The sequence below is a fragment of the Oreochromis aureus genome, linkage group 3, assembly GCF_013358895.1.
Source record: "Oreochromis aureus strain Israel breed Guangdong linkage group 3, ZZ_aureus, whole genome shotgun sequence".
Classification (NCBI taxonomy): Eukaryota; Metazoa; Chordata; class Actinopteri; order Cichliformes; family Cichlidae; genus Oreochromis; species Oreochromis aureus.
Window position 1 is genome coordinate 43,624,339 of NC_052944.1, and position 72,089 is coordinate 43,696,427.

The 72,089-nt window shown below is 41.6% G+C and overlaps 3 protein-coding genes and 2 long non-coding RNA genes across 5 annotated transcripts; 4 read left to right on the forward strand and 1 right to left on the reverse strand.

Annotated features, from left to right (window-relative positions):
• The first annotated feature begins 3,138 nt into the window (after positions 1–3,138).
• Positions 3,139–5,656, forward strand: LOC116320446 (tripartite motif-containing protein 16-like). The gene has a single exon (XM_039608591.1). It carries the CDS (start codon positions 3,248–3,250, stop codon positions 4,922–4,924), a length of 1,677 nt encoding a protein of 558 aa, XP_039464525.1. The 5' UTR covers positions 3,139–3,247; the 3' UTR covers positions 4,925–5,656.
• Positions 5,657–23,584: 17,928 nt separating this feature from the next.
• Positions 23,585–26,710, forward strand: LOC120438161 (tripartite motif-containing protein 16-like). The gene has a single exon (XM_039608594.1). It carries the CDS (start codon positions 23,720–23,722, stop codon positions 25,391–25,393), a length of 1,674 nt encoding a protein of 557 aa, XP_039464528.1. The 5' UTR covers positions 23,585–23,719; the 3' UTR covers positions 25,394–26,710.
• Positions 26,711–27,265: 555 nt separating this feature from the next.
• On the forward strand, positions 27,266–30,580 carry LOC116334263. The gene is made up of 4 exons (XR_004200540.2): positions 27,266–27,408; positions 29,992–30,081; positions 30,201–30,273; positions 30,346–30,580. It is a non-coding gene; the product is annotated as an uncharacterized LOC116334263 (long non-coding RNA).
• Positions 30,581–51,941: 21,361 nt separating this feature from the next.
• LOC120433758 (zinc finger protein 347-like) lies at positions 51,942–55,860 on the reverse strand. Its single transcript, XM_039600612.1, has 2 exons — positions 55,784–55,860; positions 51,942–53,644 (listed from the first exon to the last, which is right to left on the reverse strand). Exons 1-2 carry the CDS (start codon positions 55,858–55,860, stop codon positions 52,051–52,053), a joined length of 1,671 nt encoding a protein of 556 aa, XP_039456546.1. The 3' UTR covers positions 51,942–52,050.
• A 9,268-nt stretch (positions 55,861–65,128) lies between these two features.
• On the forward strand, positions 65,129–66,747 carry LOC120438205. The gene is made up of 2 exons (XR_005611715.1): positions 65,129–65,858; positions 66,075–66,747. It is a non-coding gene; the product is annotated as an uncharacterized LOC120438205 (long non-coding RNA).
• The last annotated feature ends 5,342 nt before the right edge of the window (positions 66,748–72,089 follow it).

The following is a 72,089-nucleotide window of genomic DNA, read 5'->3' on the forward strand; positions in this document are numbered from 1 at the left end:
CATGAAGTACTAGGAAACTATATACATATGAATTCTGTGACATGGGGAAAGGGAAGTCAGGCCGGGGGAACGAAACCAGGAGTCTTTTGAGTCACTGTAACGAGAGAAGTTAAAGTTCAGAAGGTGTTTTCTGCAGGTCAGGAAAGACCAAATATGGACATGAACTATGTTACTTATTGTAGGCGGAGGACTGGCATGAGAGGGGTAAGTGGTCCGAGTGAGGCGGTGATGGTTCCAGCTGGTGATAATCTGTGGTATCCGGTAACTGTGGCAGGGAGGAGAAGTGAGCATGAGCTGTGGAGGAAGAGCTGCAGAGAAAACTGGCATCCAAATGAAGGTGAGTATTGTCAGAGTTTGAGCATCGGGATCAGGTGGATGACTACAGGCAGAGAAACACCAGGTGAGCAGATAATATCACTGTGAACAAGATCACAAGAGCTGTGTCGGCCTACACTAACAGAGGTTAGTTGAAGATCTGGTGACGCTGGTCTTAAGTATCGGCAGCTTAATTGCCAACAGGTGTGGACTGCAGGCTGTAATGCGATGACTCCGCCCAGAGGTGGAACCACTGGCTCTATGGAAAAACCTGCACTCACCCGGACAGTGACACACTGATATATCCAACCACTGCTGAGTCATCATAAAACTTCTGAAGTTGGCAAACTCAGCATGAACGATTTATAAAAGACTCCACAAAGCTGGGTGGGACAGGCCTTGAGGACACAGGACTCATCTGGTCTGGTCCAGCAGACGTGCTTGACTGGAGTCTTCTCCTTTGTCTTTGAATCTGGTCACGAGTGGAAGTGAATGTTGGACAAGAGGCGGCAATGGTGCAATGTGTCCGTGCTGGGACAATGGAGCTGGTGCAGAAGGTTATGTAGTGAGTGACACACTCAGTAAGCCCACTGGTGTCCTCACCGTGAGGCTCACAGAGTGTCTCCCAGTCTGTCAGCTCAAAACAACCCTGTAGTTCCACTAAAGCCTCCTCCGACCACCTACTACTGTACTTCTAGTGGTCACAGCTTCCCTCTTCACAATAGGCACATAGCAGGGGGTGAAACAGGGTTTATATAAAAGCTAAAATACTAAAGCTACAACCTTTAATATAAAGCTGCTGCTGAGCAAACATGGCTTATACTCCTACTCTTTCTGTTAACTAGACATAAAAACAGTTGAGGTCACCCTCTGATGTATTTACCACCCCGTCGTAGATCAATCACAGTATCCTGAACTCTCATTGGTAGACGCTTTAATTGTTGTAATGAAGTTCAGCCTGGATATCTTAAAAAGAAGGAAACTGAACTTCTTTTCAAGCATTTAAGTCTAACATGACCTGGACCCTTTTAGCGCCCTCTGTAGTTGAACTGTGTTAGTGAAACAGAGCCACAGCCTGCACACACACAGTTTAACACATCAGTAACTGCACAACATGCAGAGCAGGAGTGAAAATGCTGCAACAGTTCAAACTGATCATAACTGTGTCAATAAAACCATGAATGCTGCCAAACTGCTCAGTGTGTGACTCAGACTGATAGCTGATCCCTTCTCTCTGACACACTGTTGAGTATTTCATATATTTAACTACTTTAACAACTCTGACCTTTGACCTATTCTGGTATTAGTTACAGTTGTTATGGAGATCCTGAGGGTGGTGGGGAGGATGAGGAGAGGACAGATTTCTTACATTTCAATTCTTTACATTTTTTGTCCTTCGTGCTTTTGAAGCATCAAACTGTAGGTCAGGAAAGCTGATTCTTTTTGTCTGTTTCTGATAATAAAACATGTTTCTGGGGACGTCGTGTTCAGCTGTGTTTATCATGCAGTATAATAAACATGTTTCAGTGTGAATGTTACAAAGATGAGATTTTACTGTGAAGCTTTTTTATACCAGGGGAATCATAAATACTTCAGTGATGTAAATAATTCTCTCAGAAGCTGCAAACTCCAAGCAAAACTCATTGAACCGTAAATAACTGTAGATTACAATATGATGAGAAATGAGGGCTGAAATGTGAGGAGGTTTCAGACTGTGCAGACTTATGGACGTATCATAGATTTGTATTAAATGTGGTTTATGAAAAGTTAATCACTGGTTTGTAGATTTCCCCTCATTAACATACTGTCTGACCTGCTGACTTACACAGGTCAGCTTCACTGTTTGATTCTGATAGCTGAGCTGACACAGGCTCTGTGATCTGCTGTAGTTTGTTAGAAATACTTTGACTCACAGAAAAAGCTGCTCAGCTCTTGTTCTGGACACATTTGGGAGAGAACCTGCCTCTGTGTGTAACAGCGCCCCCTGCTGCTCTTGATGATAAATGTGCAGATGCTGATTCTTGCTGTGACTGTTGATCCGACTGGAAGTTCTGTGGTTACAGGTCCAGCTTCCTCCTGTAAAACCTATACTAGTGGGCTGCTGTTACAGACCACCAAGTTCTAATATCCAGTATCTCCAGGTCACAAAGCTGCAGTCAGTCACTGGAGACCTTAATATTGACTGGTTCTCACATACCTGTATTTAGCCACGTCCCTGCTCAAGATTATTGTTGTGATCAACTCGACCATAATAACATAAAAATACTTTTAAAGAAGGATCAGAGTTTCTTTTTATTCCTGTCAAACATTTATCACATTTTTGTGGAGCTGAATGTGTTTGAAAACACTTTAAAATGTTTACTGTCTCATATACCAACTACTACACCTGCTGCACCCTCTCACCTTTGATGGTGTTTGAAGGAGAGAAACAATTGAAATGAACATAAACTTAAATGCAACATAAGCATCATGTCAGTGGCTGCCTTATCTGTATGTTTAGGATCATTATCCTCCTGCATTGACTGAAACTGAAGGACTGTTTGTTAACTTCAGTGAGAACTCTGACATTTCTAAAGTTTATTTATGTAGAAGAAAGTGTTAACAAGGTGAAAAGTTGATGTGAGCAGTAAATAAAAAGGGTTAAACACACAGTATTGCTCTCAAGCTGCTCCTCTTCCTGGAGTGAAGCACAGCCTGATAACCCTCCCTCTTCTTCCTGCTCTTAAACACAGCACCTCCTCTCTGTCCACGTGTTTCCTCGTTCCCTCCCCTTCAGATCTGCACTTTGAACATGGGTGTAACCAACATGTGGTGACGTGTAAGAGCTGACAGGCTCCATTCACTGCAGAAACATGTTGTTGAGATCAGAGCTCAGACTAGTTTCCGTTATAAGGAAGAGAAACTCACACAGTCACTGACACTGAGAGGAGAAATGGCACAGAAAGGAGTTCAGCTGGACCGAGAAACCTTCTCTTGTTCCATCTGTTTGGATCTACTGAAGGATCCGGTGACTACAGCCTGTGGACACAGCTACTGCAGGAACTGTATTAAAAGTTTCTGGGATGAAGAGGACAGGAAGGGAATCCACAGCTGCCCTCAGTGCAGGAAGACTTTCACACCGAGGCCTGTCCTGGAGAAAAACAGCATGTTAGCAGCTTTAGTGGAGCAGCTGAAGAAGACTGGACTCCAAGCTGCTCCAGCTGATCACTGCTATGCTGGACCTGAAGATGTGGCCTGTGATTTCTGCACTGGGAGGAAGCTGAAAGCCATCAAGTCCTGTTTATCTTGTCCAGCCTCTTACTGTGAGAAACACCTCCAACCTCACTATGATGCAGCTCCATTAAAGAAACACAAGCTGGTGGCCCCCTCCAAGAAGCTCCAGGAGAACATCTGCTCTCGTCATGAGGAGGTGATGAAGATTTTCTGTCGTACTGATCAGCAGAGTATCTGTTATCTCTGCACAATGGATGAACATAAAGGCCATGAAACAGTCCCAGCTGCAGCAGAAAGGACTGAGAAGCAGAAGGAGCTCGAGGTGAGACGACTAAACATCCAGCAGAGAATCCAGGAGCGAGAGAAAGATGTGAAGCTGCTTCAACAGGAGGTGGAGGCCATCAATGGCTCTGCTGATAAAGCAGTGGAGGACAGTGAGAAGATGTTCACTCAGCTGATCCGTCTCATCCAGAAAAGAAGCTCTGATGTGAAGCAGCAGGTCAGATCCCAGCAGGAAACTGAAGTGAGTCGAGTCAAAGAGCTTCAGGAGAAGCTGGAGCAGGAGATCGCTGAGCTGAAGAGGAAAGACGGCGAGCTGGAGCAGCTCTCACACACAGAGGATCACAACCAGTTTCTACACAACTACCCCTCACTGTCAGCACTCAGTGAGTCTACACACTCATCCAGCATCAATATTCGTCCTCTGAGGTACTTTGAGGATGTGACAGCAGCTGTGTCAGAGACCAGAGATAAACTACAGGACATTCTGAGAGAGGAATGGACAAACATCTCACTGACAGTCACTGAAGTGGATGTTTTACTGTCACCACCAGAGCCAAAGACCAGAGCTGGATTCTTAAAATATTCACGTGAAATCACACTGGATCCAAACACAGCAAACACACATCTGTTATTATCTGAGGGGAACAGAAAAGTAACATTTATGAACCAACAACAGTCTTATTCTGATCATCCAGACAGATTCACTGGATGTTGTCAGGTCCTGAGTAGAGAGAGTCTGACTGGATGTTGTTACTGGGAGGTGGAGTGGAGAGGGGGAGGAGTTTGTGTAGCAGTCGCATACAAGAATATCAGGAGAGCAGGGAGCATCGATGAATGTGTATTTGGAAACAATAACAAATCTTGGGCATTATATTGGTTCACAGGAAGTTTTAAATTTCGTCACAACCATGTTCAAACTGTCCTCTCAGGTCCTCGGTCCTCCAGAGTAGGAGTGTACCTGGATCACAGAGCAGGTATTCTGTCTTTCTACAGCGTCTCTGAAACCATGACTCTCCTCCACAGAGTCCAGACCACATTCACTCAGCCGCTCTATGCTGGACTTTGGCTTTGGGGGGTTGGAACTGCAGCTGCAGAGTTGATTAAAGTCAAATAGACCTTTGAGCTTCCAGTTTTTTGTTTTTGTCTTTGCTGTTGAGAACTCATTCTTGTGCTGTTTCTTCTCTGCACAGAGATCACTTTATGACTGCGAGTCTGACATCTTATGATTGATTGTCTGTAGTTACCTGTAAATTTACCTGAAACTGTATAAAAATCAATGCAACACTTTTTCTCTGTTGAATCTTTGTGAACAGATCAGAGTGACATGTGAGAAATTTATTTCAAAAGAGTTTCCACTGGACCCCAAAGTAAGTAAAGGAAGTAATGCATAAACATAATCAAGCAATAATTCAACAGTTTTAGGACCTCAAGTTTTTTCATTGCTTAAACGACAATAACACTGGGAACTTCATTTTTATTTCTTAAAGATTTGGATTTTATAGGGGGCCAGTCTTATGTAGTTTAAATAGCACAAGCTACATATTATGTAGTTTGTTCTATTTTCTGAATTTGCAGGATTTCTCTTCCTTTCTGTTCTTTATTTACTTCCTTTACATAGAAGAAAATATTGTTTTAATACAATAAAACCTGCACAAAAAGTAGTTCATGTCTCAGTCCAGTGTGTGATGTCTCGTGAACTCCGTAAGATCATTAGAGAGGAGTTTGTGGCAGAAATTAACTGATAGATTAAATGTTGTGAATAATTCTTAAACTGCTTTGACGCTGTGTTGATGAGAGAAAATGTAAGTTTCACAGTCTTTTAAAATCAATAAAATGATGAATTCTCTGATGGTTTTTATCTTGACCTACAGAAAGCTTTTCATACAGTAGATCATATCAGTTATTCAGGAAACTAGAGAGATATGGAATAAGATGTTAAGCCTATTCCTGTTTGGAAAATGGAAAAAATGTGTTGTTTATACAGAAGATACAATTTTATTGTGTTCTGGACATAAAATGTAAAGAATCTTTTGTATGCAATTGAAAATGAACTGGATTTTTTTTTTAAGATGTGGTTTGATATTAATAAATTGACCTTAATAACAAGGAAACTAAGTTCATGCTTTTTGTGAGTAGCAAAGAATATCAATGAATATGAAAATTTCTACATAATTTACTTCAACTTCTGCTAGCAACACTACTGAGGTGACTATAGCTCAGGAGGTGGAGCAGGTCATCTACTCCATAATAGCCTTCAGCCCCTGTCAAGTTAAACCAATTTTAAAACAAATGAAAATAGCCACTGGTGTATAAGAACCTCGGCCCAGCAGCCAGAAATCCACCCAGGCAAAGCAGCAGCTCAGCAATCTCTAAATTAAAGCAGGACATCACTTACAATGAACAGCTGACCTCAGCAGGAATATCCCTCCCACCTTGCTTCATATCTAGGGTTAGGGTCACATGATTAGAGAATTGATTGTTTTATCATTATTTTAGTCACATTTAAAGCTGGTTCCAGTTTCTGAAATGTGAAGATTGTTGATTTTCTTGATCATATATGACTGTAAACTTAATGTCTTTGAGGTTTCAACTTTTAATATTTAACAAAAATGGAATCTTTGAGGTTTTTTTTTAGTTGTTCTTATTGTATCTAGAGTGATCACATTTAATGTCATTTTTCAGATGACAGATGTGGAGGAGAGACATGTTTCTTTGCCCTGAGCTGTGTCTGGCAGGCAGAGCGTCTCAACAAATCTGATGCTTCTGATGTGGAGAAAATGAGCTGAGGGAGACACCTGGTGGACAAACACAGACATGACAAGAAGAAAGATTAAAGTGCAGAGGGGAGACAAACAGCTGGAAATACTTGTTGGAAAGGATTGTCATGCTTCAGAAAAACACACAGCACACACTCTAACAGTCCTTTATTTGCACTGAAGGAGACACGTGAAGAAACCAAATCACACAATAGTGAAGTGAACACATTTATAGCCAGTGTTCAAGATGATGGATAGAAATGAAAATCATGGAGCATTTATGCATTTTTAGGTCTGTGTCACAGAAACTGTTCAGCTATTCTCTGTTTATTAGTCTATTTATCAGGAACCTCTGTTGATTTTATATGTAAAGGATTTTTCTTCTATCATTGAACCTTTTAAGGGTTTTTTTTTCATAGTAGTTTTGGGGAGTTTTTAATTGGATTTACAGATTCAGAATAACTTTGTGATGTCAGATTAGAAAGTCTGTGTCCAACCCTGGTGTTTGATCAGATGTTTGATCCCTGCAGGGTTGATTTTTTTATATGAATGATGAATTTGTTGTACTGAAATTGAGTTAGATTTTTTTTATTTTTTTTTTTTTTATTTTCAGTTGTTACAGATGGGACAGACATGACTGGGGGATAGGAAAGGGAGAAAGAAAGAGAGGAAGGAAAAGAAAAACAGAAGGGAAAAGGGACAGTGAGAAAGGGCACTTACAAAGACAAAGAGAAAGAAAAAAAAAAATCTCCTGGATCACCTGTTGAGAGAAAAAGAAGAGAAGACAAGCAAAAAACCCAAACAAAAACAAAGCAACATACTAAACACAACACCATCACGTTAATCTAGCTAAGTGTGAACAGCAGTAAATACTAAATATTGAAAGTTGTTGTGCAGCACGCAGGACAGACAGCGCACAATGTGCTTTGAAGTAGCAGCTAAGAAAGGTGTAGTTGTGTAGGTGTACTATGTCTACGAACAGTGAACACCCGTGTGCACACCTGTGTGGATCAACGCGCTTGTATACAAAAGGTTTCCCCATGTAACAGTCTGCTAGAGGGTGTGGAGGCCCATAGCCCCGTCCCCCAGGGCATGAAGCAGGCATGGAGGAGATCCAGGCTCCAGACATCCAGAGGCCCCAGAGTGCGAGAGCCCAAGGAGTACCACCGGAGGGGCATCCGTGCCACCCTCCTGGGAAGGGCTGAGGAGATCCCCAGACGAGGGGGTCACCCAGTAGCCACGGAGCAGAAGCCAGAGGGGGCTGCACTGGCGTGCCCGCCGGCTCTGCCGGCAGCCAGCTGTGCCAGAGTGAACCGAGTTGCAGGCCCCGAGGCCGGAGGCCCGAGGGCCCCTTTGCTCCGGAAGAGGCCTGACCGAGCGAGCAGGCACCAGGCCCCGCCAAGTAGCCACCGGGAGTGAGCTGGTGCATACCTGAGCCCCAGCCCCGGACACCAAGAACCACCAATGCACCAACCCCTGAGGGCATCAGTTACCAGCAGGGAGTGTGGTGAGGGGAGATAGGCCTCCACACTTGGAGGGCCTGGAAGTACCCGGGAGGTGGAGTCTAAGACCCGACCTGACATATAGACACAGACAAACAGGCACACACAGACATAAACATGCTTTCCCACCCTCATGCACACATATACAAACACTCAGCACTCACCCAACGTAGGGATAGACATACATAGACATGTACACACAATCATACTCCCCAAACATACTCTATGCCCCGGGTCCAGGTACCCTCGCCCCCCAGGGGAAACGGCACCCAGACCCAAGAGATGTGACCCTTTCCCCGGGGTGGAGGCAAGCAGACCGCCCCAGGCTCCGCAGCAGCAGGGAGGCCAATCGGACAGCCAACACCTCCTCCCAGCCCCCGCCCGATGGCTAGTAGAGAACGGGGTGTGTGAAGACCCCATACCTCCCTCCTCCCGCTCATGTGTAGTGTTGCTGCGTGTTGTTCTAAAGTGCATTTAAAACAAGGAGGGCATGGTGCTGCTGCCAGAGAGCAGCAGGTGTTAGCACTGGCCCCTCCCGAGAACCCTCAATGTCTACATGGATTTAAAATTGAGAGGTGGGCACGGCGCCAGAGGTAGGGTTGAATACCCAAACCGTCCTCTGGACGCCGTTAACGTGGTCACCCTCAAGGCCCTATATATATATATGTGTGTGTGTGTTATGAGAGTGTGAATAATGTGGATGTCTAAGTTGTGAAATAAAATTGAGGCACAGGTGGCCAGAAGGGGACAGAGGGGGGGGAATGCCTCCCCTGCACCCTGGTGACACACCCGCACCCCAAGGCCCTACCTGTGTGGGTGGGTGTGGTGGAGCGGGAAGAGGGAGGCAGCCGGGATGGGAGGAAAGAAGGGAGGGGCAAGATGCCCCTCCTTAGGGCCAGCTCCCCGCTGACCCCAGTAGGCACCCCGCCCCTCTAGTACCCACCAAGGCAAGGGAGCCCAGGCCCATCCAGACCGGGGCCTATGGCAGCAGCACCGCTAAGCCCCACAGGACCTGGGGAAGCCCACCCCACCGCAGAGGAAACTATACCCACCCCAACATTCAATCATCTCCAGACTACACAAGACAACAGACACCCAGGTTAGGTTTATTCTCCACCTCTCCTGTGTCTCTCCCCACCTGCAGAGTGGACTTCTGCAAGGATGGAACAACCTCCCTGCCAGTTGAAGAGCCCCCAGTTAGGCCGATGCACCAGAGGCCCCTGCGCCAGGGCTGAGCCCCGTGCCCACTCCACCCACAACCTCGGCGACACACCGACGAGGACCGAAGCCCCAAGGCCCAGCCAGAGCCCCATCACGGAGGCAAGCACCCCAACCCCAAGCCCCCGCCTGCCCCGGATCCACTCAGGGGCAGCCAGGCCACCAGGCCAGTAACCCACGTCCGCCAGTACAGACCATCCCCAGCCCCGCTGCACGCAGCCACGAGGAGAACACCTCTAAGAGCGACCAGAGCCACTAACCAGGTTATGACCACAACCCCGGGTTGAGCCCTCCAGGGATAACGTCTCTAGGGGTTCTAATGGCGCCTAAGCCCATCCCAACCTCCACATCAACCACAATAGCGAAGGCAGGACCAAACCATGACCCCCACCCTAGGTGATGAAGCCGATCAAAGGAGCCCAAAGGGATTGATCAAATGTGGTGGCAGAGGCTGTATCAAGACTAATGTGATCTATTAGATGGTTTTTATATTGATTAGAATTAAGATTATTTTTATTTTTCCAGTTAAGGAGGACCGTTTTCTTGGCAATGCATAGGGCTGTAAAACAATGTGGGCTGTGTTTATTTCTGCAGTGACCTCATCCAAGTTGCTCAGCAAGCACACTAAAAGGGGAGGCTGGAATGTTACATTTCAGACACTTTGATAAGTTCTTCACATATCTCACGCCAAAACTTCTGCACTGGTGGACAGAACCAAAGGGCGTGGATGTAATTGTCTGGTGTATTGCCTTGACAGTGTGAGCAGTTGTTGGAAGATGTAAAGCCCATCTTGAACATCCGATGACCAGTATAGTGCACTCTATGTAGTATTTTGTATTGTATTAATTGCAGACTGGGATTTTTAATCAATTTAAAGGTTTTAAGCATACCTGAGACCAGAAGTTTTGGTCTAAGCTTACTGATAAATCTGCTTCCCACTTTGCAATAGGAAGGGATATTGATTCATCTATTTTAGAAAGTGTTCTGTATATTTTAGATAATAATTTGGGGATTTAAGAGTAAGAAAGTGTACCGCACTTGGTGGTGTTTGTAATTCAGCTTGACTGAGGTTAAATCTCTTTTTACTATGGATTTAATTTGTTGATATTCTAAAAATCTTTTCTTGTTGATCCCATATTGTGTAACTAGTCTGTCAAATGGAATAAATTCTGTTCCCTCTAATATATGTTCTAAGTATTTAATTCCTTTACAACTCCATTCTGGAAAATTAATCATATTATTGTTTTGTAATATGTCAGGGTTATTCCAGATAGGTGTACGTTTGCATGGGATTAATGAGGACTGTCATTTTAGAAACTCCCACCATGCTGTCAGAGAAGAGCTGATGTTGATGCTTTTAAAGCATTCATGTCTTTTGATGTTTGAGCTGATAAATAGTAGGTCTGAAATTTCTAGATTATTACATAGTGCCTGTTCTACATCTAGCCAGGGCTCATCTAAGAAGCTGTGTTTAAACCATCTAGAGATGAACTGAAGCCTGTTGGCTAAAAAATAGTGATTAACGTTAGGCAGATCTAATCCTCCTTTATCCTTGGTCCTTTGTAATGTTTTTAAGCTAATACGTGGGGGTTTGTCTTTCCAAAGGAATTTAGAAATACATGAGTCTAGAGATCTGAACCAATCTTGTGATGGCTTATTTGGGATCATTGAAAACAAATAGTTTATTTTGGCAAGACCATCATTTTATAGCGGCAACCCTTCCCATGAGTGATATGGGTAAAGATTTCCATCTAGCCAGATCACTTTCTACTGTCTTTAAAAGCGGGATGTGGTTTAATTTAGTTAATTCTGAAAGCTTAGGAGAGACATTAATACCTAAATATTTTATATTTCCAGATTGCAGTGGTGTAGGAGAAGAATTATGGAAGGAGCAATTAATCGGAAGAACTGTAGATTTTGACCAGTTGATTGAATAATCTGAGACTCTTGAGAAAGAATTTATTTCTCTAATTGAGTTAGATTTTTACTGATGGATGGTTCGTTGTGAAGTGGATCTACCAACAGTTTATTTCTTTGAACAAAGGTCCTTTACACTAAAATGAGGCAGGAGATGTGCTTCCAAGATTTATTAAATCGTGGAACAACAACGCATTAACCTCACAACTTTTCAAGACACACAAATTTAAACAATGCTTCGTCAAAGAAAAGCAATACACCATTAAACCCACCTCAAACAGGCACACACACTCACTTTAAATCATTAAGGCTCCATTTAAGACATCATGGTCACTGCTCAAGTGACAGAACTGCACAAAACCACACTGAATGCAGAGGACACAAACCAATGCACACAGCAGCAAAAAGAACTACAGCAACACAACCGAGAACAAACGAGGAGCACAAAACAGGAAAACAAACTGAGAACAAAACAGCAGGGTATCCCTCAGCAGCAGCTACAATATCTTCAGAGTGACAAACTGCATTTAGCTGAACACCAATTTAAATTCAAAGAACCAGAAACTGCAGTTTATACAAACCAGGTCCACTAAACTGCTCCACCTGAACAGGAGAGGAGCACTTCCTGAACCGGTGTTTGTCAAAACATCACACATTGTCAGATTGGCCGAAAACGGCGTTCACGCTGCCGTCGCTCCAGTACAGCTGAGCAGACTGCAACCGTGGGAGAGACTGACTGTGTTTCACACGCTCAGCTCGAGCTTTCTGATCCTGGACTTCATGACAGATCTACCACTGTGAGTAACACTGTTTGGTCTTCCGTGGATATAAAGACATTATTCAGAGTGACACCTCGGTGTCAAGTTATTCACCGGTTGTCCTCGCTAGTGATCTTTGTGTTCCTGAGCCGTCAGACTCTGGTAATGCTCGCAGTGTTTTCTCTGAGTTAACCAATATGGATTTTCCAGCTGTTGAGCTGAACAAAGGACTGTTATTCCACCCCAGACTCACCTACACGCTGTTACTGGCACTGTATCCCCGCTGGACTGTTTTACTCCTCAGCCTGTTGATTCTGAGGTTTCCCAGCCTGAGCCCAGCCACACACCATCAACAGTTGTAAATAAAACAGTGCGTGCTGAGGAGCACAAACAGTCTAAGACTGTGTGTTCTGTAGCCGATGCTCCTTCTAGTGACTGGTTTGTGTTCCAACCTGTTTTGTCTTTTCACATTTCCTGTGTTGCCCAGCCAGCCCTGGATACAGTAAAACTTCTGCATCTGAGATTTCCTGTGTTGGTCCAACAGTTTCCCAGTCTGTGATCTTTTCTGTGCCTCAGCTGGTAAACATAAATGGTAACAGAGTGCAACCTGCCATAGTTAAACTGGCTAAAATGCTTGAACTTAGCACAAACTTCTTTGGTTCCTGTTTACACCTCAGCTTCTTCTTATTTTATATATATGGCTGGTCATGGGGAATGAGACAGAACACAGAAAATATTCGTTTTTGTTTTTTGGCTTTTTTTTAATTTCTCCAAATGATCTCGGAAAAGCACAGTTTTAAGCACAGATTTTTAGTTTTTGTGGTTTTGAGTGAAAACATTTAAGTTTAACATTAAACCCAGGAAGAGTTCCTACTTTGGGTCCCAATTTAAACAGATTATTAAAGTAGATCTAATTTGAACAACTTCACAGGCACCTGTTGAACTGTCACTAACCCAAAACCAGCGAGAGCTCTAATCCTGCTCCACGGGCTCAGCCTAAAACACCTGTAACTTTCAAGGTCTGAGATAACAATAAATATCAAAATATCACAGTGTAATAATAATTAATATTCGTAATATATGTGTAATAATATTTTTATTATTATTTGATTTGATTTTCCTGTTTACAGCAAACAATTTTACAAGCAGAGCTGCTGTCAGTCCACAGTAGAGGCCGATCCTTCCTCGTCTCTCTACTGCAGAGACACAAACACATCTGGGTTTCTCACATTCATTAAAATCAATTACACTAACAACACATCAGAATAAGAGAAAAAAAACTGTTAGGAGCAGGTTATGTTCAGAGTTTTACTTTTAAATTCACATTTTCTCTCTGAGTCTCTGAGTTTTAGAACAAAACCATTTGAATTCAAACATCAAACTAAAAATGTCCTAATAAACTTTCAAACAGAAAGTGTCAGACTGTTTTCTTTGGTCTGTTTTACTCTGAAAATTCACATTTATATGAAACATTTCTGCTGATCTACACAGACCAACAGTCAGCAGAGTCAGTATTAAATATCAGAAAATGATTATTACCAGTCTACTTTCATAAGTCACCAGTATCCTCTAAACGTCATGTTGCCTCCTGTCATTCAGAGGTGTGTGCTGAGCTGGAGCAGCAATAATGTAGAAACTATGAAACAGAAGAAACTGCAGCGCACAGGAAAAATTCATGACACGTTGATAAGAGTTATGATTACAAGTGTGTGAGTCAGTGTTGTGTTTCACTTCTTAAGACTCAAACACTGCTGTGTTCTGCTTTTAAAATGTACATTTATAAATCCATAACATATGTTTACATGTACTATTATTAATAAAAAAAATTTAAATAGATAAATAGAAAAATAACATTTGTTCATAACACAATTTCAACTTATCAATAAAAACATTAAAGCATCAAGTACAAAGTTTAAGTCTCTAAATGAATCCTGAGGGTCTGAACTCACAGCTACACTCTGAGAGTTTGTATGAGATCAGACAATAAAGCAGCAGATCAGTGTGGATCGAAGAACACAAACACCACTGATTCTGTAAGAAAAGAAAAGCATCACTTCCTGTTCTACGCTATAGCTTAATCAGAGCTTATCATACATAATCATCATTATAAAATCAACATGAATACTTCATTACAAACTGCCATTCAGTAAAAAACTGAATCACAGGAAATGAAATAAAGCTAAACATCTCAAATCAGCTTCACGTTGCTCTGAGGTCGATGATTTCATTTAGTTTCATTATCAGTGACAGTCTGTTTACCTTCAAAATAATGTAAACTTGAAAAACTGTTTCCTTCATCGAGTTTATGATTATAGCTCATGAATGAACAGACTTGCATGAAGTTCATGATTTCTTGGATCATGTCTCGTTATTTTGTCCATCATGTGTTGTCCTCAGGATTCCCATATACTTGTTTAACATTCACCTAGAGACCATTTTTGGCCCGAGGACAACACGAGGGTTACAGTGAACTCCAAAAGTCTCATTCACATTGTTGATCAAACGGTTTCCACGAATTTATCTGAGGACGTTTTCTGACATCCATTATTAGATGAGTTTAGTTGTGTTAGTAATGAAGGCACTGAAATAAATCTATTAAATCCAAGTTTAAAGCTTTACTGTTTCTGACATCACTATGAATAACATCATATCCTGTTAGGACCTCCTGACCATCATAATGAGAACAAAGAGAATCCTGTAAACTGAGAAAACTGATTATTGGTTCTTTTGATCAACACTGCATGTAGAGGAATATTAACATTAGATTCCTGAGATCTGCTTCCTTAACACAAGATATTTTTGCTTGAAAGTGGAAACCAGAAATAGTGTGTTTGGCCGCTCCAGTGTCAGAGGACTTGGGGGCGTGACGATGAGTTTTGTGTTTGTACCATATTGGGTGAAGAGCAATCAGGCTGTCACAAGTGGACTGGGAGGAGTGAAGGTGCAGTGAAATGTGCTTTCACAGCAGGATGGATTTAATTCTTAAACTGTCTCTGTTGAGGTTTTGTAGACATGTGACTGCTTATTATGTGACATTAACTTGTCAGCCATTTTGAACGTGGAGTAATCCTGATACATCAAGTGAGTGAAAAACCTGGAAATATTGGCCCCGTCTCAATATGTGTACTTGTGTTCTCGTGTACTCGTAATACGTCATCAATCGGAGACCAAGTACTGTTCCAATTCAAAGCACGCATCAAGCTGAGAACTCGCTCCGCCTGTTTTATCGAGCATGCATTGGTGGTGATTTGTGTGGACTTGGTGCAGCTAAATATCCCAGAATACATTTCATCCAAAACTCAAATGCAGCAATGGTGGAGGAGCGCGGCTAAAAACTTTTAAATATTAAATATTACTCTTTCTGGGTCACAAAATGAACTTTATTTCGGGCAAGAATGTATCTCTGTAAACTTTAAATATCTGCTCAATTTATCAGGATATTTCCATATTTCCAAAGGTGCTCTGATGTTTTCGAAGACGTCTGTTATTTGAAATGTTAATGTTTGGTTTATTTCAAACATTAACATTTTGAACAGTGTTTTAAACACTGATTTCCTTTCCGATACAATACCAAGTAAAATTCAGGGTGGTATCGACGATACTGATCCATAACTGACACTCTGTACAAACACGTAAGGTTTCATTGTATTTCAAAATCCAATATATAATTGTATTATGTAATTGTAATAATATAATAATATAGCTTCACAATGATTACAAGACATCAGAATACTTGTTCTTATTGCTTAATAATGCAGAATTATCATATTGAAATAAAAAAACCTCAAGCGACTCTGCGAGAGACGTCTGTCTCGCCCCAGCAGCACCTGTCCCTCTCCTCCTCTTCAGTTCACATCAACATACGCTCATCATATTCTACGACAAGGTTCGTGGTGTTGCCACAACAACTCACTATCTTGCCACATGTATCGCAAACAGTTTCTTGGCTGTTTGTGGAGGTAAAATACGTCCACACGTGACTCCGTTTACGCTCAGCCATTGTTGTGAGTGCGCACGCCAGGGGGCTGCGACACATTTATGCAGCTGTATTTCGCATATGACTATAAAAGGCGTAAGAGGAAGTAGTTCCTTCCAATTTAGACGATCCAAATGATATAGTTTCTTTCCACTGTGTTCTGATTAATTAAAAACTACAAATTTACCCCCAAAGTACTAAAATGTCGATATTTTAATAAACACACCACTAATGTTAACAGTGTTTTATTTGTTCCTGAGTAAATCGGTTTGGCTGAGATTAGCTGACTCTGGATTAAACCTAACATTAAAAATATTTTCATTCAGGAGGAAACAGTTTAACCGGGAACAAAAACAGCATGTTAATACGTAGTTTACTCTTAGTTAACTATGCTAACTAAGAGTAAACACACAATTATGTATTGCTGGTTATGGAGGAATTGTGTAACGGGCTGAATATGGATGTTCACTTACTCCCTTCAAATGTGTTTACTAGTTCTATGACCTGTGACCCTGGCACTCTCCTCGTCTTCACACCAGACAATTTCTATCATTATGTTATCAACAAGGCCTTGAATTATAATTCAATTCAATTCAATTCAATTCAATTTTATTTATATAGCGCCAAATCACAACAAAAGTCGCCTCAAGGCGCTTTATATTGTACAGTAGATAGCACAATAATAAATATACTGGACAAGATCTGAAGTACTCCCTCCCTCCTGCTCGGTTCCTGTGCTACTGCGAGTGTAACTACCGCCCCTCCTCCGTCTGCTCAGCACGAGCACAAGACTCACGAGTGAAGCAAAGAAACAAAACACAGCTCCCAATAAGGAGCCGGATCACATTCACTTCAAAGAGCCGGCTCTAAGAGCCGTTTCGTTCGCGACTGACACATCACTAAAGAGCACATTAAAGTAAAATGATCCTGATTTAGCTGTTAACGGTTTCTTTTGAAACATAGCTGTTCATTTACAGACAGCTGAAAAGTAAAAATCTAATGATTCTCCAGCTTTTCATCGCTCTGATCTCTCAGCATATTAAAAGGCATAAGCTAGAAGTTTGTATCCACAGTCTCAAGCTTCAAGTGCTTTATCCAAGTGTGAGACTTTTCCCACTCACCCCAACCAGTCGAGGGAGATGTCAGCCCATCCCTGAGCCTGGTTCTGCTGGAGGTTTGTTCCTCTTGAAATCAACTTTTTCCTTCCCACTGTCACCAAGTGTAAAGTAAGGACAGATTATGGTTTCAGCTCTGGCGACTCAATGTCACCGGTTTGCTGATTAATTACCTTTTTTTGCAATAGCTCTCACTGCGTTGCTAAAATTGACTGCTTAGCTTCTGTGAACTGTTTGTGCTGGAATTTTCATTTATGACTGTTAAAAACTCCAATTCCTTTGATCTTCGGGCTGAAAGAAGAACAACACTCAGTGTTTTAATGCTCAATCAACAATCACTTTAATCAATACAATTCTCTTTATTCCATACAAACACTTCGAGCATTACAAGCGTCCGGACGGGAGATGTGGACATAAAAAACTTAAACATCCACATTCTTTCTCTCTCTCAGTGAGCCTAAGTTACAACCTTGGCTTCCTGCTTTTCTCCTCCTGTGTGAGATGAGGGAGAATCTCCCGTGCAGTATGTTCTGGTATCTTTGTAATCAGGAAAGCAAGGCCACGATTCTCTGCAAACAGTATTTCTTCATAAACAGTGTAATTGATTTGCAACAATAAATCAGCAGTGTAGTGTAATACAAATCAGTGGAATAATTTCACAATTTCTAAATCAGAAGTATAATGCAACCTAAAACAGGGTAATGATTCTACAACACAGACATCAACAACCTTTGTCTCTCAAAATAGGTGCCTCCTGATCCCTCTCTATCTCCTGCCTCCTTATCTCGTGTCCTTGCTGCCCACCTCTTCGCACACTGTGTTCTCCCAGCTTTGGCTCACCAACACTGTGTCCCAGTAACGGCAGCATTCTGTCACCTCTGCTTCTCACATGAACCTCTGACCTATTCTCCCAATTCTGTGTGCGCTCTATGTGTGAATGTTTAGTAGCCTGACCTGAATAATGAATATAATGTTTTACTATGGTTCATACAACTAAATCCCTAATACTACGATAATCTATTCTTACATGACTCAAATTCAATGTGTGCATTGCAAATATCCATTTTAGACATGAACAAATGGCAACTAGGATTTTTTTTGTCTTTTACAGAAGCTGCTGATCAGCTCAAACCTCGGAGACCAACTTTAATATCAACAAGAAACCATATCATAATTGGAGTGACAGCAGCCGTAGCTTTAATCTTGGTGTTTTCTTTTCTGTGGGTTGTGTTGAGAAAGAAATTAAGCCAACGACACCTCTATGCTGATGTAGAGATGTTGAGTGTCTCAGAAAAACAAACTGGGACTGACAGGATTCTCTGTGCAGGACCAACTTTGGATCAGAGCGAATCATCAGTCACATCAACAAAATACTCTCAGCTGCTTTAATTACAGGAAGTGATGTGTGCTGTGTAACATGACTTATGTTAATTCAGGCTCCTCTTATCCTGGGATTGAATTCACAGCTGTAATCATTAATGTGGCTGAAGGGAGAGATTATTTCTTACTCTTCTGGTTACTGATGGATGTTGTAGCACAAAGTGCTGCCTTTCATAATCTTTCTGTGTACATATTGTAAATACATATTTATTTTTATGGGTTTGAATTTTTCTGAATTTTCTGTCTATTTTTTTAACTAACTATAACAAACGGTACTGATGATTTACAGAAGATGATATAAGACAACAGAAAACATACCTGGAAATACAAACCAGAGGCAAAATGAAATATTTACCTAAAAACAAACTGAAAATGGTCATCAGAGCCAAGCTTCATTAAATACAAACATTTCTGGTTATGTTGTTTAAAGGTATTTTCTATTGACACCCCGAAAAATCAGACGAGGAGACCATCAGGGAAAGTGATCGGCTTCTTTAAATTCTGATCTCATAAAACTGTCAGACTGCAGCTGTGAGTTCAGACTTTCAGGATTCATTTACAGCTTTATTTTTTAAACACTACAGATTAATCTTGTTATTGTGAATCTGAAACTCTGCTGCATTTACTGATTTTAATCCTGTGTCTTATTCAGCACACAGGATTTGAGTTTTTTCTTCATTTAAGTTTCCACCTTCAGCCTCGTTGTTCTTTCTTTCCAGCTGAGATGGATTTTAGGTGGAAATGAGACAAACGGTTCATGAGCTGCCAGCACGTTACAGTTTTTCTCGATTGCTAAGACACATTCCTGGAAAGCTGATCTCCTTTTCCCCACACTGCGAACACAAAACCCAATTTTCAAGCTACATTCACAAAACCTCTGACTCTTCTTGCAAAACCAAACTTTCACCCCAAAACAGTTCAAAACTGAACTATGCCATCAAATCCTGCCTCAAGTCAATCTAAATTAAATACTCTACTGAGTAGTCACTAAACACTACATAGAAAAAAGGAAAACACAGTGCTCAGGACATGAAGCTGTAGAAATAAATGTTTATTTAGGCTAAATGCATGTTGCAAAACAAAATACCTGGGCATTCCTAACACTTGTACATAGAAAAGAGAATTTGCCAAAAAACAGAAATCCTGTGCATTTACATGTAGCACTTGTACGTAGAAGCACACAAATATAAGTGCATTACTCCGCCACAGCATCATTTCTCCGTACTGGGTCAGGCCACAGGACTTCATCTACATCACAGGCCACATTTTCTCTGGCCAGGCAACGAGGGAAAAAAAAAACCCTGGCATGCCGTATCCAGGCTTGACATGCCTCCACACCCATGTCACCACAGGCCAGTTCCATGGCTTGCAAGAGATTCACCCTGGTGTAAGGTTGGCGTTCATAAACGTTCCACCACCATGCGGAGAAGAATTCTTCAATTGGGTTCAGGAAGGGGGAGTATGGTGGAATCTACTGATGTTTGGTTGTACCCTTAGTCCGGCCTCCTTCATTGTCATACCATGGACAAGGACATGATCAATCACAGTAGCTCTGACTTCATCTGAAATGTGAAAGATTTCATCTCTCACACAAACTCCTTTTTTTGGATGTCTATCCATTGTAGTGCCTCACAAACCAGTGCTCTGGCTTATATGTACCCCACATCATTAGACACAAGTGTGATCAATTTTGAGTTGTTGTGTTCAACCGGTGACACCTGAGCATTACTTGTGTTTGACTTTTGCCACCTGTGCTCACCATTATGCAACACAGGTGCATCACAATGACAATGTGTTGACAAGATGTGTCTGAACAGGTTAAAAGTGCTTATGGTTTTGTCAAAAGAGTGACTGATTCAATAAGTGGGTTCAGGCTAGTGATGGTAAATTCGATTCTTTTTACTGAATCGAGTTTTAATGAGTCACTCACCAAAGTGAATCGAGTTTCTTGAGTCATTTGAGTCACTGAGTCAGTTGACCAGAGAGTGCAAAAATTTATATTTTCACTCAAACTTAATTTGTTTCTCTTTTAATGTAAATCCTACTGCTAAGATGAATGAGTGTAAAAGAAAACTATTTTTTTTAGAGCAAAAAAGAGCAAAAAAAATTCTAAAGGGAACATTTATTTATTTTTATTTTATTTTATTGGTATTTTCCTTAAATGTGTCAAATATATATTTTCTCATCTAAATGTCCACTGAGCTGTGAGCCAGGGGGCGGTAAAGCGCCTTAACATTGGTTGCCAACCAAGAAGAAGAAGAAGCTGTGAGCCAGGAGGGAGGGGCTGAGTGAGTGAGTGATTCGCCTTACGCTATGATTCAGCACAGCAAGGGAGGGGGTGAGCGAGTCAGTGATTCGTTCAACTCGTTTGAGCTGTGAGCCAGGAGGAGGGGTTAGTGAGTCCTGAGTGATTCGCTTATGCTATGATTCAGCACAGCAAGGAGGGGTGAGTAACTCAAATGTGCTGTTAGCATGCTAGCTGAGCGATGCTACTGTGAACCGAGGAGCTATTGTCTTGATGTGAGCTTCTACTCAGGGTTTTTTCTTCCAGTTCAGAGCAGAAATGTTTTTGTTAAGAAACTGGCTGTTGTTTTTTTCCCCACAATTTTAATTATAAGGTAGATATATTTTTACTAATGAAATTAGCTTGCTAACAGCAACAGGGATGAGTCAGTGAGTCAGTTGCGCTTGTGAATCATGATTCACGAGTCAGTAAAGTGATTCTCGAGTATTGAACGATTCGTTCATGAATCGAACATCACTAGTTCAGGCAACTCAGACTTTGGTTCAGACAATAGGGTTTAGTGTTTTAGCAATCGAGAAAAACTGTAAATATCAGTGTCCTGCTGTGCAGTTTATTTATTGTGTTTGACTTTATTGCCTCCATGTGGACTTTTGTGGGAATCAGTTAAGTGGTGAAGCTGAATGATGCCAAATAAATGACAGGTTTAATAAAGGACAGCAGGGGTGATTTTAGGTTTAAACTTTTAGGGGGACTCAGCTGCCAGTCATGCAGTGCCTTGGAATTAGTATCAATGCAATATGCTGTCTGCAAATGTGATCAACCCTTTTCACATTTGCAAACCTCAATTCAGTTGGATGACCAGGGGTGTAATTTTGAATCGAAGGTCTTTGGGGAGATCTGCCGGTGGGTTGGGGTGGAGAAAATGAGGACAACACCGCTCCACCCGAAAAGCGATGGCCTGGTCGAGCAATTCAACCGCATGCTGGCTACCCAGCTCGCCATCCTCCCCAGCCAACACCAGCGTGATTGGCCCTCTGGTCGTGTCAGACTGCAGTCCAGGAGTCCAGCTAATGCAAGCCTGCTGCCTTGATGTTTGGGCGGGAGCTCCGGACACCAGTGGACTTGGTGTTCAGGTCTCCTCCCGAGCCAGAGATTGCTGGAGGACAGGAGATGGACTATTACAGGAAGCTGAGGGAGCGGCTACAGGTGGTCCATGACTGCTCCCACTAGGCCCAGGCCAGCACGGGAGTGCGACAGAAGAGGGCTTACGACACCAGGCACTGAGGGAGAGCCTTTGTGCCTGGAGATAATGTCTGGGTGCACTGCACTTGGGTGTCCCCCAAGCTTTGCAGTCAGTGGCAGGACCCTGCAGAAGTTTTGGCACAGCTATCTGAAGTGGTGTACCGGATCCGCATGCCGGGCCAAAGGCGCATGGTGGTGTTGGGGACTGCTGTGCCCGTACACCACCTCTCACTGCTGTTGTGGGTGAAGGGGCATTCCTAATAAAAGGCTGTGCTCCCTGTAGCTCCCTGTATGGCTAAGGCAGGAATAGCAGGTCCAAACAGAAGTCTCTGTCTCCTCCTTGCCTGAGCTCGCCACAGTATCAATATGCTCGGTTTACAGTGTCCACTGGTGTTGTTTAATGGACCCACCGTCGGCCCCATTTTACAAGCGCTCTTTAAATGACAGGAACTCCGTCACCGTTTATGTTAGAGAGAAAATGCAAACATTTTCTAAAAGAAGAGAAGCTGCGCTTTACGGGGATATTTCGAGAAGACGAGCTTTACGAAACTTTACAGTGCATCATTAGAATGCACAAGCAGTGATGGTCCAAGCACAGGTGAGAATTAATGATGCACGGAGCAGAGAAGCAGGTGTGAATAAGTGCCCCAAAAACGTCTGGAGATTTAAGAAACTAAGTCCCTAGACTCAAAAACTTTTTAATACATATTTAGTATAGTTCATATTTAATATTGATGTTGTGTTACATTTTGTTCCTGTTGAATATTAGTTTTCACTTAACAATAAATCTGGAAAAAAAAAACAGAGTCCATATTTTTTCCACTTTAAACTGTTTTTTCATTGTCCTAACAATACAATAATGTAAACTGACTGCCAGATATTGGAAGCAAAGGTTATTCTGAAAAAAGGGTCAAAAGCATTCACTTATAGTATGATCTGGCCCTTTTACAGCCAAAATTACCAAATAAGTCCGGGCGGCCTGTAAAATACTTATAAATACAGTGTTATACATAAAGTATACATTTGATTCATCAATAAAGGGTTAATATTAATACATACCTGTATTTAGCCACGTCCCTGCTCAAGATTATTGTTGTGATCAACTCGACCGTAATAACAGAAAAATAATTTTAAAGAAGGAGTCAGAGTTTCTTTTTATTCCTGTCAAACATTTATCACATTTTTGTGGAGCTGAATGTGTTTGAAAACCCTGTAATTTGTTTACTGTCTCATATACCAACTACTACACCTGCTGCACCCTCTCACCTTTGATGGTGTTTGAGGGAGAGAAACAATTGAAGTGAACATAAACTTAAATGCAACACAAGCATCATGTCAGTTGCTGCCTTATCTGTATGTTTAGGATCATTATCCTCCTGCATTGACTAAAACTGAAGGACTATTTGTTAACTTCAGTGAGAACTCTGACATTTCTAAACTCAAGTTTATTTATATAGAAGAAAGTGTTAACAAGCTTAAAAGCTGATGTGAGCAGTAAATAAAAAGGGTTAAACACACAGTATCGCTCTCAAACTGCTCCTCTTCCTGGAGTGAAGCACAGCCTGATAACCCTCCCTCTTCTTCCTCCTCTTAAACACAGCACCTCCTCTCTGTCCACCTGTTTCCTCGTTCCCTCCCCTTCAGATCTGCACTTTGAAGATGGGTGTAACCAACATGTGGTGACGTGTAAGAGCTGACAGGCTCCATTCACTGCAGAAATATGTTGTTGAGATCAGAGCTCAGACTAGTTTCAGTTATAAGGAAGAGAAACTCACGCAGTCACTGACACTCAGAGGAGAAATGGCACAGAAAGGAGTTCAGCTGGACCGAGAAACCTTCTCTTGTTCCATCTGTTTGGATCTACTGAAGGATCCGGTGACTACAGCCTGTGGACACAGCTACTGCATGAACTGTATTAAAGGTTTCTGGGATGAAGAGGACAGGAAGGGAATCCACAGCTGCCCTCAGTGCAGGAAGACTTTCACACCGAGGCCTGTCCTGGAGAAAAACGTCATGTTTGCAGCTTTAGTGGAGCAGCTGAAGAAGACTGGACTCCAAGCTGCTCCAGCTGATCACTGCTATGCTGGACCTGAAGATGTGGCCTGTGATGTCTGCACTGGGAGGAAGCTGAAAGCCATCAAGTCCTGTTTATCTTGTCCAGCCTCTTACTGTGAGAAACACCTCCAACCTCACTATGATGCAGCTCCATTAAAGAAACACAAGCTGGTGGCCCCCTCCAAGAAGCTCCAGGAGAACATCTGCTCTCGTCATGATGAGGTGATGAAGATTTTCTGTCGTACTGATCAGCAGAGTATCTGTTATCTCTGCACAATGGATGAACATAAAGGCCATGAAACAGTCCCAGCTGCAGCAGAAAGGACTGAGAAGCAGAAGGAGCTCGAGGTGAGACGACTAAACATCCAGCAGAGAATCCAGGAGCGAGAGAAAGATGTGAAGCTGCTTCAACAGGAGGTGGAGGCCATCAATGGCTCTGCTGATAAAGCAGTGGAGGACAGTGAGAAGATGTTCACTGAGCTGATCCGTCTCATCCAGAAAAGAAGCTCTGATGTGAAGCAGCAGGTCAGATCCCAGCAGGAAACTGAAGTGAGTCGAGTCAAAGAGCTTCAGGAGAAGCTGGAGCAGGAGATCGCTGAGCTGAAGAGGAAAGACGGCGAGCTGGAGCAGCTCTCACACACAGAGGATCACAACCAGTTTCTACACAACTACCCCTCACTGTCAGCACTCAGTGAGTCTACACACTCATCCAGCATCAATATTCGTCCTCTGAGCTACTTTGAGGATGTGACAGCAGCTGTGTCAGAGACCAGAGATAAACTACAGGACATTCTGAGAGAGGAATGGACAAACATCTCACTGACAGTCACTGAAGTGGATGTTTTACTGTCACCAACAGAGCCAAAGACCAGAGCTGGATTCTTAAAATATTCACGTGAAATCACGCTGGATCCAAACACAGCAAACAAATATCTGTTATTATCTGATGGGAACAGAAAAGTAACATTAATGGAAGAACAACAGTTTTATTCTGATCATTCAGACAGATTCACTGAATGTTTACAGGTCCTGAGTAGAGAGAGTCTGACTGGACGTTGTTACTGGGAGGTGGAGTGGAGAGGGGGAGGAGTTGAAGTAGCAGTTGCATACAAGAATATCAGCAGAGCAGGAACAGGCGGTGAATGTGAATTTGGAAACAATGACAAATCTTGGGCATTATATTGGTACCTAGGAAGTTTTAAATTTCAACACAACGATGTCCAAACTGTCCTCTCAGGTCCTCGGTCCTCCAGAGTAGGAGTGTACCTGGATCACAGAGCAGGTATTCTGTCTTTCTACAGCGTCTCTGAAACCATGACTCTCCTCCACAGAGTCCAGACCACATTCACTCAGCCGCTCTATGCTGGAGTTTTTCTTTGGGATGATGGAGACACTGCAGAGTTGATTAAATTCAAATAGAGAAGACAGGTTCATGTTGATCCCTGACCATTATATGTACTTGTGTAGTTTCTAAATGAGGCTTTACATTTTAGAAGCTGAGAAGTTCAGTGGTCCATTGATGTGTGAAAATAATATTGCACTGATTCAAACTGTACTTACATTTATATACCTTACATCAATATAAATCTGAATTTGTTCTTATGGCTGATAATCATGTGAGTTTAAATGATACTACTCTTCATATTCAGCATGTTTGAAATCTGTCATCAGTCTGGTTAGTGGTTTTATTCTGTAGTTGCTGTAGTGGGTTGTCAAATGCAACAATATATTGGAGCTGCAGTGATTCATCAGTTAGTCAATGATTAGAGAATTGATTGTTTTATCATTATTTTAGTCACATTTAAAGCTGGTTCTAGTTTCTGAAATGTGAAGATTGTTGATTTTCTTGATCATATATGATCGTAAACTTAATGTCTTTGAGATTTGAACTTTTAAAATGTAACAAAAATTAAACACTTAATGTTTGACATTTAATATTATTTTTCATGTGAAAAGTTTGATCACACTTGATCATTTATACATTTAAATACAGACACTAAATAACACAGGCCTGTATATTGTGGAGGATAGATATGTTTCATTGCCCTGAGCTGTGTCTGGCAGGCAGAGCGTCTCCACAAATCTGATGCTTCTGATTTGGAGTAAATGAGCTGAGGGAGACACCTGGAATCTCAGCCTGGACACAAAGGGAATAAAATCAGCAGAGTTATACACAAGTGGTGATGTTGAATGATTGGCAAATAAACGTCTGTTTCAATAATGGACAAAACTGGTTCAAATCATTCCTCCAAAGCTTCTTTAGAAACTTGGCTTCAAAGAGGAAAAATGTTTGTTTTGTTTTTTTTTGTTTGTTTGTTTCATGTTTGGACATCTGTTTTATTCAAACTGCTTCACCCAAAGGTTTTCTTCTTCTCTCATACATAAAATATATTTCTTAATCTTAGTAACATGAAAAACGATTTTGTTGTCTTGTTTTAAATGTGTTCTCTAAATGTGCCTTATCCAGTCTGCATCCTGGACCCTGAGCAAATACAAGAATAAACACCAGGCTGAAACGGACACAGCAGGAACTCAGCAACTCAGAGTCAGCATACAGTCAAAGACAAATCAAGGAGGCTGTTCACAAGTCCATAAGTCATAATGACGACCAGTCTGAACTTTTCAGTGTCTGAATGTCAGGTCATGCTGTGGAGTTTCATCTGGGTGGAGACGATGTTGTTATTGTTGCAGGTTTTCTGTATAAATTCCACACAGACGAGTCATAAAAATGTCATTTATATCAACATGGCTTAAACAGTACAAGTGCATTTTTCCTTTACAACAGTGTCCTGCATGTTGAAGAAGAATGATGAGTGAAGCGCAGTTTAAACAAAGTCTTTCACTCATCACACGTGATTTTGAGTTGACAGCTGGTTGCTATAATGAGCGGCCGAGGCTCCGTTTGAACAGGACATCATATAGCTTACATTAACACACATCCTGAGTTTGTTTTGCATCTTTCAGAGACAAACCAACACAGAGAAAATACACGTTGACATAAATTGTCACAACTCGGCTGGTAGTCGTGTGGAGGTGAAAAGGAGGATCCAAAAGCAGACAGTGGCGGAGATGCAGGTGGGTTTATTTACAGTGCACAATAACCAAGGAGTGGGCAGAACCGAACAAAAACCTAAACTGGGAAAAACTAACACAAAATGGAGGACATGGAGCGAGGAGCAGAGAGACACGGAGAAACATGGAATAATGAAGAATACACGGGAGGTTCACAGAGAAACACAGACGACGCAACAAGGAGCACAACCAGAGACGCAGTATAAATACACACAACAGGTAATCAGGAAATAGCACACAGGAGGGGACACAGCTGGAACTAATGGACATAACGAGACACAAACCTACAAAGTAAAACAGGAAACACAGACTGTTTTACACAACCAACTGGGGACACGAGAGAACACAGAGGAGAGACACAGGTAGGGATGATAGAAACACAACTCAAACCCTAAGAACAATTACAAAACAGCAGAAACTGGAAAATAATAACAATAAACTCAAAACGCTGGGTCATAGACCCAGGATCATGACATAAATACTTTATGCTGATATCTAAGTGAATGGGGAAAGCCACAGCCACATGCTGGTCAGGCTTCACTCAACAGTTCACAGCTGCTCCTCACACTGGAAACAAGACGAGCACCTGCTGCTTATTTTACACTTTTATGTGTCTGTAGGAGCTTAATTTACACCACTGTTTTACATAAACTATAAACTGGTAGAACGAACATGTTTCTTTAAACATCGGTTGGACAGATGGACAAACAGAAGCAGAGCAGAGTAGATTGTTTGGGTAGACGTGGAGGACAAATGCTTTTTTATTCATGTTTTGCCTGAAAAGTCTGCAGACGTTTTAGTGTCTCATGAAGAATGTGAAGTTTCTCTTCAGCTCATTATCTCTGTAAATAAATAGGCTCCAAATGCAGAAAAAAAAAATCCTCAAATTGCTCTTACTGTGCTGCTTAATGCTACAATTTATACTGGAATTTTTGACGGGATCAGAAATGATCAGCCTCTCTACGGTTGGTTTGGACACAGAGAGATGTCAGACAAATGATGCTGAACACAGAGGAGACCAAAGACAAAGTGCATGACTGTGGTGAAAGAGGACATGCAGACTGAGGCAACATGTAAGCAGGTGCTTTCTGAAAAAAGTCAGATAAAGGCTGACCCGAATTTGAACACAAATACAGTTTTTTTTCTTTTTTTTATGAAGTCAAAATTAGTAAGTCATTAATAATTAATAAGTCAAAATTAGCTTTCACCTGAAAAATAACAAACAGCAAAGAGAACAATACTACATTCACACACGCACAAACATGAATCTATTTTATTGGAATTCCAGGTGAAAGACCAATACAAAGTGGTGTACACGTGAGAAGTGGAACGAAAATCAGACATGATTCCAAACATTTTTTAATAATAAATAACTGAAAAGTGGGGTGTGCGTAATTATTCAGCCCCCTTTGGTCTGAGTGCAGTCAGTTGCCCATAGACATTGCCTGATGAGTGCTAATGACTAAATCGAGTGCACCTGTGTGTAATCTAATGTCAGTACAAATACAGCTGCTCTGTGACGGCCTCAGAGGTTGTCTCAGAGAATATTGGGAGCAACAACACCATGAAGTCCAAAGACCACACCAGACAGGTCAGGGATAAAGTTATTGAGAAATTTAAAGCAGGCTTAGGCTACAAAAAGATTTCCCAAGCCTTGAACATCCCACGGAGCACTGTTCAAGCCATCATTCAGAAATGGAAGGAGTATGGCACAACTGTAAATCTACCAAGACAAGGCCGTCCACCTAAACTCACAGGCCGAACAAGGAGAGCGCTGATCAGAAATGCAGCCAAGAGGCCCATGGTGACTCTGGACGAGCTGCAGAGATCTACAGCTCAGGTGGGGGAATCTGTCCATAGGACAACTATTAGTCGTGCACTGCACAAAGTTGGCCTTTATGGAAGAGTGGCAAGAAGAAAGCCATTGTTAACAGAAAACCATAAGAAGTCCCGTTTGCAGTTTTCCACAAGCCATGTGGGGGACACAGCAAACATGTGGAAGAAGGTGCTCTGGTCAGATGAGACCAAAATGGAACTTTTTGGCCAAAATGCAAAACGCTATGTGTGGCGGAAAAACTAACACTGCACATCACTCTGAACACACCATCCCCACTGTCAAATATGGTGGTGGCAGCATCATGCTCTGGGGGTGCTTCTCTTCAGCAGGGACAGGGAAGCTGGTCAGAGTTGATGGGAAGATGGATGGAGCCAAATACAGAGCAATCTTGGAAGAAAACCTCTTGGAGTCTGCAAAAGACTTGAGACTGGGGCGGAGGTTCACCTTCCAGCAGGACAACGACCCTAAACATAAAGCCAGGGCAACAATGGAATGGTTTAAAACAAAACACATCCATGTGTTAGAATGGCCCAGTCAAAGTCCAGATCTAAATCCAATCGAGAATCTGTGGCAAGATCTGAAAACTGCTGTTCACAAACGCTGTCCATCTAACCTGACTGAGCTGGAGCTGTTTTGCAAAGAAGAATGGGCAAGGATTTCAGTCTCTAGATGTGCAAAGCTGGTAGAGACATACCCTAAAACACTGGCAGCTGTAATTGCAGCAAAAGGTGGTTCTACAAAGTATCGACTCAGGGGGCTGAATAATTACGCACACCCCACTTTTCAGTTATTTGTAAAAAATGTTTGGAATCGTATGATTTTCGTTCCACTTGTCATGTGTACACCACTTTGTACTGGTCTTTCACGTGGAATTCCAATAAAATAGATTCATGTTTGTGGCTGTAATGTCACAAAATGTGGAAAAGTTCAAGCCACTGTATTCAAATCTACTCATTTGGTGAAAAATCTGACTTCATTACTCCATTTGGTTATTTTATGAATGCAGATACCAGTATGTAGGCTATAAATGTGTGAAAACAGATGATGAACACTTTTTCTCTTGGCTGTCAGATCTCATATACAGCACATAAATATGTTTCTCTCTCAGAGTTGAATGAGCATGCCCAGCCATACAGAGGGGGTCAGGCCAGGACTGTTTGGGACCGCCCCAAGTACAACAGCTCAGCACATCATTGTGGTAAAGAACAGAGTTCTTGCATGTGTTGCTACAGCACTGCAGACATTTATGAAACTGTGTGATAATCTGGGATGTTGTGGTATCTGCAGTTTGTTTTTCTTCTCCTCTCCTGAGCTCAGGTTGGGTTCTGCTCACTCTGGGGCGGAGTCAGTTTCCAGCACTCGTCAATGGACACCTGCACTCCATCAAGTGGTAATGAAGCCACTGTTTCTCACTTGTTTTCTTAGCTCCTCAGCATTAACCCTGTTTTTCCCTTGTTTGCAGTGCACCGGTCTCTTTACCTGGTTTCTCCAGGGCTCTCTCTGTCACATGGCACCTCTGTATCCAGCATCCTTTAGCAGATCTACCAGGACAGTAAACAGAGGCTGATCCCTATGTGATTAACGTAGGTGAAGCTCTGGGAATATCTGGAAATTTATTTTTCCCCCTGTGGTGAAAACTATACATTTTGCATATCTTTAAAAATAAAATGAGAAACATTATCTTAATGTTTCAAAGAAACGCATAATTTTCTGTGTGTGATTAACCCAGATCCAGGGACTGAATTCACTGGGTGAGATATTCTGTGTCAGACTGGTCTTGTTATTGTTTTTGTTTCTTACACACAGAGGAGTCATAACAATATCATTTACATCAATAATAATTTATTTGGAAACTTATATCAAACAGTGCATTATTCCTTTACAGTACTATTCCTGCACTCTATGTTTCCACAGGACACATATTAATGCATTTCACATGTAAAAATTATGCTTTACATTTTAACTAGTTAATACTCGCTTCAGTTGTTTGTCTCAAAATTGACCTTGGCACTCACCCACGTTGTGTGGCTAATAGCCGTGGCTTTAAGGTGCTGAATTTCACTGACATTCAAAGGTAGTTTTCTCTTCTTGTGCAGATGCCCCTTAAAGTGGGCATGAAACACTACACATAAAAAGGCAAATTTACATTATGGATCCCTGCTCTCAAAAACTGACAAAGATGAATTTAAGAAATAAGTGTAAAGTTAAATTTTTTTAAAACAAGTTTAGCTCCAAGTTGTGCACCAATGGAAAATGTAACTGTTAGCTGTAATGTTCAGGTTTGTAAAACACTTTATAAATGAGGACTGTGTGGAGGAGAGTCTGAGTGACTCAACCAACACTTAAGCGTTTCCTCGCTAAGCCAATAGCAACAACAATATACACAAAAACATGTTTGTGCCCTTTGATAACTATTTATAGTGTGTAATCTTTATCATGGTGTTAACTGTAGTCAGTCTTTCCTGAGTAATGTGATCGTAAAATATAATGATGTAGTTACAGGGTGAGGCTGGAATATTTCTGACATAAAACACAATTAAACACATTTACTTTGAACCTTTGATGCTAACAGCTAACTCACCAGGATAATACATTCAACAGTCAAATACCCGTTGTTGTGTTGTCAGTATAAAAAAAAAAAAAATAAAATAAAATAAAAAACTTCACACAACATCTCACTACCTCTGCATGTGTGTCTTCTTACCTAACAAGGACGGGATTCTCCTGGGAGCTCCACTCTCTCCTGAACACACCTGACAACCACCTGTGAATCACCTGTGAATCATCTGAGACCTGACTTTCAGTCTTTGCCTGAGGGCGTCTGTAAGTGCCAGACGTCTGCTTTCTATTTTTATATACGATTAAGTTCATGTTTGTTTTTGTCATGGATTCGTTACATAATTCATCTTTTCAGGATTAATAAATTTGAAAAAGTATGTTGTGTTTACATAAAGTAATGATATGTCACTGCTTGGGATTAGAATCTAAAGGAGGTGCTTTAGTTTAAGTATTGAAGCGAGATCGATCAACTGTAGACCAGACAACAAACGACGGAGGCACCAGACAAGTGCAATCAAACGATGAGTTTATTGACAACGGAGAACAACCATCAGCATATGGCCTGTTTTGCTCTGACAAAAATACACTGGGTTCTGGTTTTATAGGATAGAGGATCACACCCCCACATACACGTCAATACAGGTCAAAAATACATTGTGTACAGTCATTGTTTACAGACAAGGGTACATCTTGTACATCTCTAATAACTATAAACAGACATATAACTTCTCTTTTTGATAACACCTTCCTTTTAAGGTAATAACTTCAAGCTTCAGGGCCTCTAAGGGCTAATAATTGACCCTCGTCCTCAATCTCTAAGTAGACTGAATTGGCGCAGGTCTCAAATAAGAAGCAGAAGACACTTGGGCCTTCGCTCAGGCCTGCTACTAGATTTATGTGTATTGTAAGCATGCATGCAATTAACCTGCTATGTTCTCATCTTCCTTCAACATGTATCACCTGGACACTCTCACCAGTGAAGCTTAAAACCCTCTTGGATGGAACATCAACTCTAAACAAGCACAGATATGCAATGTGTATAAACTGATCATAACTACACCTGTAAATAGAAAGGTCAATGTGATGACAAACATATTCAATGCAATATGAACCCTGTAAACAATATTACTGATAAAATAATACTGTAGAACATGTTATTAATGCATTTATCATAAGGCAGATTATATGATAGCAATAAAAGAATCTCTAAATCCCAACAGTATGTAAGTGCAAGGGCAGCTGGAAAAGCTGTGTGATTGGAAAGAGGAGAAGCATGGACAGAGAGGTTAGGAGTCTCATGGTTTTCTGACCGTGTGCAGGTAGTTCTGGATAAATGCTCATTTTTTTTTTTTTTTTGGAACTTTCATGCTTATTTAGGAAGGAGTTCATTCACTTTGTAATAAATAAACAATCTTCAAGTCATAATGCAACTGGAAGCATTTCTTTGGAAATCAGGAACACACGTCAGCCATAGACCCTTTTTTTGAACTTGGACTACTGGAAATTACCCTACAGCAGGGGTCCCCAACTCCAGGCCTCGAGGGCCGGTGTCCTGCACTTTTTAGATGTGTCCATGATCCAGCTGATAATATCAACACTTCACAGAGTTCTTTTGATTCCTCAGAGTCATCCGATAGAAGACAAAACACTGCTCAGTAGACCATTTAACACTTTGTTACTTCTAGAAGGGAGATGCGCCCTGCACGACACGCTGCCGGCTGATCTCAAAATAGTGGCGTGTCCCTAACAGTTTTATTACAGAAGCTCTCTCATTCAAGTCTAAACAACAGCATTCCAGTAATTCTCCACAAAAAATGGTTCCCTCTTATCTACATTTTCCCAGGCAAGCATGAGCGAGAGTCCGCAGCTCTCTACTCCCCAAGGACACATGGTCTCATGCCTTTATTTTTCAGGGCTGTGTCCACTTAATACTACACTATATAACTTTTAACACTTATTAGTAAAAAGCATAGCATTATTGTGGCACTGAAAATTATTTATTCCCAACACAACACAGCTGATTCAAATGGCTAAATTACCTCCTCAGCATGTCTTGAAGTTCTCCAGAGGCCTGGTAATGAACTAATTATTTGATTCAAGTGTGTTGACCCAGGGTGAGATCTAAAACCTGCAGGACACCGGCCCTCGAGGCCTGGAGTTGGGGACCCCTGCCCTACACCTTCCTAGTGGAGGACATTGCAGAGAGTGTTTATGGAAACACAGGAGTTTGTAAAGCTTGGATGTGTGGAATCGACCCCCCTATGATTTTTTGAACTGGAAACTCTTGAACTGTGAATATCAAAAATACTTTGTAAATAGCAAAATTCACCATCACTGTAAATTAAATCACTTAACTTGCTCAACTGTGTTCTGCATTTCATTCCGGCCAGGCACAATATGACACAGCTCATGCAATATCTGCTGATTGCTAAATTCATTTGTCTAAAGCTACAAAGAGCAGCACATCTCAGAGTCAGCTGATCACAACTTATTATCATTTTAAATAAGTTACAAATTATTACCTAACTTCTTTCTAATTGATTTTTTTCCCCATGCTAGATCACTACAACCAAACTCAGATTGTCCAAGCTTTCAGATCCCACATTAACCGTAGGTTACACAGCAGATTAAATGACTTGGTTTGACAGACTTCTATGCTCACTGTTTGTAAAACATAAAAAGGGATAAGCTGGTTCAGACAAAGTAACATACTCTCACATATACACTATATTACCAAAGGTATTTACTCACCAATGCAAATCAAATTCAAATCAGGTGTTCCAATCACAGGTGTTTAAAGTCCAGCATCTGCTTTTACAAACATTTGTGAAAGAATGTGCTGTTCTCAGGATCTCAGTGAATTGCTACTAAAAATTCAACCCTCAACTGCTTGTGGTATTATAAGAAACCTGAAGTAATTGGGAAAGACAGGAACTCAGCCAGTCAAATCAGGCCTTCTGGTCCAACATCAGTGTCTGACCTCACATGTGTGTCTGGAAGAATGTTCAAAAAGTCCCATAAACTCTCCTAAACCTTGTGGAAAGCCGTCCCAGAAGAGTTAGCTACAAAGGGTGGACTGACATCATATTAAACCTTGTGGATTAAGAATGGGATGTCCCTCAGTTTTATATGTGTGTGAAGACAGTTGAGCAAATACTTTTGGTCATATAGAGTATGTATCAACATACGCAGTTTAAGTGCTGACTCATGTCAGGTTAGTATGACTGTAGTACTCTAACTTGCATTACTTACCAAAATTACACCTGATAATAATTACACATGTGATCAAGCACTTGTCACACACAGTTTGAATTAGACTGATGACTCAGGTTTGATTTGGGAGAAGCTGAACTGAACGGGTGTTCAAAAGGACCTATTTTGTGAACTACAGGGTTGTTTTGATTGCATGTGGACGCTCTGACTACTTTCTGGAAGTCTGAGAAAAGTCACTTTGATAGAAAGAGTTCCACCTGAAAGAGTCCAAGAGGAAGCCATGATCTACAGGAAAACATAAAAACATGTTTTTTTCCACGTGCAAAAGTTCAGGGTCAGGTGAAATTAATGGCTGATTCATTTTTGTTGAATCCAAGCATTAAATAAACTATTTAATTTGTAATTAAAGTGAAAGCAAAGTGTTTCATAGGCATTTGTACTGTTGGTAAAATGCTTATGAGAGCAGGGAAGGTTTGGGAAAAAGAGACTTAGAAACTCCTTTGACGGCCTTTTGTGAATTGATTAGAAGTTTTCACTGTTCACTAATCAGCCAAGTCAGTCACACCACTTTAAAGTGAGATCGTCTGTTGGGTTGTGACGTTGTCTCATTCAAAATGAAATTGTGAGGTGAAAGTAGGTTTAAACACTTCCTGTATTCATCTCAGAGGAAGTCCCACACAGTACCAAGAGCTTTGTAATCAGAAACAACTTCAAATTCAACTAACGAACCACTAAGAACATCGTGGTGCTTATATGGAAGAAGGTGATGTGTTTGTACCTTTTGGTTTTTGTGTTCCTGTTTCTAGAATGAAAGTTTGCTGGTATTTGCTGATATACGCAGGGTCTGACAATATTCTGCACACGATGAAGAGATTTTAGGAGAATACAAATAGCTGCCATTACTTAGTTTTTACTGAGTTTATTTAAACCAACTAGTGAGGACCAACGAATTTCAGTCAGTTTGTGTTGTTTGTATTGACTGAGGTTTGTGTAGCTGTTGTGACATTGATGTCTTGGAAGGAAACCACTTAGTTTTTGTGGTCTGGAGTCTATGGGGAATATTTCCTGTAGACTGTCTTCTTGGAGATGACTTAATATGTCCTGTGACTGATTAAAATGGAACCAGTTTCAGCACCAACACAAACACAGAAATCTGAATGTCTTATTTGATCTAGAAGAACTTACAATACTGTTTTTTAAACTTGCTGTGAGTCTATAAACTCCTAAACAATGCATGAAGCAGCTTGTATGAAGAAATTAATCCCTGAATTTTCAAACCCTGCTTTCCCACTTTTTAACAAAACCACATTACTCCATCTTCATTACACAACACTAGCCCTCTGTTAGATACGCAATCAATTTAAAACTTTTATTGATTAGATTTGAAGCCTCACACGGTCTCCTACTTTAGGACCCTAACTCAAGGGTTCAGGTCATGAGTTTGAGGGTCTGAACTAACCCGCATAAAGTCAGTCACTTTGTTTAAGTCACGTCTTAAAAAATAAATTCATGGGACTGTTCTCCACAAGTTTATTTGAAGTTTGTTTCCTATAAAGCATCCCACACCAACAATCCCACACCAACAATCCCACACCAGCCATCTGAACTCAAAAGTTGGTGTCTCAGTTTGGAGTAGATGTGCAATTAGTGCAAAGAAAAAAGAAATCAAAACACAGACACTTGTATGTTCAAAGTTTAAATGAGAACATTGAACCTATCCAGTCCACTGAATCCAGAGTAGTATTTGCTGTAGTATAAAGTCACAAGGTGGCGCTATTTTATCAAATAAATAGGGAAACACTAAAGTCTGTTAACCCTCAGACTCTTCTGCTGACTGTCACTCAGCAAATACAAAAAACCCATCTTGGATTAAGAGCTGACAATGTTAATACCATAAACATGTTGTGTATATCACAGTGTAAGTTTTAAACATCATAAGTCAGCAGGTTATTATAATATACAAAAAGCAATATTATAAATGAGTTCACTTCAAGTTCAAAGCCATCATTCAGTAGTTGCTTAAATTAAATTAAATTTCTTATTCTGTTTTTATCCAGACTTTGCCATCAGTCTATATAATAAACAGCTTACAGAACTCCAAATTATACAAGAACAACAAAAGAGCGTTATCCATTTGAACTTGTTATTATTACCATTATTACCTCGGCGTCTTTTGAACCAGTGAGTCGGGCCCATCCTGCAGGACTAGGGATGGGTACCGGTCACCGGTTCTGACATAAACGGTAGTAACCAGACCGAAAAGCAGTGCACATTTCGGTGCTTTATTTCGGTGCTTTTTTTTTTCCTGAGATGTGATACTATATTCTACTGTATATAGTATTTTTATTTTATTTTATTATGTACAGTTGTGTACTGTATTTATTCTTATTTTATTTTATTCTAATTTTTGCTTCATAACTTTTGCACTGTCCACTTCCTGCTGTGACAAAACAAATTTCCCACGTGTGGGACTAATAAAGGTTATCTTATCTTATACACTTTGGATTCTAGCCAATCATTTTACGTTTCCGAGGATAGTAGGCGGGCCCAGGTACGTACGTTCTTTTAGAGCAGAGCTACAGATTAAAAATGCCCAAGGCGTAGCGGTCAAAAGTCTGGCTGTACTTCACAGCAAAAGATGCAAACTCAGCAGCCTGCAACAAGTGCTTTAAGCTGATACTGTGATACTGTGCAAATAAGATAAGATAAGATAAGATAAGATAAGATAAGATAACCTTTATTAGTCCCACACGTGGGAAATTTGTTTTGTCACAGCAGGAAGTGGACAGTGCAAAAGTTATGAAGCAAAAATTAGAATAAAATAAAATAAGAATAAATACAGTACACAACTGTACAGAATAGAATAAAATAAAATACTATATACAGTAGAATAAAATATACAATAAGATAAAATAAATGAGGTAACACCTCGAATCTGATGAAACACCTGGCGACGCATAGCGTTTTTTTAAAAGCCGAGAAATGCGCCGTGTTTGATAGCTTGCTGCAAGACCTCACACCGAGCACATCTACTGCGGGTGTGGTGCCTGTTATCAGACCCGGAGTTAGCAACATCCCCCAAAAACCCGAAGAGTAGAGTCCTGGCCCCTAGCCCTGTCAGCGTAGCAGAAATGATGACGGATGATGATGGCAGCAGCAGCCGTTCTTCTCTGGGTCAGTAGCTTAATGTTGTTCGTGTGTAATTTACGTTGAGTAGGCTAACCACGTTATTAAATTAATGCATGTAAGGTGAACTAGCAAACACCGTCGTAGTTACATGCGGCTGTCTTGTTTGATGGCAGATACTCCCTTCACCCTGGCCAAAAAGGCTAAAATGACCAAAGAAAAAGTGGAAAACAGTTAAACATGAGAGGTTTTTGGACAAAGTTTGTGTTTTTTCCATTGTTTAAGCACTGCTTCCAGCCAAGAGTGAGACCATATATGCCCTATAGCTGCAGAAAAGGCTAACATTGTTATCTTTTTACAAAAAAACAGCTGAACATGAGGTTTTAGGACCAATTTTGTGTTCTCCATTCTTTAAGCACCGGTTTGAGCACCGTTTAAACACCGGCACCGTTTCAAAAGTACCGGTTTGGCACCGGTATCGGATAAAACCTAAACGATACCCATCCCTATGCAGGACAACTCAAATATGTTTGCTGCACGAGTCTCAACCACTTCACATGCTTTTCCATCTCCTTCCTGATGTAATTGGTGCGTCTCCTCCAGCCCCATGCTGTGCAGCCAATTGTTTTTGTTTACGTCATTATTTCCTGCATCTACACCTGTGATGAATATTCAAGAGTTTGGAGAGCTGTGCTATGCAAATTAACCCCATGCAAAATGGAGGTGAGTGCAGTCGCCTCCATTTATTTGATCTTTTTTAAATGTTTTTACATTTCACATTCACTGGCCATTTTATTATAACTCAGAGTTCCATGTTTCTGTATTAACATTCCTCAAAGATTTTGATCCATATTGACATGACAGTTTCACACATTTCTGCATATTTGTCAGGTGCACATCCATGATGGGAGTCTCTATTCCACCACATCTGAAAGCTGCTCAGTGAATAAATGGTAATAGTAAATGGCCTGTATTTTTATAGCGCTTTATTTAGTCCCTAAGGGCCCCAAAGCGCTTTACACTACATTCAGTCATCCACCCATTCACACACTGGTGTGTGAGAATGGCAAACTCCATTGTAGCCACAGCTGCCATGGGGCGCACTGACAGAGGCGAGGCTGCCGGAGACTGGCGCCACCAGGCCCTCTGACCACCACCAGTAGGCAACGGGTGAAGTGTCTTGCCCAAGGACACAACAACCAAGACTGTCCGAGCCGGGGCTTGAACCGGCAACCTTCCTATTATAAGACAAACTGCCAACTCTTGAGCCACGATCGCCCCAAATAAACAATGGAGAGAAAACTGAAACTATATCAGGTGCTTCCTGGCTTGTTTTGATTGCTTCATTTAACTCAGTCACTACTTGTTGAAAACCCGTTATTTAAATTCAGGCTGTCCTACACTGAAACATCAGTAACTGCTCATGGCAACTGTCAGCAAACCAGTAAGCCCGTTCCTGATTATATCATTAACCTGGATCACCCTCTGACTCATCATCTAAACAGATTTGTTGATTGTGTTAAATTTCACTGTCAATAAGGAATTTTATAATTATATCTAATTAAAATGAATAATTCACAGAAATCATTGAAATAAATATTTGAAATTATGTTGTTTTCTCCCAGGAAAAAAGTTTCACATAAACTGTTATGACTATATTAATTTAATAAACCAATTATGCAGTGGGCCCAACAGATCTTCCAACACTGGCTCAGTAAGAGCACAAGGGTTAAATTCTCTTAAGAGTTATTGGTGACTTTCTGCCACCATCGATATGTCCTTCTCACTTAATCTGAGTTATGAGAAGGGGCTCTGCTTGCTTTAAACAACTCTGGAGGAAGAAGGAAGCTGTGGGTGCATCAGGAGCCACATAAACTGCACCATTTATTTTGTCTTGCTGTTGCTGAGGACCAGTGATGGGAATAACGGCGTTACAAGTAACGGCATTACTAACGCTGTTACTTTTTTCAGTAACGAGAAATCTAACTAATCACTATTTCCATCGTTACAACGCCGTTAGGATTACTAACAAGAAAATGCGGTGCGGATGTGTTACTATTTTTCAACACACACGGTTGAAGCAGTCTTCCGCTTACTGGGAGGTAGGAGGGCAAAACAGTCGCACAAGTGCTGCTGATTGGCTGAGTAAGAGTAAGGTAGTAAACCAATCAGAGGCAGACTTGGGTGAATGTTCACATACAAACAGATAGCACAGTAACAGAAGTCATGGAGAGCCCGGATATTTCAAAGGTAGCATTTTTTAAGTGGAGGTACAGACATTATTTTCCACTCAAAGAGATAAAAGGCAAGAATCTGTATGTAAAATGTAACCTATGCCCTGGAACAAAGTGCCTTTCCACATCAGTTACAAGCAATTCAAATCTTACGAAGCACCTCTCAACGTCACATGCTTCAACAAAACTGGTCGCCAACATTGACGTGTAGCAGGAGCAGCTCAAACCCAGGTGAGGCTCACATGAGCTCAGCGAGCAATGGAGATGGAGCGATGCAATCCAAGCAGTCTAAGCTTGACAAACATCTGTGACTGTGACACAGACTGAATTAAACAAATTGATAGCCAGGTATGTCGTTGAGAACATGCTGCCTTTATCAACAGTCAAGTCGGATTCCTTCAAGTCTCTTATTGCCAAGATACCAGCAAGAGGAGGGGTCGGCCCGCCATGCAGAAAGACTTCTTCCAAATACATCGACACCGAGTATGCTAAAATGAATGTCGAGCTCAAAAAGACATTTAATGAGTTAGAATATGTCTCTACTACAGCAGACATCTGGACTGCATATAATAAAAGCTGTCTTGGTGTAACAGTACATTGGATAAATCCACACAGCAAGCAGAGAGAGAAAGCAGCACTGGCATGCAGAAGATTCAAGGGTCGTCATACGCATGATAATATTGCTGTTGAGTTGGACAACATTCACTCACACTATGGCATATCCCACAAAATAACATCAACTGTGACGGACAATGGCTCTAATTTTGTCAAGGCCTTCAAAAAGTACCAGCCAGTTGAGGAGGATGACTCTGAGGATGACTCTGAGGATGATGAGGACGAGGTAACTTTTACAAAGATGAATGATGCCTTAAAAAACAGTGTTGGTGATGATAATGACAACGATGATAATGTAGGTGTGAAGATCACTTGCCGCCACACCACAGATGTGCATCACACACATTAAGTCTCGTTTCTTGTAATGATGTTGACAAGTGGCTACTTTCACAAACAGAAACAAAGGCATTATATAGAAGCGCTGCCACAAAGTGCACAGGGTTATGGAACAAGGCCAGTCGTTCAACAGTGGCTGCAGAGACAGTGGATGGCATTATTGGAAAGAAACTGCTAGTTCCTTGCACTACAAGATGGAATTCGTTTTATGATTCCTTGGCTCGAATCTGTGAGATTTCTCTGCTTGAGCTGAACACCATCTTCTCCAAGTTTGGGTTGACAGCCATGACCGAGCGGGAACATCGGTTCATCAGGGAGTACTGCACTGTCATGAGGCCACTTACAGTGGCCCTGGACATTGTTCAGGGAGAAGACCACACTTTATATGGGATACTCCTGCCCGCACTGGAGACATTGATGTTTAAAAAAAAAGTGAAGATGCTCTCTTGGCTGCTGTGACTCTGGCCAAGTTCAAACTACGTTGGCTGTGGACACAGGAAAGGAAGGACAAGGCCAAGGCAAGTCTGTTGGCAGAGTGCCGGAAAATTGTCCTTGACAAAGACCAACGAGCAGGTACAGCACACCAACATGCCAACTTAGCACAGACTCAGCCACAGAGGATGGCTTTTTTTCCTTTGAAGATGAGGACGACACCTCTGCTACTGCAGAAAGTCAAGTCATAGATTATTTCAAATCAGGATCACGTGGAATGGACTCTCTGAATAGATATGCGCTGATAAAGAATATTTCACTCAGATACAATGCAGCCACGCCATCCAGTGCCCCAGTAGAAAGACTGTTTAGCCTGGGAAAGCTCGTCTTCTCTCCAAAGAGGAACATATTTATAGATTGTAAATGGCCATGGAGTTGACACTTTGTATTACCTGTTTACAGTTTTATACCTTATAAAAATGTTTTAGTTTTATTATACAGTGTACTTTTTCAGTATTAAATGGAAATCACCTCAACTATTTACTTTTGCATGGAGGAAAATACTTGTTTAGCCAGAATTCTCTGAAGCTGTTACAGTTTGGCTCATTTAATTTGCACTACATTGCTTAAAAAGCACAATTTAATTTAATACTTATTTGTTTTTTATTATTATCTGATTGGTGTTGTCATATTATCACAGTAATGTTAGAATAGTTTGTATACATATATATTAATGTTTACTGTTAGTTCCTTCTGTAAAGTGCCTATTTACTTCAATTATATATTTAGTTTTATAACAGAGAGTTGCATATATATTTTAGTATGTTTAGTCATTTATTTTTTATTATTTTAGTAACTTTGATTAAAACTGGATCCAAGTTGTTTTACACATTTAAACATTTTTTAAAGTAACGCAATAGTTACTTTTCCATATACAGCCTAAAGCACAGACAGCAGAGCAACACAGAGACAGACAGAGAGAAACAGCAGAGGGGAAAAAGTGCTGGGGTGTCCTCTGGTTCCCTAATATATAGGGACCAGTATCCCTGCCCCCTACTGCTGGGTAACTTTCCCACCCGTCCAAACACAGCTGCAGGGGTCATGTAGCGGCCAAGGTCTTGGCCAAAGGCCAGTCAGGACTCTGACTACCCTTTGGCTTTTTACAAAAGGTCATGACACGGTCAAACGTCACACATTAATCCTAATTATTAAATCTTAATACCTTAACACCTCACCTTAATATACCACGTGAAAGTTAAAATATATATGTTCAGTGTAGATAGATACAGGGAGTGCAGAATTATTAGGCAAATGAGTATTTTGTCCACATCATCCTCTTCATGCATGTTGTCTTACTCCAAGCTGTATAGGCTCGAAAGCCTACTACCAATTAAGCATATTAGGTGATGTGCATCTCTGTAATGAGAAGGGGTGTGGTCTAATGACATCAACACCCTATATCAGGTGTGCATAATTATTAGGCAACTTCCTTTCCTTTGGCAAAATGGGTCAAAAAAGGACTTGACAGGCTCAGAAAAGTCAAAAATAGTGAGATATCTTGCAGAGGGATGCAGCAGTCTTAAAATTGCAAAGCTTCTGAAGCGTGATCATCGAACAATCAAGCGTTTCATTCAAAATAGTCAACAGGGTCGCAAGAAGCGTGTGGAAAAACCAAGGCGCAAAATAACTGCCCATGAACTGAGAAAAGTCAAGCGTGCAGCTGCCAAGATGCCACTTGCCACCAGTTTGGCCATATTTCAGAGCTGCAACATCACTGGAGTGCCCAAAAGCACAAGGTGTGCAATACTCAGAGACATGGCCAAGGTAAGAAAGGCTGAAAGGCGACCACCACTGAACAAGACACACAAGCTGAAACGTCAAGACTGGGCCAAGAAATATCTCAAGACTGATTTTTCTAAGGTTTTATGGACTGATGAAATGAGAGTGAGTCTTGATGGGCCAGATGGATGGGCCCGTGGCTGGATTGGTAAAGGGCAGAGAGCTCCAGTCCGACTCAGGCGCCAGCAAGGTGGAGGTGGAGTACTGGTTTGGGCTGGTATCATCAAAGATGAGCTTGTGGGGCCTTTTCGGGTTGAGGATGGAGTCAAGCTCAACTCCCAGTCCTACTGCCAGTTTCTGGAAGACACCTTCTTCAAGCAGTGGTACAGGAAGAAGTCTGCATCCTTCAAGAAAAACATGATTTTCATGCAGGACAATGCTCCATCACGCGCGTCCAAGTACTCCACAGCGTGGCTGGCAAGAATGGGTATAAAAGAAGGAAAACTAATGACATGGCCTCCTTGTTCACCTGATCTGAACCCCATTGAGAACCTGTGGTCCATCATCAAATGTGAGATTTACAAGGAGGAAAACAGTACACCTCTCTGAACAGTGTCTGGGAGGCTGTGGTTGCTGCTGCACATAATGTTGATGGTGAACAGATCAAAACACTGACAGAATCCATGGATGGCAGGCTTTTGAGTGTCCTTGCAAAGAAAGGTGGCTATATTGGTCGCTGATTTGTTTTTGTTTTGTTTTGAATGTCAGAAATGTATATTTGTGAATGTGGAGATGTTATATTGGTTTCACTGGTAAAAATAAATAATTGAAATGGGTATATATTTGTTTTTTGTTAAGTTGCCTAATAATTATGCACAGTAATAGTCACCTGCACACACAGATATCCCCCTAAAAGAGCTAAAACTAAAAACAAACTAAAAACTACTTCCAAAAACATTCAGCTTTGATATTAATGAGTTTTTTGGGTTCATTGAGAACATGGTTGTTGTTCAATAATAAAATTATTCCTCAAAAATACAACTTGCCTAATAATTCTGCACTCCCTGTATATGGTGTATATAGTTACATAGGTATACATGTCACACAAAAATCCACCACATAACATAAAAACCAGCTGGAAATGTTTTAAAGTCTGCAGAGGAAGAGGGTTCAGAAATAGATGCAAAGTTTTCAGGACGTGTGGCATAATTATAGCAGGGGGTTTTTAATGAATGTAGTAGTTTTACGAGTTTTAGAATTGTTTTATTTAGTTTTAGTAGATAACATTTTATTTCATACATTTTAAGGGTGTTTTTATTTGTGCTCCCTGGCCTAGTAATAAACTGTTTCTGATGAGACCTGCTTCATCTCTGTGCCCTGGGTATCTGACTCGCTTGCTCCCCCTTGTATTTTAAAGAATCTTTCTTTTTAGCGTAAAAAAGTCCGCCCGTGTCACAGATGTTTGGGCTCATCAGCAGCTGCTGGAAAGGACAGAAAATATTCTTTTATCCCAAATGTTCATAAAATCTATTCAGCAAAGTTTATTATCCTAAAGTTTAACTAAAATATGAGACTCAGTTTTAAAATTTTATGACATCTACTTACCAGTGATGCTGAGTTTACAATCTTGAAAGCTGCTGCCATGATTTGTCTGCACATCACATCTGTACAGACCCGAGTCATCAGTCCTGAGTCTGGACAGTTGAAGTCTGATTCGTCCTTCTCTGAGGGCGTCTTTGTCACTCTGGACTCGTCCTGAAAACTTTGCATCCTGAGACTCTGACACCTCAACACCTTCATGAACATGATACAGGTCTGAGAGTTGATCAGCTATCAGGAAACAGCAGATAAAAAGAGTTTTGGATCTGTCAGGTTTGGTGGTGAACGTCCACTCCAGTGTGATTTTGTGGTTCTCCTCTGCCTGATAGGAGGTCTGTGTCACATTGACTACAAATGATCCTGTTGAGGAGACAGAGAGGGAAAGAGAGGAGCAGACACACTGAGAACTGGAACAAATCTGTTGTTGAGCTTTATTTGGAGTTCATAAAGTGAAGCTGTAAACTAACCAGAGACACATGAGGTGAGGATGATGAGCAGCAGGATCCTGCAGATCATCTTCTCCCTGTGAGAGGAGACAGAGGTGAAGAGTCATCAACACATGAGGTCAAAGGTCAGTCAGTACAGCTAGAAGAAGGAAAATCTACAGTCTGATGAATGTAATCCTGTTTGTGATCCTGATTATTACACTGACTGAACAAAACTACATGAAGTAAAACCAGAAGAAAAACCTGCACTTTCATTTACTCTGAAAATATTTTTATAGTCTTAAAAGCTGCAGATTTTATTTTCTGTCACAAGTTGTTTTGAATAGCATTGGGCAGTAAGAAAACATTTTAAAATATTTTTACTTTTATTTGTACAATTTTTTTGTTTCTATAGCTTGTTTTCTATGATGTGTTTCATTCCAACATGCATAAAAACAAACCAACTCTTAAAATCTATTTTTTTATCCATCTTAATCCTCAGCATTAAAACATGATCAAAAAAGATCAGAGGCTCTGTTTTGTATTTTAAAAAAATATGTACATTTGTTTTTGTTTGTTTGTTTCTCCTTTCAGTTTGATGGTTGGTTTGATGGTTTCAGTTTGATGGTTAGTATGTGGACTCACATAACACATAACTCAGGTGAACTGCAGCTCTAAACTTTGCCTCGACACGTCGCACAGACAGACCAGAAAGATCTGCTCTTATCTGGCAGTAAATCTCAAACCATGATGCTGTTTGTGCAGGAAGAAAAACAAATACTGGAAAACCAGGGTGGGACAAAGCTTAGAGGTTAGAGCAGTGAGCTATAACAGGCAGGTTTCTGGTTTCTAGCCTCTCCATAAACAGGAGAGAAGCCAACGAACAGAGAGAAAAGTTTCCCAGCACTGCTCATTACTGTTATAATGAATGCTTCCAGTTGCATAAAAATAAGATGTCTTCATTTCTTCAGAGGAAAAAGTAGATGCTCACTGGGTTGCTCACCGAATTTGTTCCTTCCATGAAAGAGGAGTTTATAAACAGTTAAATACCAGAATGCGCCTTTAAGGCCAAAGTGAAATCCAACTGATTAAAAAGTTCATTCTCGCTCACAGTGGGAGCTTCTGATCTCGAGGAAAAACTCAGATGGGTGTGAAAATTTTTATTGACCAAAACACATCAGTTATGATTCATCATCACATTCAATGTGTGAAATTAGTTAAAGTGGAAGCAAACAGAAATGTACCTGCAGCTCCAAAACACACTCTGCTTCTAAGTTACTCGGTGATGTCATTATGAGGGCGGACAGCGCAAGACTTCAGATGTGAGCTGAAGACTGTTCATCCAATCACAGGTCAGAAACGACACCTGTGTTTCTGTGCTGAGCAACAACAAAATGAATTTCTCTGAACTTGAAGCCTCATAAAGGTGCTCTGAGTTCAGCGCTGCTTAAAGACAGAAACAACCTGAAGCTGCAAACAGATGTTTGTTTACAGCAGCTTACACAATTAGAAAACTCTTACTTTATCTGCATCCGCCTATCAGTATATGTGATGATAATCACAGGACTGTTTTAATGAACTGCACTTAAATAATCCTTTAAACTGATAACCAGGAAAAGAACCAAGATAGTAGAAAATAAAATACTTACTCCAGGTATCTCTGCTTTCAGCTGCTCGTTGCTCATGTTGTCCAAACAGTGGCTCCATCATTGTTTGCTTCAACACACCAGCTTTTCTAGCATGACTGAATGCACCTTATATCACAAGAGAGGAGGAGGAGCAGCAAAGAGGAGTAGCAGCGCTGCCTGCCCCTGGCCTCTCCTCTTTTATCTCGTCTCATGTCTGCAGCGAATCCTTTCATATCCGGTGTTTGTAGTGTCCTTCTTCAGCTCTGTGATATGTTTGTGTGACATAGTGTGTCCACAGGTTAGAGACCAGTGTCGGGCAAGTTACTTTGAAAAAGAAATTAATTATAGTTACTAGTTACTTTGTCAAAAATGTTACTGAGTTACAAGATTCTAAAAGTAATTAATTACTTATAAAGTAACTATTGCGATACTTTAAAAAAATGTTTAACCCTCTGGGGTCCAGTTATGTTATGTACAGTTATGTTTTCATTTTGACAAACTGTATTGATCTAAAATCAGACAAAAATGATAAAATCAGAGTAGAGAAAGTTATATTTTTACTGTAACAACCACAAACACGTTTAATGAATCATATTTCATAACTTTAAATCCAAATATAAATTGTCAATTTTAAAATCATATGCACAAGTTTACAAACCACAAAGTTATTTGCAGCCATTAACCTTTTACCCCTTTTTCAAGGGGCGTTAGTAACGCCGTTACTTGTAACACCGTTATTCCCATCACTGTTAGAGACACATTTGAGGACATTAACTTGATGTGAACACTTTTAGCAAACCGTCATTTCTGCCACTCTCCTTGTACCTGAACATGTACTATGATGCAGGATATATTTTTAGTATAAATATTAATAATGGGAGGCTGACTTTTGAAGGATTATAAAGATTTAAACCCAAGAAAGAATGATTTTGAATATGTAAACTCATACTGTGTCTTTACTTGTTTGACTGCTTTCATTGTTCAGCGAAGAGCTGAACAAGTAAATCTTTCCACCTCCACAAAACTCAAATAGACTCAGTTTGCAAACAAGCCCTGACTGCTGCTGGCAGATACTCTGCATACCTGACAGAGGTTCCTGGGGAATACCCGGGATTTCCTCAGGTTAGTGACATCAGGGCACTCCTTGATCTGAGATAACTCCTCACACACCTGAGGACAGAAGTCCTGACTTACAGCATTCCAGAGAATATTTCAGCCATGTTTGCTGTGTACTTTGATGATGCAGATTTAAGGCCACACTGGAAGCTTCCACTGTCAGAAGAAGGTTAAAGTTAATAATGGCGTCCTGTAGACATTTACTAGAGTTAAAAAGTATGTTTAAAGGCACTTGGCTGTGGCAGCTGCTGCTGGTGGACGAGGGAGAAATGGATTAACAGCTACTATAGGCCCATGTGTGGTTACTTTGCAGCCGCTGCATTCGCCAGAGCTCGTTGGAGTAAGCTGGTGATGGAGGCTAAACATGAACACACTGTCTTCATCCACTGAAAAAGCTGCTTTGCAAAAGCACCTGTTCAACAGACTCGAGCAAATGATCAGACATGTTCAAAAACAGTGAAATGATTAACTGGACGATACAAACCAATTTATTTAAAACACAGCTTTGAAGTGAAAATGTTATAAATCACTGAAAGTGCAGAGATACTGACTGAACCAGCACACTGCACTGAAAGTGGTGACGAATATTTAAAAGTGACTGTTTGGATTCATTTAACCTAAATAATTAAAAATCAGTAAATAAATGAAAAATGCATGTTTGAAAATAAGAATAGGATGAAAATAATAATCTGATATGCCGAGGATTGAAGAAAGAGGAAAGTACATGGTAAGTAAAGGAGTATTTTAATCTGTGCGTTCAGTTTGATTTGGTCCAGTGAGCTCACAGCGCCTCCAGCAGGTGGATTCTAGTACTGTTTGTTTTAAAGGCTGTGAACAGTTTTCTTCTCTGCTGACAGTATCTGTTTGGAGCCAAGTGTTACTGTTTTTTTGTGATCCTGGATCTGATTCCGAAGTTGGTCAACTCTTGGTCTGGATTTTGTCAGAATAAATTTGTTTTCCATCTTGTACACCTGAGTTCTTTAGCGAATGAAATTACAAACTTGGAAAGTTGGATAAATCCACACACACACACATACAAACAGTATGGAGATGATAACTTGACATTCGTTTGTGATGAGCTCATTGAGTATAAGTATAGAGAGGAGAAATTCCTACTTCTCATTCATGTACTCTGCATTGTGCATCGTGTTGAAACTGTCCACATCTGTCCTTGTAAAATTATTATTTCTTTTAAGAATAAATAGCTGAGAGAAAAAAACCATCAAAGTTGAGGTAAGTGGTTACTGTTCACCACAACTAAACAGTATTGTGTTTATTTTTTGTATTGTGTTTCAAATTTGATTGAAAATTAAGAATTGGAAAAAATTAAACCAACAACCAAGTGTCAAAAAAACTGTAATGCCTCTAAAGGCCACTTAAGGCCGGTTCTAAAAACAAGTCAGTCCCTAAAGCCAGTTTAACCTTTGACGTATATACAATATTACAAGATAACACAGTCTGAGTAGAAGCAACAGGATGACTGCAGTAGTAGCTGACATTAACAGGTTATCTGGAAGTTACAAAGAGCAGCTGACCTACATTTGCTCGCTTTTTCAAGACAGTATTTAAATAAACATGCCTGTTACCCACCGCATAGCTGGACTGGCCATTGGGCATACCAGGCATTTGCCCGGTCCGATGATGATTTTTCATTTTTATGTTTGTTTGTTTTTGTAACGGTATAAACAATGAAAGGTGGTGGATTAGCCAATTGGTCATGATCAACTCTGGGCTGGACCAATTACAATACATCCGTATTGAGGGGAAAAGGAACGTGATTCGTCCCGAACTTCAGCTAGAATGAAAAAAAGACACAAAGCTGGGGTTATTATGACAGTGTACATCACTGTCACAACAGCGTTTGTTTTAGTTCAAAGGCTTTATGGTTTTTCCTATAATACCTGGTGGTGTAGTCAGTGATTTTTTGTCAGTTCAGCCTTATATATTATGTTTAACCCGAGTTCCCACCCGCTCAGCTGGTGGGTAACAGGCCTCTCCGAAAACGTTAGAGCACTTATGGAAATATGTGATGTCTTGATAAATCGAGCAGATATTTGAAGTTTACACAGCTACATTCATACAAAATATCTTAAAAGTTTACTTTGTGACCCAGAAAGAGTAATATTTCAAACTCCACCACTCTGTGTTCCTCCGCCACTGCCCGTTTGAGTTTTGGACGAAATGGATTCTGGGATATTGCATTTCGTCATTTTGAGCTGATTGGAGACCAAAACAGCCAATCAGATATTTTTTTGCATCCAAGTCTGTAGTGCACCCATTTACATTCAGAGATGCATGCAGCCAGTTCATTTCAGCATTAACCAGCTTTCTACCAACAGCAGGACAAAAACAGCAGATTCGATCATGGAGACACTGAATCTGCTAAACTAATTAAAACATTGTAAGTGCAGGTCTTCAGTTTATGTTTCTTTGTGAAAACAGCACAGCAAAGGAGACTCTGTGACGTTTTGGTATAAGGGATAAATCTTCTGACCGAACCTGCTGGGACTGTGTGAGGTCCTGAGGCTAAGAGTAAGGATTTATCCACAGGAGAGCTGCGTTCTTACAAACCATCCCACTGTGTAAACCTGACATCTGTGGAAGAGCTGAGCTGTATGATGTGTACAAGGACACAAAACATTATTTACCATCAGATCCCGAGCCCTCCATGTGTTAATCAAGAAACTGCTGCTGTGCTACATCCATAAATAATGAATAAATTAGGAGCTAAAGCTAAAATGACAGTTTATTTGTTCCAGCTTCATGTGAATACATTCAAGAACATCACAGATGAAAGAAACATTAACAACTTCCACACTACATAAAGCAAGAAAAATAGTTTTTCTTTCAGGTGGTTTCAGAAAACAAAACATCAAACACCTCCAAGACTCTCTTTGAAAGAACTAAAACCTTTATTCTCATGGTCCAATCATGAGTGAACTCCCCGATGAAGCCTTGTGTGCTAAAACATGTCAGAGTTTTAAAGGTTAAACATGAGTTTCCAAAACGTTTTGCTGGCGAACAATGAACTATTTGACTGAGTTTCAATTATTTACAGACGAGCAAAACCAGGAGAGAGAAAAAAGGACAAAACTGACTCAGTAAAACGACAGAAAATAAGATCCCATGTGCATCTGTATTATGTAGAAGTTCAGCCCAGCAACCAGTTCAGTTCAACACAAGTTTAAATGATTCTATCTGAACTCTGTGGAGCCTGATCTCAAGCTTTTTGAGTCTGACTCTGAAACCAGAGGATCTTTCTGTCTCTTCAGATTCACTGTGATCCAGTGATGGGAGTGATTTCAGCCCTGAGTGATCACGCTGATGTTTGTGTGCTTGTGTGTGCTTGTGTGGTTTCTCTCCTGTGTGGACTCGTTTGTGTGTTTTAAGGTCACCTGCAGTGGTGAAGGATGACCCACACTGATCACAGAGGTGCTTTTTAACCCCACTGTGAATCAGTTCATGTCGTTTTAAGTCACGTGATGTGGTGAAGCTTCTCCCACATTCTTTGCAGTATTTCAGTTTGTCTCCAGTGTGTCTATGTTGATGTGTTTTAGGTCAGCTTGGCAACTGAAAGTTTTTCCACAGAGGTCACAACGAAACTCTTTCCCACCACCACAGTGATGACAGGGTTGAGAACTGGATCCTTCTGTGTCGCTCTGCTTCTAAACAAAGACACAAAGACAGTGTAAGTCAGTCCTTCAACACTTTTATCCTGAACGTCGCCTGAAATAAAGAGCATCTCTGCAGACGTCCAATTACATTTTACTGTTTCAGTTAACACACTCAGTTTACTGGGCTGCAATAACTACAATACTACCACCATAACACTACAGTAATAATAAAATTATAACTGAAATGAAAATCTGAATTATCACTCAGAGCTGCTTTTCCATGCAGTAGAATTGCTAACATGCTAACACAGTTTAATGAGCAGAGTTGTTCCAAACAGTCAGGCTAAAATGACAAGATAACAATATAAATACATACCTCACAGTAACTGCACTTGTAGAGTCTCTTTCTGGTGTGGATCTGTTGGTGTCGTCTCAGGTAATGTGGAGATTTAAAAGTCTTCTCACACAGGTCACATTTATAAGGTCGTCCCTCAGTGTGGGTAAACGTGTCGTTGTAACTTTTCGTCTGTTGTAAACTCATTGCTACATTGTTCACAGCAGTGCACATCATGTCTGGTGTGAATGCGTAGGTGTGTATTTCGGTGCCCTCTCTGGCTGAAAGTTTTTCCACAGATGTCACAGCTGTATGCCTTAATTCCAGAGTGGGTAACTAGATGACTCTGTAAGTGACCCCTTTGAGTAAAAGCTCTGCCACACTGATCACAGCTGTACGCTTTAACTCCACTGTGGATGAGTTGGTGTCGTTTTAGAGAAATCTTCAAGGAAAAAGACTTTCCACACAAGTCACAGCTGAACGGTCTCTCTCCAGTGTGGATGACCTGATGCTGTTTTAGTTTAGCCTTCTCAGTAAACTCCTTCCCACACTCGTCACAGCTGTATGTCTTAATTCCAGAGTGGGTAAGTAAATGATTCTTTAAGCTGCTACTGTGAGTAAAAGCTCTGCCACACTGATCACAGCTGTACGCTTTAACTCCACTGTGGATGAGTTGGTGTTGTTTTAGGTGAGACTTCCTGGAAAAAGACTTTCCACACAAGTCACAGCTGAACGGTCTCTCTCCAGTGTGGATGACCTGATGAAGTTTTAGTTTAGCCTTCATAGCAAAATCCTTCCCACACTCGTCACAGCTGTATGCCTTAATTCCAGAGTGGGTAACTAGATGACTCTGTAAGCTGCCACTGTGAGTAAAAGCTCTGCCACACTGATCACAGCTGTACGCTTTAACTCCACTGTGGATGAGTTGGTGTTGTTTTAGGGAACTCTTCCTGGAAAAAGACTTTCCACACAAGTCACAGCTGAACGGTCTCTCTCCAGTGTGGATGACCTGATGCTGTTTTAGTTTAGCCTTCTCAGTAAACTCCTTCCCACACTTGTCACAGCTGTATGCCTTAATTTCAGAGTGGGTAAGTAAATGATTCTTTAAGCTGCTACTGCGAGTAAAAGCTCTGCCACACTGACCACAGCTGTACGCTTTAACTCCACTGTGGATGAGTTGGTGTTTTTTTAGGGAACTCTTCCTGGAAAAAGACTTTCCACACAAGTCACAGCTGAACGGTCTCTCTCCAGTGTGGATGACCTGATGAAGTTTTAGGTTAGCCTTCATAGTAAACTCCTTCCCACACTCGTCACAGCTGTATGCCTTAATTCCAGAGTGGGTAACTAGATGCCTCTGTAAGCTGCCACTGTGAGTAAAAGCTCTGCCACACTGATCACAGCTGTACGCTTTAACTCCACTGTGGATGAGTTGGTGTAGTTTTAGGTGAGACTTCCTGGAAAAAGACTTCCCACACTCGTCACAGCTGTATGCCTTAATTCCAGAGTGGGTAACTAGATGACTCTGTAAGCTGCTACTGCTGCGAGTAAAAGCTCTGCCACACTCGTCACAGCTGTATGCTTTAACTCCACTGTGGATGAGCTGGTGTAGTTTTAGGTGACCCTTCCTGGAAAAAGACTTTCCACACTGATCACAGCTGTATGCCTTAATTCCAGAGTGGGTAACTAGATGACTCTGTAAGCTGCTACTGTGAGTAAAAGCTCTGCCACACTGATCACAGCTGTACGCTTTAACTCCACTGTGGATGAGTTCGTGTTGTTTTAGTTTAGCCTTCACAGCAAAATCCTTCCCACACTCGTCACAGCTGTATGTTTTTCTCTCTTTCTTCTGTGAGGTTTGTCGGCCTCCTGAGAGCGCTGACTTCTTGGTCCATGTTGGTCCTGCAGTGACAGAGATACAAACAGAGGCAGTGAGTGAAATGCAGTCGTGGAACAACCTCAACCTTCAAACTCCCTCCATTAACACTAGTTTTAAACCTGAAGGTGGAGTGTGGCACCAAACACCTTAAAGGTCTCTTATCCCCACCTGCTGGTAATAGTAACACATTACATCCAACCTGGTGCTAAAAATAATTCATGACTGTTCAAACACTAAAATCATGCCCATCCCTCCTGATTGTATGTACACCAGTGTTGGGTAAGTTACAATAAATTAATAACTTAGTTACATTACTAGTTACTTCTATCAAAAGTAACTCAGTTCAAGTTACTCGTTACTTTCAAAGTAACTAGTTACTAAGGAAAGTAACTTTGGTTTTACTCAGACTTCTCTTGTTAATGTGTTGATTCCGTAACTGGATACCCAGCGAGAGTTCCAGTCTTCTAGCTTGCTTACTTGCCACAAGTGCACTGTGCCACCTACCAATAGAAAGGAAAAGATAATGTGCATATTTCCACGAGAGAAATCCCACGCCTGGACCGTCGTTGACCGCGGCCATGATTCTAGCCTACGTCACAGCGTCATGTGCGCTTTTTACATCCAACACAAAAACTGCAGTCGTGGTGCTTTGATTGTACTCAGAACTCGGAAATTCTGCCTTCTGAATAGGAAGATGTAGGTAACACCAGACTGCAGATGAGCTGCATACAGAGCTGGACTGGGACAAAAAATCGGCCCGGGCATTTTGACTAGAGACCGGCTGTCATGATCCTGGGTCTTTTGACCCAGTGTTGTAAGTCTGAGTTTATTTTGTTCATTAGGTTATCTAAGTTCATTTGTTTATTAGATTCCCCTTGTGTATCCAACCCCTGTTAAGTCTCCCTTGTCCTTCATGTGTTTCATGTCTGTGTTTCTTATGTTGTCATGTTTGCGTTTCATTATACTTCCCATTTTATTTTGAAAGAGGTCCTGTGTTCCTGCATTTTGTTTTACTCTTCCCCTGTGACGTTGTTATGTTCATGTTGTGTCTACTGTGACTTTCTGTCCCATGTTTCAGGTCCCTATGTTCTGTCTCCCCAGTCTGTTAAGTTTACATGTCTTGAGTCAGTCTGTGTGTTTCCTGTTTTACTTTCACAGTCTATGTCCTATGTTAATGTTTCTAAAAAAAAAAGGATCCTGGTGTTATTTGTCTCTCAGAAACAGTTCATAAATTCCCTTCAACTCATTCATGTCACCTAAAAGGTAAACCTGTTTCTCCATCACCTGTTCAGCTCTGATGATTCAGTAAGGACATCTCCTGGTTTCATCTTCATGTTTCCCTCTCACCACATATCCAAACCGACATCATGACCAGCAGCTTTTACAGCTGTGGCTCCAGCAAACATCAGCTGATACTAGAAATTAATATTAAATAAATTCTAACAACAGCTGATCAAACGCGGTGCTGTTGTTTAACGCAACATCCACTGGTTTCTTCTTTCTGGCGCAAAGTGGGCGATAAACAAAGAGAGAATAGCCGATCAGCTGATCATTGATCAGTTTCATGATTGAAGTAGAAATGGGAGAGGGAGGGGGAGAGAATGAGAGAAGAAGAGGCAGCTGACAGCAAAGACACAGAATAACTTTAGCTTTGTGTCTTTTTCATTGTAGCTGAAGTCCGAGACAAACTGTTCCTTTTCACCTCAATACGAAACACGTAATATTTCCTCTGAATATGAGACGATTCCGTTTTTTAGGGGCCGGTTGGCAACTCTAATAATTAACCTTATGAACAAAATAAAGTTCAACATCAGTAACATAGCACCCACCCAGCTGTATAGAAACCCCGTCATGCTAGCTAGCACGTAGTACGAAAAAGTCAGCATAACGAAAATAAACTCCAACTAAACTTGGTTTATATCTGACCCAGATAGACTGCAGGTCATAACTTCTTACCTGAAATTCAGTTCACCTGACACTCGGACCGGGGGCCACTTAGGGTCTCTCCTCTTGCCTCCCCTTTCCCTCATCCACCTGCTGGCCTGCACCACTTGCTAATGCTCCGCGATGCCACCACACGAAGTAACGCATAACGAGCCTATCTAAATCCCAGTAACGAGTAACACGTTCCTGGTTTTGGCATAATACCTAGTTACCGTGCTCGTTACCACAATAATAACGTGTAACGCGTTACTGTAACGCGTTACTTAATAACGCGTTACAGTAACGCGTTACTTAATAACGCGTTAGTCCCAACACTGATGTACACACACACACACACACACACTTTTATATTATTTTATAATTTATATTATATTGTTGTTTCCTATTACATATTTCTATAATTTGTATAGATTTATACATAACTATTCAGTGATAATAAATCCTATGTTTGTGTATTTGTTTATTCATAAGGAACCCCATTAGCTTCCACAACAGATGTTGCTCGTCTTCTGTCAAATACAATCACATGGAGGAAAAAACATGGCGGCGACGGAGAATGAGAAGGGTGAAAGCGGATCGTTGAATGAAACAGATGAACCAGAATTGGTTTGTAAAAATCCAGCAACTTCACTGGTGTGGAACTGGTTTAGCTTTCGTCCGTCAGATACACAACAAAGCACTATTTGTGGTAGAGCATGCTAGCAGGCCGTCGTTATTACTGTGTTTTTTGTGGAGTTGTAAAGTATTTTGTCTAGTGTCAATTATATCGTCAGCTACATCGTTAACACAAATTTCAAATGTATATCGTGATAAATATTTATATCGCCCTGCTCTGTCACCTTCTGTGTTGAGCTCATTGTTTTCTCTGTAGTGGCTGAGCTGAGTCCAAGTAGCTGAAGATGTTCCTCTGCTGCTCCGTCAGACTCTTCTCCTCCTGCTGATCAGCTGGGACACAAAACAGATCTTTGTTAGGCTCCACACTGCACTGAAGAGTCAAAGTGTCTCATATGTTCATCTGACAAGACAAGGAACACATTTTTGTTTCCCGAGGTGGGCAACTTATTGGAAACAAACACAAAAGGTTTGAGCACTGATACCTGGCATTGCTGGCATTGAAAGATGCAATGGCAGCAATGTGGATGGTCAAGACTAAAACCCTGCTGTCTTTGCTTAATGATTGGTTTGAGTCTTGACCATCCACATTGCTGGCATTGCATCTTTCAATGTGTTTGTGGGTGGATTTGAATGCACCAGTGTAAGTGCAGTATTAACCCCGATTCTTTTGTCCCCATGATAGAACAGAGAAAACCGACTCATAGTGTGTTAAAACATTTATATTTCTTTTTATTCAATCATCTTCCGAAGAGAGAGACCCTGCACAGCCCAAACGCCGGTTGCAGGATCTCTAACATTAGAATCATAAACTGTGTCTCATATAATTATTATTTTGGTACTTTACACGTCACAGTTTTGACACAAACATTGCTTATATGGCAAAGTTCCTCTTTTCTGTCTGGCTTCCTGTATCTATTAATATGCTGTACAGCTCTACACTTCCTGTTTTCAGTCTGGGTGAGCACTTAGTTTGTGAGTCAAAAGTGGCCTTGCTTTACAAACCTTCATTATTAAAGTTCATAAAACAATATAATAAGAAAATAAGGATACTAAGGATATTAATTACATGACAGCAGCCACTCAGACTCTACTCAAAGGATTACCACAATTAACCTAACAGACCTACACCTTGGTTCACAGATTCACTTTGTCTAAGGTTTATTTCTGGGATTTCACACAACCCAGTATTCAGATCATGAATACATAATGGGTTTGGATTTACAACATTATGAATGAAATGTGCTCTATTTGGAAGCAGCATGCCCCCCTCTCCTTTCCAGGGGTTGTGTGTGAGACTTTAAATCATCAAACTGTAAATTACAAGTTGTAAATTGATCCCTTTACCCCTGGTCCTAAAATGAATATTTATTTTCTCACTCTTCTTATATTTATTGTTTGTTTACTTGCACTGCTGTAACTGGAGCCTCGTCGTCTCGTCTCTATATACTGGACTGTATGTAGCGGAGATGACAATAAAGTTTACTTTGACTTCAGCAGCGAGCAGGCGCACCTCGCAAACGGAGGGCGCCCTTACTCCCAGCAAATGGACGATAGAAAACCGATCGGTGCCTACACTGAAAAAAGAACCAACTTAAGTGAATTATTTCAATTGGTAACACCTAATTTAATTAAGTTCTTTGAAATGAAGTGAATACATTAGAGTGCACAACTGATTTATCTAATGTATTAACTTCATTTCAAAGAACTTAATTAAATTAGGTGTTACCAATTGAAATAATTCACTTAAGTTGGTTCACCTATTTTCTTTTTACAGTGTACAACATTCCCAATATGCGCTGGCATGATATCGGGGCAGCATGAATACGAGCAATTTTTTTTTTATTTTATTTTTTTCGCCGCCCCCCACCACGATGCCGCTCCGGGCAACCGCCCGTGTCTCCGGTATCAAAAACCGCTTCTGCCTTTACTACTGTGCTTTGATGTCGCTTGTAAGGGTGAAACTCATTGTGAAACGTTTGAGAACCACTGCTACAGAACAATGGAGATTCCCGTTATATGGTAACACCTGCACCTCACGTGACGCCCAGAATTGTACAATACTGATGCTTGAGTGTGTAGAGTGTTGAGCGCGTGATCAGTGGAAAAACTCACGAAACTTGACCTCGTGGCTCACTTGCACTTCTAATCTATTCGTTTGCACACTTACACACACTCGGCTGTGGTTTCCTGTTTTGCTACACTCTGGAGAGCCTCGCCTTTAACGGTCTTCTCTCACAGAGAGCAACAGAAAACCTCACTCAGAAAACTTCGAAAAACTCAAGATTGACTGAACTCAGTTCAAAGTTACCTTGACACTTACCTTTAGACGTGAGAGGTAGTGATGGTCCGCTTGAAGCTGATGCTCCGGTGCGTGTGCCAAAAAGATCAACGAAATGGCTCTTAGAGCCGAATCTTTGACGTGAACGACGCAAGCCGTGGGGTTTTTTTCTTTCTCTCACCCTCTCTCTCTCACTTTTTTCCCGCTTCACTCCGCACTCGAGCCTTGTGCTTTGCGCTGGGCAGAGGGGGGAGGGGCGGTAGTTACACTCAGCAGCACAGGAACAGAGCAGGAGGGAGAGAGAGAGAGAAAGAGAGCCAGGGACAACAACGTCACGATAGAAAGGTATAGTAATCATCCACAACTATTTTCAGTTGCAGATGATAAAGGATTCAGAAAGTTTATTCATGCAGGCCCATATGACAGAGAATATGCATCTTCTTTTTGTTTTCATATTTTAATTTATATTTAATTGTGTTGTGGTTTGCAGTGTTTTGTGTTGTTTCACTTTAAATTTGTTTAAAAGGAAAAAGCTGAAATTATAAATAGTTAAAAGTTGAACTGTGACTAGTTGGTTTTTGTATTATATGATTTATTTATTACATTTTATATCTGTGGAATAAATAAAAGTATATTTACGGTGGCTCCTAGAGAAAAAGCACGTAAAAACTCCAAAACACGTACAAAACACAACAGAAGTGCTCCAGGATGCTCGGCGCAGTGTTGAGCTTTTGTTACCTAGAGCCTACACAGCCAGCAAGTACCAACGACCGGATTTGGTGTGTGGTAGTAACAGGTAAATGAACATTTTTTTTTATTATTTGAATATATATGAGTGCTTGTGTATAAATATACAAAAAATACACATATGCTTTCAATTGTGTAATTTAAGTGATCTAGGTAGCTCTGTTTTGGAAGTTCAGTTCATGCTAGAAATGGGTTTTTGGTGTTTTAACATGCTTTGGAGTTTCTCCGAAAGAGCCTGCTCTTTTTAGTGAGCCAAGCCGAAAGAGCCAGTTCTCTAAAAAGAGCCGGAAGTCCCATCACTAGTTGTGTAATATGCTGGTATTGATATGATCAAAAATGAACTGAGTTGTTTCCTATTCTATAGAAATTGTACATCTAATTAATAACAAGGCTTTCTGCTGATGTTACTAATTAAAAATGTATTGTTTTATTTTTAAGCAACAACTTTTTAGCATGCAATCAGTCCATGCTGTACAGGACAGATTTGTAAACTGTGCATACAAAAATAGACTATTTTACAAAATTGCTCATTCAACAAATGTAAATCACAGCAGATTTTTGTTGTTGTAGGTGCACAGTCACAACTAGAAATGTGGGGGGAACTCCTCAAAATTGAAGGCAGAACAGGAAAATACATGGAAATAACAATTTTCCTTTAAGCACATCAGTAAAGGTCGATCCGGATACTTGATAACTGTTGGTATAGGTATGACATGAATTTGAATCTCAATTCAATTCAATTCAATTCAATTTTATTTATATAGCGCCAAATCACAACAAAAGTCGCCTCAAGGCGCTTTATATTGTACAGTAGGTAGCACAATAATAAATACAGAGAAAAACCCAACAATCATATGACCCCCTATGAGCAAGCACTTTGGCGACAGTGGGAAGGAAAAACTCCCTTTTAACAGGAAGAAACCTCCAGCAGAACCAGGCTCAGGGAGGGGCAGCCATCTGCTGCGACCGGTTGGGGTGAAAGAAGGAAAACAGGATGAAAGACATGCTGTGGAAGAGAGACAGAGATTAATAACAGATATGATTCGATGCAGAGAGGTCTATTAACACATAGTGAGTGAGAAAGGTGACTGGAAGGGAAAACTCAAAGCATCATGGGAATCCCCGGCAAGCCTACGTCTATTGCAGCATAACTAAGGGAGGATTCAGGGTCACCTGGTCCAGCCCTAACTATATGCTTTACCAAAAAGGAAAGTTTTAAGCCTAATCTTGAAAGTAGAGATAGTGTCTGTCTCCCGAATCCAAACTGGAAGCTGGTTCCACAGAAGAGGGGCCTGAAAACTGAAGGCTCTCCCTCCCATTCTACTTTTAAATAGTCTAGGAACAACAAAATCTCCATTATCACAGGTTTTAATTGGGAGGCAACATGCAGATATACAGGAGGACTATAAACAGCAATTCCTATTGCATACAACTGTTTTAGAAAATACCAACAACACTGTTAATTTATCACTTGCTGGTCTATAGACTTTACAGTGTGGATGGATGGAAAATCCATCTGGCTCCACTCTTGCTGAATTGGTGCTACAAACAACTCTGCGCTCGGCTTTCCTGGCTGTGTGTGGATTTATACTTACAAATTTTGACCCTATTTTTCTTCCTTTCAGCTGATTGGTCAATTTCATGTCAATCACCAATTAAACAATGCAATCAGAGAACATCTCCAAAAGTTGATTCTGTTCATCTGGACGAAGCGTTTTCAGTGGGAGAAAATGCTAAAAAGCTACGTCCAGATGAACAGAATCAACTTTTGCAGATTTACTTACCTGGATGATTGAGCATGCATCAAGACAATCAGACAACAGATAGGTTTGGCTGTTGGAGGGCTGCTTCACGGAGCTTCAGGTCCTGGAAGAATAAATTCCCTTTTACATACCAGACCAGCATTTTTCTTCATTACCATGAAGGAAAACAGTCTGTGTGTGTCCGAGTTCAGTGGTTTTTGTGTCACAGGGCTTATAATATGTGTAAAAATCTGGCCAGGGACCATCACATCACACTGCTATCATATTTTTCTGTTACTATCATGTTTCTTTTCTGAGATGTTGTTACTTTTATGACAGATGTAACGAGAAATCTTCCTGAAAGTAAAATGTTTTATTCTAATCAAATATTTGATTCTGATAACAGATAAAGATTTTTTTTTTACTTTTGTTCCGCTATGATAGTTTATACAAATTTTGGCCAATTCCTATTTATTTTAATAGGCTTTAGCCCCCAAAAAGTCGCCAGCGACAGGTTTTTCCAGACCTGTCTTGTCAAACCTGAGCTCTACCAGGGGCCCAACACGCCTGGACTTTTAGAAGAAAAGAGATGTCCGAAAATAAACCACATGGTCAAATACTTGATTTTGTTCAGTGTTTTCGAATTGACTAATTTAAATATTTTATTCATGTACATTTTGATTGCCTTTTCAGTAAAAACAGCAAAATTTCAATTTCTTTTTTTTCTGTCATTAATCCTTGATTACACTCATATAGTATACAGTAGAGGAAAAAACCTACCAGATGTGTAAAGTAGTAGTAATACTGAAAAAAAGGGACAAAAGCACACACGCTCACAGCTGATTTTATGACACTTTTACAGCTAAAACAATATATAATTCCGGTTATCCTGCGTAACATTATTGGGGATAAAGGGTTAAGGAACCGCAATTAATTTTTTTAGTTTAGCTTGTGTTTACTACCATTTTTTTTTATCACCACACAGTAAACATTAAGTAATATGTAAAGTGTCCATTTATCCTCCATGCCTGGTCCATTATCTTAAGCTTAGGCTGCTGCCCCCCGCAACCCAATCCGGTACTAAGTAGTGCGCATGCGCCAACCAGCGTGCAGCCTGTTGCAGTCGCTCCTGCTTTTTCTCTTAGTTTAGCTTTGTTTTCTTACTATTCTTTTTTTTTCTGACTTGTATTTTCATCCGTTTATTATCTTTCACCCAATCATGTGGATTGAGAGAGTTTTTCTTCTTCTGGTAGCCGTGAAACTATTACTTTTATCAAGGAACGGGACCGCGGCACATCTCCTACACTCACGGACTGTTTACTCCAGAGATCAGCTGATCGCCCTGATGCCGGCCGGCTCGCTGGCCAGACCCGCGGAAGTACCAGCTGAAATTTGGAGAAAAACACATCGGGGATGCAGAGGTCAAGGACAGAAGAGAAAAAAAGAAGGAGACGGTGAGACAGCGGAGGCTCGAAGTGAGGAGGAGGTATAAACCGTGTCTGCCGTCTATCGTGATGGGAAACGTGAGGTCCTTAGCGAATAAAATCGACGAGCTCTCAGCACTGGTACGGAGTCAGAGGGAATACCGAGAGTGTAGCCTGATGTGTTTCACCGAATCATGGATGCACCAGGACATTCCCGACGAGAATGCCTCCGTGGAAGGCTTCCACACTGTTCGGGCGGACAGGGACAGCATCGCTAGCGGTAAGCGGAAAGGAGGTGGGCTTGCTGTTTTAGTTAACAACCGGTGGTGTAACCCTGCCAACATAACAATCAAGAAAAGGATTTGTTGCCCGGACATTGAACTGTGTGCTGTAGGACTCAGGCCGTATTATTTACCCAGGGAATTCTCTCACGTCATCTTGGTGGCTGTTTATGTTCCTCCCTCTGCTAACCCCACAGCTGCATGTGACACTATCCACTCTGCCATAGCCCGGTTACAGACTCAGCACCCGAGTGCCTTTATTGTGGTCTCGGGTGACTTCAACCATGTATCACTGGACAATACACTTCCAACATTCAAACAATATGTGGACTGTCCCACCAGGGAGAAAATTCTAGACCTACTGTATGCTAATGTAAAGGATGCATACAGCTCCTCCTCCTCCCCCACTTGGTAGATCAGATCACAACCTGATTCACCTCACCCCACGCTATGTGCCAATTGTGAGGAGGGAACCTGTGACCACGAGGAGCATTAGGAGGTGGTCAGAGGAGGCCTTAGCGGAGCTACAGGACTGTTTCGAGGTGACCCTCACGCTGAGGACATCAATGGGCTTACTGAGTGTATCACAGACTACATAACTTTCTGCACCGACTCCATTGTTCCAACTCAGACTGTTCATTGTTACCCAAATAACAAGCCGTGGGTGACTAAGGACATCAAAGCCCTCCTCAACGACAAGAAGAGGGCTTTCAGAGGGGGCAATAAAGAGGAGGTGAGAAGGGTCCAGGTGTTACTAAAGGACAAGATCAGAGAGGCTAAGGACAATTACAGGAGGAAGCTGGAGTGGAAACTCCAGCAGAACAGCATGAGAGAGGTGTGGAGGGGCATGAAGACCATCACTGGATTCAGGCCAACCAACAGCAGGGGAGCTGAGGGAGGTGAGGATAGAGCTAATGAGTTGAATCTGTTTTTCAATAGATTCGACACCACAGTGTCTGCTCACACCCCCTCAACCTCACCTGTAGTCAGCCTGGAACCCAGAGCCACACCACTGTGCCAGCCTCTCTCTTCCCATAGCGCTGTTGCCTCCTGTGGGATTCCTGACACCCCTCCCCCACCCATCACCTTCACTCAATACCATGTTGAGAGGCAAATGAGGAGACTTCACTCAGGCAAGTCTGCTGGACCAGACGGAGTGAGTCCCCGCGTCCTCAAGGCTTGTGCCCCCCAGTTGTGTGGAATCTTTCACAAACTGTTTATGCTGAGTTTGAGCCTGCAAAGGGTCCCAGTGATGTGGAAAACATCATGCCTCGTCCCTATTCCAAAGACGCCACGTCCCAGTGGCCCCCAGGATTACAGGCCCGTGGCACTGACCTCCCACATCATGAAGACTTTGGAAAGGCTCATCCTGGACCAGCTGCGACCCATTGTAAGACCACATCTGGATCCCCTGCAATTTGCCTATCAGCCTCGTCTCGGAACAGAGGACGCCATCATCTACCTGCTCAACCGTGTCTACACCCATCTGGACCAGCCAGCGAGCACTGTGAGGGTCATGTTTTTTGACTTTTCCAGTGCTTTCAATACCATCAGGCCGACCCTCCTGGGTGATAAGTTAACAGCGATGCAGGTGGATGCTTCACTGGTGTCCTGGATTGTTGATTACCTGACAGGAAGACCACAATATGTACGTCTTCCACAGTGTGTGTCTGACAAGGTGATCAGCAACACAGGGGCACCACAGGGGACTGTCCTCTCCCCCTTCCTCTTCACCCTCTACACCACAGACTTCAGCCACTGCACAGAGACCTGCCATCTTCAGAAGTTTTCTGATGACTCTGCAGTGGTTGGATGCATCAGCAGGGATGATGAGACGGAGTACCGGGCTGTGGTCAACTCCTTTGTCACGTGGTGTGAGCAGAATCATCTGCAGCTCAACGTGGCAAAGACCAAGGAATTAATAGTGGACTTCAGGAAGACCAGGAAACACTTGACCCCTGTTTCAATCCAGGGGTCAGTGTTGACATTGTGAGCACTATAAATACCTTGGAGTACACATTGACAATAAACTGAACTGGACAAAAACACCACAGCACTTTACAGAAAGGGCCAGAGTCGTCTCTATTTTTTGAGGCGACTGAGGTCCTTCAACATCTGCCAGAAAATGCTGAGGATTTTCTATGAGTCTGTTGTGGCCAGTGCAATCCTCTATGCTGTTGCATGCTGGGGGAGCAGGCTGAGGGTCGCTGATGCCAACAGACTCGATAAACTGATCCGTAAGGCCAGTAGTGTTGTGGGGATGGAGCTGGACTCCCTCAAGGTGGTGTTGGAGAGGCGGATGTTGTCCAAGATAAAGACAATGTTGGATAACACCTCCCACCCACTCCATGACATGCTGGTCAGTCACAGGAGCGCGTTCAGTGAGAGACTGAGATTACCGAAAAGCACCACTGAACGACACAGGAAATCATTCCTGCCTGTGGCCATCTCACTGTACAACGCATCCACTTAACCCACACATGTTTCTTTTTCTTTCTTTTTCTTTTTTAGCTATTTATTAATAAACGACTTATGTATATATATGCCTGTATATATTGTACTATTCTTAGTTAGTGTATTGTCTGTCTTGTTAATGTCTGTTTATTATGGAGCACTGTAATAAAAAAATAATTTCCCCCAGGGATAAATAAAGTATTCTGATTCTGATTCTGATTCTGATTAAGTAGAGAGGCCCAGAGTTCGCTCTCTCCAGGCACTTGGTCCATCCTCCGGGGGAATCCCAAGGCATTCCCAGGCCAGCTGAAAAACATAGTCCCTCCAGCATGTCCTGGGTGTTCTGGGTCTCTTCCTGGTGGGACATGCCCAAAACACCTCACCAGGGAGGCATCCTAACCAGAGGCCAGTATCTAATCTGTCCTTTTTGTATGTTCCCCTCAGGTTGCCATGGTAGCAGATACAGGGAGAACAAGTATAGACGATGCCACATGAAGGATGATGAAATTCCTCATATCACCTGAGCTGGCTGTGGAGTACAACATGCTTGGCCGACATGGGAAAAAAAAGTTCAGAGATTTGCGTCTTTTTAATGTTGTGTATGGTAAGTTAGTTTCACTTGAGACATTTGAACTTTAGAAAACTAAACTTTTTTAATAAAGTGTGTGAAAGTGTAACTGAGATTGGTTATCATGCAATTTGTATACATTTTTTGAGGCAATAAAGTGAAATAAACATTGTTCTTTGTAAATCATCACCAAATGAAGTAAGCTAAGATTAACTTTACTTTGGCTTGCCCATTTTTCTTCTTCATTTGCAGAGACACTGAAGAAGAATTATTTAACATCAAAAGTCAACTTGCAAGAAGCAGAGGAGGCTCTGTCCAAGTGGTTCACTGGAGCTAAAGACAGAGGAGGACTGAGGGCTGCAAGGGTACAAAATAGACTTACGGCTCTGTAAAAAAACAAAAAAAGAAACCCTGCTGATTCAAGATAAACTTTTGAGTTTTCCATCTGACTTTTTCCCCATGTTGCTACAGTTCCAAATATCTAAGGAATTTTGCTGTAGTTTGACATTTCTACTTTTTTAAAAGTTTACACACTTTGGTATACAGTTACGTAAAATCACAGTTGTTGGACAAAATGTGAAAAGATTTTGTTTATTATTCAAATATGCTTTGCTTGTGATTGTGTAAACTCTGAATGACGATTCACCCTGATAAAACATGAAACCTTGCCTATGCTTATCAAATGCCTGTGAAGACAAGTTCCTGTGCAAAGAACAACGGAAAATGGCACTTAAGCAGACGTTTAGTATAGTACGGACAGAATGTTTAGTAAGATATGCATTTGTCAGTTAAGCAATCTATATTCTGAGAACAGGCGGAGACTGCCTCCGTCTGCTGTGTAACCTACATGCCTATATAACCTGCAATAAAGAAGAGTACTGTGTGACTCTCCCGAGAGTTCACCCATTGTACATATGATTTTTTATATTGTCTCACTGTGTCTCTGTTTTACTTTGGCAGCTTTCTATTTGGGAATTTTCCCCTGACATTTCTTGGTCCTTCGAAGCCGGATGAGACAGCCTATTTAAAGCAGCTCTCACAGAAAGCACCTCACCAGGTCCCGTCGGTACGAGAAGCCCACGTTGCAACGTTTTACAAGCGGTCCGCACCGTCGGGGGCTGATCAGGTGCATCTGAAGAAACCAGCGCCAAGGTAGGACAGACCACTTTGAGATAATAAAGGTTTGCGCAAAAACGAAAACGAAACTTAAGACTCGTCCAAGACAGACTGGAAGCATTAAGCTCGTCCTGAGGACTGGTAGTCAGCTCGCCCGCAGAGGGTTGGAAGCAGACTCGTCCAAGACAGACTGGAAGCATTAAGCTCATCCTGAGGACTGGTAGTCAGCTCGCCCGCAGAGGGTTGGAAGCAGACTCGTCCAAGACAGACTGGAAGCATTAAGCTTGTCCTGAGGACTGGTAGTCAGCTCGCCCGCAGAGGGTTGGAAGCAGTAAAATAAATATTGAGCTCGTCTAAGAATGATTGGTAGCTCCCCGAAAGGGTAAAAATAGACTCGCCTGTAAGACGGAATTGGTAGTCCTGCGTGGACTCATTCCGCAGTTTAAAAAGGCTGGAAGTCAGGGACTCGCCTGTAAGACGGAATTGGTAGTCCTGCGTGGACTCATTCCGCAGTTTAAAAGGCTGGAAGCACTACGCTCGCTTTAAGGAAGCTGGTAGCGTGAACGCGCGTTAAAACTGTCTGTCTTTTATTGTTTTTTTTGGTGGAATAAGTTGATTTCTACAGCACAATAAGGAGGCTGAACTATTCCACTGATTTGTTTACTGTTGGTTGCTGAAGTACTGGTGAATCGAGAAGAAGGTCGTGTTTTATCACATAAAGTTGACACCGCTTTTGAGAATAGCTCAAAAGTAGAAGGGCGTGTCAGCCACCTCTCTCTGTTCTCGTGCCAGCGAAAGCGCCGCAGGTGTGTGTGTGTGTATTACTAAGCGCTAAATAAACAAAGAACTATCAAATAAAATAAATCAAAAATTAAATATGGGAAATAAATCTACAAAACCCGAATTGACTGCAGATGAACAATGGTTAGAGAAAAAATGCCCTGGTGCAGGAAAGATAAGCGCAAATAGGTGGAGAAATCCCAAAAAACAAACTGCACCGCCTGGGAGGGGAACTGTAGCCCTGGCCAAATACAGCAATTAAGTAAATGCCTACCACGCAGAGATAGAAAAGACTAGTGGCAAAAGAAAGTCCTGCGCATGTTCGAATACGTAAGTTTCTTTGTACCATGGCAGGAGGAAAGTAAAAAGCGTGAAGAGAAAAGAAACAAAAAGCAAAATAAACAAAGCGAAAAGCCACCTACCGAAACCACCGATCCTCCTCCTTGTCAACCACCTCCCTCAGCCCCAAGTCCCCCTGATACTGAGCAACCATACTCCCCAAATCCTTATCCCCCTGTTTCAAAAAATCCCTTTGTGAAACCACAAGACCCTTATGTCCCAGCGAGACAACAACTGGACCTAATGACCCGCGAAGACCCACCGCCATGGCCTCCAGGCCCGTTAGGGCAATTTCCGTTAATTCAGGCGCCAAACCCAGATTACGGAAAAATAGGAGAAACAAAGCAAAAAGAAAATGAGTCTGCCTCTGACTTCCTAGACAGACTACGACCAGTCTTTAGACAAAACTCAGGTCTAGAATATGATGAGGGCGTGAACACCCCTTTTGAACAACAACTAAAAAACGCGTTTCTAAAAGGCCTCCTCCCAAAGGTCCGCGCCCACGTAGATAAACATTGGGTCACTCAAAATACCGGAAGTCTAGCTGATGCTTTACAGCATGCAGAGCATGCAGTAAAGGTACAGAAAAACAAAACAGCACTGCCAGACTATGAGAAACCATTTCATTTGCATGTGGATGGCAGCTCAGGCTATATGAAAGCAGTATTGACCCAAGCTTTTGGTGACAAACAACGACCGTTAGCCGTTTACTCATGTGAACTAGATTCAGTAGCCTCAGGCCTACCTACATGTGTGCAAGCCTGTGCAGCAGCAGCAGAGGCTGTTAAAAAATCTGCCGACATTGTTTTGGGACACAAGCTGATTATCAAGGTCCCACACGCAGTAACTCCAATACTACTACAGGCTAATCTTTCTTATCTAACACATGCAAGACAGCTCTCCTACGTAGGCATCCTGCTCTCACAGTCACACATCACTGTTGAAAAGTGTGGTCAGCTAAACCAAAGCACCCTGCCCCCAACAAAAGCAGAGTGGATGACAAAACTACTGGAAAACAAAGAAATAGTTTTGAGCAACCAACTGCCGCGTGATTCTCTCCCAGTCTCTTCCAGGTCCTGCTCACAACACCCACAGCATGCAGGATTGCTGAACGACCCTCGTGGATTCATCAAAGCCACACAAAGAAGGTTGAACCAATCCAAGACCCACCAACATCTCCTTAAAGTGAGTGATAAGTTTAGACTCTGGTCCTCCCCAACCTCTAGTGTTCGCTCGGTGGGGGTAGGGTGATCAGTGGCAACACTCGTGATCCCACTCCTCTGGCTGAGGTCTACTCATTAGAGGCTACGGGTGTGTCTGGTGGTCGAGAAGAGGAGAACACTCACAGGAATGGAGATGCTAGACAAAGAACCCAAGGTTCCACTGAGGGAGAAAGGAGAGATGAACATAGACGACGTCAATATTGGACAACAGGATGCCAGCTGACAACAGTCACAACCCTTTGCTTCATGTTTGTGTTCTCAGTGTTCCTGACAATAGCCATCCCACTAAACTCATTCCACATTGGAGGCTATCAAGGTGACAAGTGGAACGAATATGACTGGTACCTGTCAAGCACGGACTGGGACCAAGGCTGGGACACTGTCTTCACCTATACTGGCAACGACTGGACACCCTACAGTGAGTACTGGCTGTGTGGACAACGTGCCTACTTCATACTGCCACCCGGATGGACGGGCACCTGTGCCCCAATCTTCATTTCAGACCACACCTTCAGGATGTCAGCTGTAAATATCTCTCAGACTACAAGACGACGACGAGACGTCTCCGCAGTGCAACCACATGACCCCATCTATGGCAGTGATGTGCCAGAGGGATTTAAGCTTTGGACCACCGGACAAAAGGTCCTCCACTCACTGTTTCCATGGGTGGGCACCGGAAAGAACATTTTAAGGATTGAAACTTTGGATTACCGCTTTGGACTGTTCCTGAATGCCTCGTGCAAAATCAACAATCAACAAAATGAAGAGATTGATGCCCTCGCGATAACTGTGATGCAACACCGAGTCGCACTGGACATGATTCTGGCTGAAAAAGGAGGACTCTGTATACTCTTTAACAACACATGCTGTACATACATTCCAGATAATGTTCACTCTTCCAACATGACCGACGCCTTACGCACGCTGAAACAACTCAGGGACGCTCAGCAACAGGACTACTCAGCAACACGAACACTGAAGATTGGCTTACCTGGCTGTTGAGTGGTTCCTGGAAATCTCTTTTAATAAAAGGACTGGTTTTTGTAGGAGTTCTTCTACTCCTACTCTGTTGTTTTACTTCTTGTATTTTGCCATGTGCACAATCAATGATTAATAAAGTTGTTGCAGTTCATGTGCAGGCATACCTGACACTGCCCATGGACGAAGATGATGATAAATCCCCCTGACACTGAAATGCTGTGATACACCAATGTATGACGTGCTGATTAAAAATGCACTGCAAGAAATCAATGGTGTTTTAACTAGTGTGAAAGTTAAACAACAGGAGGGAAATGTGAAAAGATTTTGTTTATTATTCAAATATGCTTTGCTTGTGATTGTGTAAACTCTGAATGACGATTCACCCTGATAAAACATGAAACCTTGCCTATGCTTATCAAATGCCTGTGAAGACAAGTTCCTGTGCAAAGAACAACGGAAAATGGCACTTAAGCAGACGTTTAGTATAGTACGGACAGAATGTTTAGTAAGATATGCATTTGTCAGTTAAGCAATCTATATTCTGAGAACAGGCGGAGACTGCCTCCGTCTGCTGTGTAACCTACATGCCTATATAACCTGCAATAAAGAAGAGTACTGTGTGACTCTCCCGAGAGTTCACCCATTGTACATATGATTTTTTATATTGTCTCACTGTGTCTCTGTTTTACTTTGGCAGCTTTCTATTTGGGAATTTTCCCCTGACACAAAATAAATGTGAAAAATGTTGTTTTGTGTACCCTTGTGATTTTTTTTTGATTTTTTTTTATTTACAAACTAGTATTTGTTTGCGGTCAATATATTTGGTGTCTTTCTGTCACAGAACCCATATTGGCCGTCTGATAAATTGATTTTGTGACTGTTTTGCTACATGGGGCCCACTCAGTGCCAGAAATTTGCCAATTCAAACTAGAAGTAAGATGCAACTACAGAACCCACTGATAATGCCATTCTAACTTTTTAGCTCATGTTTTCCTCATGTTGTACCCACAAAAAAATTGAAAGGTGGGGCCCGGGTGGGTTTCTGTGTACTTTGCCTAGTTGGGGCCCATTTAGTTCCCAGACTTTACCAATATAACACCGAGATGGGCTTATAAAATGGGGCCATTAAGGAACCCGCGGACAATCCTATTTGGGGCCCATTTTCAGCCCATTTCCAAACCATATGGGCCCCACATATAAATGTTGGCTGGGGCAGGGTATCCCTCAGCAGCAGTTACAATATCTTCAGAGTGACAAACTGCATTTAGCAGAACACCAATTTAAATTCAAAGAACTGGAGAATGCAGTTTATACAAACCGGGTCCACTAAACTGATCCACCTGAACAGGAGAGGAGCGCTTCCTGAACCGGTGTTTGTCAAAACATCACACATTGTCAGATTGGCCGAAAACGGCGTTCACGCCGCCGTCGCTCCAGTACAGCTGAGCAGACTGCAGCCGTGGGAGAGAGTGACTGTGTTTCACACGCTCAGCTCGAGCTTTCTGATCCTGGACTTCATGACAGATCGACCACTGTGAGTAACACTGTTTCGTCTTCGGTGGACTCTGTATCTCCTACATCAGATAACTCTGCTACTGTGTGTTTGAACTCTAAAGACATTATTCAGAGTGACACCTCGGTGTCAAGTTATTCACCGGTTGTCCTCGCTAGTGATCTTTGTGTTCCTGAGCCGTCAGACTCTGGTAATGCTCGCAGTGTTTTCTCTGAGTTAGCCAATATGGATTTTCCAGCTGTTGAGCTGAACAAAGGACTGTTATTCCACCCCAGACTCACCTACACGCTGTTACTGGCATTGTATCCCCGCTGG

Bases quoted from the DNA above. Each gene is read 5' to 3' on its own strand.
- LOC116320446 (XM_039608591.1), top strand. From the start codon at position 3,248: ATGGCACAGAAAGGAGTTCAGCTGGACCGAGAAACCTTCTCTTGTTCC.
- LOC120438161 (XM_039608594.1), top strand. From the start codon at position 23,720: ATGGCACAGAAAGGAGTTCAGCTGGACCGAGAAACCTTCTCTTGTTCC.
- LOC120433758 (XM_039600612.1), bottom strand. From the start codon at position 55,860: ATGCGTTACTTCGTGTGGTGGCATCGCGGAGCATTAGCAAGTGGTGCA. The intron at 53,645-55,783 runs GCAAGAGGAGAG...CCACAGTGGAGT, and splicing joins GTGGATGAGGGAAAGGGGAG to TAAAGCGTACAGCTGTGATC.